General features: G+C 45.9%; 1 pseudogene; it reads left to right on the top strand.

The window, feature by feature from the left end:
• The first annotated feature begins 47,018 nt into the window (after window positions 1-47,018).
• Window positions 47,019-55,817, top strand: LOC115600094 (annotated as a pseudogene).
• Window positions 55,818-72,089: the final 16,272 nt, after the last annotated feature.

Genomic DNA, 72,089 nt, shown 5'->3' with positions numbered 1-72,089 from the left:
TATTGAGGATAATTTCCTGATGCAGCTGGTAAATGAGCCTACCAAGGATGGAGCCCCACTTGACCTACTCTTTACAAACAGAGAGGGGCTGGTGAGGGATGTGGTGGTCGGTGGGCGTCTGGGACTTAGTGATCACGAAATAATAGAGTTCTCAATAATCAGGGATACAAGGGGGGTTGTCAATAAAACCTCTACATTAGACTTCCGGAGGGCAGATTTTGGCCTCTTCAGAAGACTAGTCCAGAGCATACCCTGGGAAACAGCCCTTGAAAACAAAGGGGTCAAGGAGGGATGGACATTCTTCAAAGAGCAAGTTTTGAAAGCTCAGGAGCAGGCTGTCCCGGTGTGCTGAAAGGCGAGCCGGCGGGGAAGACGACCACTCTGGCTCAACAGAGAGACTTTGAAGGAAATTAGGATTAAGAAGAGGGCCTACCGGTTATGGAAAAAAGGGTTATCTACTCAAGAGGAATTCAGGAATACAGTTAGTTATGTAGGAAAAAAATTAGAGACACAAAGGCACAACTTGAACTAAATCTCGCCACCTCTGTGAAGGATAACAAGAAGTCCTTCTACAGATACATCAGTGGCAAAAGGAGGGGCAAGGAAAACATCCATTCTTTAATGGACATGGACGGGAATGTAATTGTCAAAGATGAAGAAAAGGCTGAGGTATTTAACACCTTCTTTGCCTCAGTTTTTAACAGTAAAACGGGCTATCCTGAGGACAGCTGGCTTCTGGAGCCTATAGGAGACAAGAACCTAAACACCCCCCCTGCAATCCAGAAGGAAACTGTCAGTGATCTACTGAGCTGCTTGGATCCCCACAAGTCTATGGGACCAGATGAACTCCATCCAAGGGTGATGAGAGAGTTGGCAGAAGAGCTCGCCAAGCCTCTCTCTATCATCTACCAGAAGTCCTGGCTCACTGGGGACATCCCTGATGACTGGAAGTTGGCCAATGTCACGCCAATCCACAAGAAGGGCCGGAAGGAAGACCCGGGAAACTACAGGCCTGTCAGCCTGACCTCAGTGCCTGGCAGGGTCATGGAACAGATTGAAGCCCCTAAAACAGTTACTTTCAAGAGATAATGGGTTAAAGCATAGGATATAGAGCATCTGGAGAAAGCTCAGCGTTTAGGAAACCACATAGAGCAATAAATTGGTTAAGGAATGGAACACAATGGCAGGGAAGAGAGATAGGAACAGGCAGTGATAGAGCTCAGCGCATTTCAGAGCCAACAAGGTCAGCTTGACCCAAAGGCCTCTGCCAAGCTATGGGGGCCAAGCCAAGTACATCGGAGATTGCCCAAATTAGGAAGGAGTTCAAAAGTTTAAAGGAGGAAGACTCACGGGACGCCCCCTGCCAATGATGAAGGCAACCGGAACGACCACCAAGATGCTCCTCAAAAGAAAGGCCCCGCCCTACGCCCCGCCTATACCACGCCTCTATATACATATGTATGATTATGTATGTACTATGATGTAATTCTGTAATCAAAATGTATAAAAAGGCTTGCATTTGTCACGGGAATTCAGAAATCCCTTTGCGATTTCTCCGACTCGCGTCGTTAATAAAATACCTCCTGCCTGTTTGACTCAAACCAAGTCTTTGAGGCAGTTTATTCTCGCCTTTTGGGGCAAAATTCGGCATCATTTCTGGCGACCCAGATGGGACCAGACAGGAGATCCAGACCCTAAGGGGGTCCTCCCAAGCCGGGTCCGGGGGACGGGACCCTCTGGGCGCCCCTGACGAATTTCTGTCGGAAGGAGGGACCCCCCCCGGAACAGCGCTCTTTGGTGGACGAAGGCTTCTCTGCATCTCCTGCTTCAAATTAAGAGGTATTTATTATTGTCTATAGGTTTTGGATAAAGCGCTTTGTTTAGGAACTGGGGTCAGACGTGACTGCCTGAAAAGAAGCCGTGGGGACGCCCAGGCAAAGGCAGGTTGAGAGTCCTGCAGGCAGGTTAGAATCCTGCTAAGAAGTGGTATCTGTTTTTGCCACAGTCTTGATGTTGCTACCTTGCTTAAGGGTACTTGTTTTTCTCTTATAACTGTGTTTAAAACTATGATCTAAGGGTTAAAAAGAGCGGTTGGTCTTTTGTTTCTTTTCTGAACCAAAACCCGGGAATAGTTCCAGGCTGACCGGTAGCATGTTCAACAAAGCCCGGGACTCTGTCCAATTTTCTCCACTCCCTTGGAGGAACTTTGAAAGGATACATACGTTTTATGCCTTTGTCTAACTCTGTCGTATGCTTTTATTTGACTTTGTCGTATTGATTGTAGGAATTTTGCAAAGAGACGAATTTAGTGTTTTTGTGTTGTCTATAATTTGTTGTGATATTATCTGCAAAACCGTACCTTGGTTTACAGCTGTTTCGCGGGTGTGTGACAGCCCGAAGCCGACCAGTATCGGTACCTTACGGTCTGCCAGCGGCATCTCGCGGTAAAGCAGTGTATTCTGATAGACCAGAAAGGTAGGACAGTTTAAATAAACTAGCACTGCGTATGGGTGAGTGTGCATGAGACGCAGCATTGATGCGAAGCGAAAGTGGAGTCCGGCTCTGCAGTTCCTGTTCCTCGCGAGAGGCCAGGTCAGAAAAGGACGAAGCGATTGGATATCGTATGAATGAAGTGCTAAAATAGACTGACATACAGTGCTTGCGGGAAGGAGATTGACTCAGTTGAATAGAAAACACGGACCCAGGAAATAGCAATGGGGAATCAACCAAGTAAAGATATAAATATGAAAACCCCCTTAGGATGTATCTTAAAACACTGGAAGGACTTGGGGGGGGTTCCAGGGGGAAGTATAAGTAAAAAGACACTCCTTAAATACTGTACGCAATGGTGGCCGTTGTATAAATTGGATGATGGTGAAAAATGGCCACCGGAGGGGACAATTATAATACAGTCTTGCAACTGATGCTTTTCCTCTGCTGGCTCAATAAATGGGATGAGGTGACGTATGCAGATATGTTTTTCACTCTGAGGAATAAACCAGAATGGCAAAAAGAGTGCGGAATCAATGTAGCCCCTCAGGACCCCCTAGTACTAGCCCTGGAGAAAGATAAAAAAGGTTCAAAGCCTAAGGAACGTTGCTGTGATGCATGTAGCATTGGGCAGCAGTGTCTTAAGTTAACAAGGAAGGATAGTGGAAGGGAGAGCGAGATAAGCCTATGGGAGTACCATCCGTTCGCCCCTGGACGGGAAGGGCCTCTTCCCAGGCCAGAAGAAGAGCAAGGGGAAGCTAGCCCATTAAAGGAACTGGAGCGATGGTGGAAATCTAAGTTTGGGTGTAGCCCTGATAAGTTAGACAAGAGTTGGGGGGGGGTTAGCCCGTTAAGGTCGAGGAACGACGGGGGAGAAGGTAGCCCACAGGGATTGGATAATCCGCAGGGGTCGGGGAGCGACAGGGATGCTGGAAGCCCACTTAGACTAGAAATTGAGAGAGAGGGAGGCAGTCCGCCGGGAGCAGAGAGCCGAGGGAAGACGCGTAGCCTGCCCGAACTAAGCCCATATGGGGATGGTAGCACACCCAGGAATGGAGGTGGCTGTAAAAGGGAAACCAGCACACCAAGGACTGGAGATAGAAGTAACCCACTGGGAGATGACGTCTCTAAGCTGGGGTATAGTGAGAAGGATAACAATGAGACATGCATGAGAGAGGCAGAGAACAGCTCACAAAGGCTGAATATAGTAATTCAGATAAAGGATGAGAGAGGTGGAAGGGAAGTAGTGGGGAAAGAGCTAATAGAAACAGATGGTGAAAGTGAAGAGCAGGAAAAGGGAAAAAGAAAAGAGAAGAGAAAGAATCGGGAAGACATTGAGGGCCAGGAAGATCCTGGGGAAGGGACCAGTCACTCGTACTACACCAGATCTGTGGCACGGAGAGAAGCAGAGGAAAAAGAGGAAGGGAACCATACAATAGCTCCTCTCCGACAAGTTATGCCGATAGTAGGGGAAAAGGGTAGAATCAAGGTGCCGTTTTCAACGAGTGATCTGAACAACTGGAGGGATGAAGCGAGGAGCTTCAGGAGGAATCCAGAGGGGGTAGCGAGGAGGTTTGAGCTGATGGCAAAGAATTTGGACATTGACTGGGAGGACATAGAAGTAATGTTGTCGGAATTGACAGATACAGAAAGGGAGCTCGTGTTGGAAACAGGGAGGCGACATGCAGAATTATTAACCTCACCAGGGAGAAGGATAGAAGATATATTCCCCAGCAGTAAACCAGAATGGGACCCAAGTAACAGAGATCACTATAACCTGCTGGAACAGTATAGAAGGCTGATAGCGGCGGGCTTGCGTAATGCAATCCCCAAGGCCATTAACTGGTCAATGCTATACGATATTAGACAGGGAAAGGATGAGACCCCATCAGAGTTCCTGGATAGACTTAGGGCAGCCATGAGACAATACACACCCCTAGACCCGGCAACAGTAGAAGGGAAACAACAGTTGTTAGGATTGATGATGGGACAGAGTAATCCAGACATCAGGAAGAAATTGCAAAAGCTTAAACATCCGGAAAATAAAAATCTAGAGACGTTGCTGAATGAGGCATGGAACGTATATAATAATAGAGAGATAGAGGAAAAGAAAAAAGAGGATAGGAGGATAGCTCGAGTGGTGGCAGTAGCAGGAGCGGCCCAAAATACAAACCACTCGGAACCAGAGATCAGGGGAAGAGGTAGAGGCATCCCAGCAAAAGGGGGAGGGAGGCTCCAACCCCACCCAGCCAGAGTAGGGCCAAACCAGTGTGCGTACTGCCTGAAAATGGGACACTGGAAGCGAGAATGCCCCCAGCTAAGGGAAAAACTAATGGGCACTGCTACTGCCACACGTCAGGATAGCGAATGAGGGGGACCGGTGGGCCGTTCCCTAGCAGACCCACTGGTTAGAATGGAGCTAGGGGAAGGTAAAAAGGAAATGGACTTTTTGATTGATACGGGAGCAACCTTTTCGGTGTTGAATCGGGAATTGGTACCTAGGAGTGATGAATTTGTACAAGTCGTGGGAGCAACAGGCCAACCAGAAAAGGCTTACTTTTTGAAACCCATTAGATATAAAATTGGGAAGCAGATGGGGATCCATCAGTTCCTATATTTACCAAATTCGCCAAAGCCCTTATTAGGAAGAGACCTGCTAGAAAACTTGGGAGCCATAATAAAGTTTAGCAAAGATAAATTGGAATTCCAAGTAAACGAGGAACAACTGATCGCGGCTCTAAGCCTGACGATCAGCTGTGTGGAACCAAAGCCTGAGAATCACAACATCGAGCGAATCCTGAGCGAAGCATACCCATTAGTATGGGCTACTGATGTACCTGGGAAATCAAAACAGGCAGCACCCATTATTGTCGAACTTAAAGCTGGGGCAAGGCCGGTGGTAAGAAAACAATACCCTCTGAGGATAGAAGACAGGGAGGGGATTGAACCCATAATCAAAAAGTTTTTGGAGTTGGGGTTACTAGTAGAATGCGAATCGGATTTCAACACACCCATCCTGCCAGTAAGGAAACCCAATGGGGCTTATAGGCTAGTTCAGGATCTGAGAGCAGTAAACGAAATAACCAAGACACTACACCCGGTAGTTGCTAACCCATACACCCTTTTAACCAAATTGAAAGATAATTTGGCATGGTTCACCGTATTAGATTTAAAAGATGCATTCTTCTGCCTTCCCTTAGCTCCCGAGAGTCAAAAGACTTTTGCCTTTGAATGGGAATTTGTAGATAGAGGAAGAAAGACCCAACTTACCTGGACAGTATTGCCCCAAGGATGGTGTAATTCCCCCACGATTTTTGGGAATCAGTTAGCCAAAGAGTTAGAGCAGTGGGAAAGGCCACTGGGAGATGGCACTCTTCTGCAGTACGTAGACGACCTCCTGATAGCAACAGTGACAAAGGAAGAATGCATTGAATGGACTATTTCCCTGTTAAACTTTCTGGGTTTAAGTGGATATCGAGTCTCTCAACAGAAAGCACAGCTGGTGCAGACGAAAGTGGTTTACCTGGGATATGAAATTTCCCGAGGACAACGATCCCTGGGAGCAGCCAGAAAAGAAGCTATTTGCCAGATGCCTAAACCAGAGACAGTAAGAGGTCTGCGCGCCTTTTTGGGGATGACAGGTTGGTGTCGGCTATGGATTTACCAATATGGGATACTCGCTAAACCACTGTATGATTTGTTGAAGGAGACCAAGAGTGTCCTAGTTTGGACTCCCGAAGCAGAGGGGGCCTTCAGAAAGCTGAAACAGGAGTTAATGAGGGCACCAGCCTTAGGTCTCCCAGATGTATCAAAACCATTCTGGCTGTTCTCCCATGAGCGACAGGGGATGGCCCTAGGAGTCCTAGCACAGCAGTTAGGGCCACATAAGAGAGCTGTGGCCTATTTCTCCAAACAGTTGGATGAAGTAAGCAAAGGATGGCCTGGCTGCCTGAGAGCGGTGGCCGCAGTGATTATCAATATAGAAGAGGCCAGGAAGCTCACGCTGGGCCAAAAGGTAACGGTGCTAGTGTCTCACACCGTCTCAGCTGTGTTAGAGCAGAAAGGTAACCACTGGCTGTCACCTTCCAGATTCCTAAAATACCAGGCCATCTTGGCTGAATCAGATGACGTAACTATTCAGGTGACTAACATTGTGAACCCAGCTTCATTCCTAGAAGGGAGAGCCCCAGCAGAACCAATCGAGCACGACTGCCTGAAAACAATTGAAGCCGTCTACTCCAGTCGCCCGGACCTCAAAGAAGAACCGTTCGAAGATGCGGACAACTGGTTCACGGATGGAAGTAGTTTCGTGAGGCAGGGAGTAAGAATGGCTGGTTATGCAATTACCACCGCAGAAAAGGTAATTGAGTCGAATCCTTTGCCTGCAGGGACTTCAGCCCAGAAGGCAGAGCTGATAGCTTTGATCCGAGCCCTGGAATTGGCGGAGAACATGCGGATTAACATATGGACAGACTCCAAGTACGCCTTTTCCGTCGTACATGCTCATGGAGCCATCTGGAAAGAAAGAGGACTGTTGACTGCTCAAGGGAAAGCAGTCAAACATGCAAAGGAGGTCCTGCGACTGCTAGAGGTAGTCCAACTCCCAGTACAGGTGGCCATAATGCATTGTAAGGGACACCTAAAGGGAAACACTACCCCGGAGATAGGGAACCGAAAAGCGGATGCGGAGGCTAAATTAGCCGCTGCAAGAACTGAGGAAATAAAAATAACAGCTCTAATACCAGGTGAGTTAGACACTAACCTCCGGCCAGAATATCAGGAGTCAGATCACAAGTGGATCCAGAAAAACAAAGGTAGAATGTTAGAAAATGGTTGGGGTCAATTGGAAACAGGACAGTTAATAATACCAGGGAATACGATGTGGCAGTTCGTGAAAGCAGAACACGAGAAAGCCCATTGGGGTTTAGACCCGCTATATCAGTATCTGCAGGCTCGGGTAGCGGGACCAAAATTGTTTACCACTGTAAAACATGTCACATCCCAGTGTGAAAGATGCCTGAAGAACAACCCGAACACAGGAACTAAGATACACCAAGGAGCCATAAATCGAGGTAAATTCCCAGGTGAGGTATGGCAAATTGACTTCTCTGAACTCCCAAGAAAAGGAGGGTTTCGATATTTGTTAGTGTTAACTGATACATTTTCTGGGTGGCCTGAAGCATTCCCTTGCAGAACGAACAAGGAAAGAGAAGTAACTAAAGTGCTGTTGAATGAAATTATTCCACGGTTTGGGGTACCGAAGAGTATTTCCTCGGATAGAGGTACACATTTCTGTGCAAAAGTGGTAAGAGCGATAAGCAAAGCGTTACAGATTAAATGGCAATTACATACGCCTTACCGTCCACAGGCTAGTGGGCAAGTGGAAAAGATGAATCATCTCATCAAACAGCAGATTGCCAAAATATGCCAGGAGACTAATTGGCAGTGGTATCAAGCTTTGCCTATTGCTCTGCTTAGGCTGAGAGTCAAACCAAGGTCAAAAGAAAGGTTAAGCCCATTTTAAATCCTATACGGCAGACCTTACGCTATGCAAACTGTAAATGGGGACGCTGTAGATCAAATAGGTAATCAGTATATTTATGACTATGTGATTATGGTGGGGAAGCAATTCGACAAAAATGCTACGGTGGTAATTGATCACCAACCTAAACAACCTGACTGTAAGTTGCATCCGTTTAATCCCGGTGATTGGGTGTATGTTAAGAATCTCTTAGGAAAACCCCTACAAGAGAAGTGGGAGGGACCTTTCCAAGTGCTGCTGACCACCTTCACCGCGGTTCGGATCAAGGAGCGACCTACGTGGATCCATTACTCACGGGTCAAGAAAGCACCGGAGAGTAAACAAGAAGAGTAGACACCATGACCCGGACTCCACTTCAGACCTCTACCATCCTGATCATTGAACTCTTGATAAGTATAGTTTTTCCCCAAAACCCTGCCCCAATGGACCCATGGTCTAACGCACACCAGTGTATCCATCCGGAGTTGGACAGGGACCCGAAAGGACCATATTTTGAGGTTTATGCCCTACGTAATAATCAGCCATACGCGAGAGAAGTATGGCATCAGCCCAGCATACTAGCATATAAGGGGGACCAAATCCAAATTGGGTGTCGAGAGCTTGACCCAGTAGGAGAAACCAGGCGGCTAGTATTAACAATCCAACCCCTGGCGGAAGAGTCTGAACATGACTTAATCACCTTTAGTCCAGTGAAAATGGGCAAACCTACGATCTGGCGTCAGCAAAAGGGCCCAATTTCATGTCAGTGGAGTGACTTCAGGGAAGATCCACCTGGATCACAACCTCGGAATTCAGTAATTTATAGGGAGGATGCGCTTGGGGAATTACATCCCCAGAATATAACCTTTAATCCTCACCCCCTTCTCGTACCTGCAGGAAAGATTGTAGCATCCAATGGTCCTAAGGAAGGGAAAGCCTGGTGTGAGCTAGCATTTAGGTTGGATCAGTCGGTGCAGTTCACATGTGAAAGGGAGTTGAAAACACTGGAGCGAGGTTTTAACTTCCCTAGGCGTGCTGTTGGGTATAAGATTGCACTACCGGGAGACATGGTTCCATTGTACCCGAATCTAGACTTGCCCCAGGAAACTACTCCACCAATTGAATGTAGAAAAGTACATAACTTAACCTTTATAGGGCCCCAGGTGATAAGGAGATCAAACGAACTAAAACTACTACTAGACCCCACGTATTCTCTGAAAAAGGTGCAGATGAATATCCAGACCAATATCACCCACCTACAAAAGGATTGCCAGCCATTTATACAACAGAGCCTTAAAGGTTGGAATGCATGGCTAGCAACTAGGTCCTATCATAGACGAACACAAAGGGATATCAGTGGGTGGGTTGGCACTGGATTTGGAATATTGAATACCATAGATCAGGAGGTGTTGGTAAACAAATTGAGTACCGTAACCTCTAACTTAGGAAAACTAAAAGTGCCCCTGAGCTCATCCATGCTTACATTAGCAGAAACACAATCACTGGTAGTTAGATTATTAACTCTGGTAGCGAACCATACTGCAGAAGATTTCGTTAAAATTGCCGGCTATACAGGAGACATTAGCAAGGAAACTGCGCTTGCCATCCAATGCGTACAGACACAACAGTGGGTGCAATCGGTGGCGGCAGGAATAATGAGAGAAGGAATGTCAGGGACGTTGCCCCAGGAAGTAAGGGAAACTATATTGAAGGATAGTCACACTACGCAATTTGAAAGGGACCATCAAGCCTGGTGGCAATTAGTAAACTTCACTTATGTGCCACAACATGAGCACATTGAGGCCTATGTTCTCACCATTGGGGCTGCAGAAGAGAAGGCGATTTTCCCTATCCTTACCCTAGGGACGGTACATCAGAATGTCCTTGTTAGGCCAGTGGATCATAATGTCTGGGCAAGTTATGACAACGCTAAAAACAAGTGGCAGTCTGTTAGTACAGAAGCATGTATTCCTAGGGGGCAATTAGGTTACATTTGCGAAAATGCTATAGTGGAAGCAGAGGATTTATGCTTAGATACTGAAAATAGTGTATGCACTTTCGAAATGCTTTCACACAATAGAGTACGGTCGCAAGTTTACTATATAGGGAATGGATGTGCCTGTGTCAGAACAGCTTGCAGTAACGTAACTGTAGATAGTTGCCAAGAGGAAACTAAAAATACTAACTTCTGTGTATGTAATTTTACCAGGATCATAGGTTGCGATTTTAACTACACCGCTCCCGTAACCACTCGGCAGCTAATTAACGCAGAGTACGACTTGTACCACAAGCTGCCAAAATTACAGATAGGTATGGATGTTGAGGTTCTCAAGGCGATGCTTGTGCATCCGGAAGTAAAGAGACTGGTGCAAAGGGTAAACCAAACAGCTAAGCGCACGGTCCTGCAGGTGGAACACAACTCGGAAAAAATAAAAAAAAGTTCTGACTGAAGTAGAACAAGTAGGGCAACATCACTGGTGGGACATTTTTACAGGATTCTCCCCGACAGCAACACAGGTTTTTCACTACCTGGTGCACGCGATACTAATTATAACTATAGCAATGCTTTTACTAACTCTTATGAACTTATGCTTGTGGTGGAAGCTAAAATCCATGATGAAAAGGATCCAAATGATTTGGGCGATGGTATGGGCGTATCAACGGCCCTTAGGATTAGAACTTGACGAAAGAATTCGTAAGTTATAAGAAAAGGAGGGAAATGAAGCCCCTAAAACAGTTACTTTCAAGAGATAATGGGTTAAAGCATAGGATATAGAGCATCTGGAGAAAGCTCAGCGTTTAGGAAACCACATAGAGCAATAAATTGGTTAAGGAATGGAACACAATGGCAGGGAAGAGAGATAGGAACAGGCAGTGATAGAGCTCAGCGCATTTCAGAGCCAACAAGGTCGGCTTGACCCAAAGGCCTCTGCCAAGCTATGGGGGCCAAGCCAAGTACATCGGAGATTGCCCAAATTAGGAAGGAGTTCAAAAGTTTAAAGGAGGAAGACTCACGGGACGCCCCCTGCCAATGATGAAGGCAACCGGAACGACCACCAAGATGCTCCTCAAAAGAAAGACCCCGCCCTACGCCCCGCCTATACCACGCCTCTATATACATATGTATGATTATGTATGTACTATGATGTAATTCTGTAATCAAAATGTATAAAAAGGCTTGCATTTGTCACGGGAATTCAGAAATCCCTTTGCGATTTCTCCGACTCGCGTCGTTAATAAAATACCTCCTGCCTGTTTGACTCAAACCAAGTCTTTGAGGCAGTTTCTTCTCGCCTTTTGGGGCAAAATTCGGCATCAAGATCATCCTCAGTGCAATCACAGCACCTGCAGGATGGACTGGGGATCAGACCCAGCCAGCACGGGTTTAGGAAGGGCAGGTCCTGTCTGACCAACCTGATCTCCTTTTATGATCAGGTGACCCGACTGGTGGATGAGGGGAAGGCTGTGGATGTGGTCTACCTGGACTTCAGCAAAGCGTTTGACACCGTCTCCCACAGCATCCTCCTGAGAAAGCTGGCTGCCCACAGCTTGGACAGGCGTACTCTGCACTGGGTTAAGAATTGGCTGGAGGGCCAGGCCCAGAGAGTGGTGCTGAACGGGGCTGCATCCAGTTGGCGGTCGGTCACCAGCGGTGTCCCCCAGGGATCAGTGCTGGGCCCAGTTCTGTTCAATATCTTCATTGATGGTTTAGATGAGGGGATTGAGTCCATCATCAGGAAGTCTGCTGATGACACCAAGCTGGGGAGAAGTGTTGATCAGCTGGAAGGGAGGAGGATTCTGCAGAAGGACCTGGACAGACTGGAGAGATGGGCTGACTCCAATGGGATGAGCTTCAACAAGGCCAAGTGCCGGGTCCTGCACTTTGGCCACAACAACCCCATGCAGCGCTACAGGCTGGGGACAGAGTGGCTGGAGAGCAGCCAGGCAGAAAGGGACCTGGGAGTCTGCATTGACAAGAAACTGAACATGAGCCAGCAGTGTGCCCAGGTGGCCAAGAAGGCCAATGGCATCCTGGCCTGGATCAGAAACAGCGTCACCAGCAGGTCCAAGGAGGTGATTCTTCCCCTGTACTCAGCCCTGGTAAGGCCACACCTCGAGTACTGTGTTCAGTTCTGGGCCCCTCAGTTCAAGAAGGATATTGAGGTCCTCGAACAGGTCCAAAGGAGGGCAACCAAGCTGGTGAAGGGACTTGAACACAGATCCTATGAGGAGAGGCTGAGGGAGCTGGGGCTGTTCAGCCTGAAGAAGAGGAGGCTCAGGGGAGACCTCATTGCTCTCTACAACTACCTGAAAGGAGGGTGTAGCCAGGCGGGGATTGGTCTCTTTTCCTAGGCAACTCTCAGTAAGACAAGAGGGCATGGTCTTAAATTGTGCCGGGGGAAGTTCAGATTGGATATTAGAAAGAATTTTTTCACGGAAAGGGTGATCAGACATTGGAACGGGCTGCCTGGGGAGGTGGTGGACTCTTCGTCCCTGGAGACATTTAAAAAGCGACTCGATATGGCACTCAGTGCCATAGTCTAGTGACTGTGGCGGTAGTTGATCAAGGGTTTGACTCGATGATCTCTGAGGTCCCTTCCAACCGAGCCTATTCTATGATTCTATGAATACAAAATGCCCAGTTAATATTTTAACCTTTTGCTCATTTCTGGACCAGGTGGGAAGTGAAATGAGTACCATTACCAGTCTGAATAATGGTACGTTTAGGTGAAATTCAAAAAATGTTTTTCAGGAAAGATACCGTATTTTCTCCATTTGCTTTTGCATAAGATTCTGCACAAGTTAACCCAGAGATAACTTCCACAATTACAATAACATACTGTTTATTTCCTGACCTTCAGAAGGGTCCTATATAATCTATTTGCCAAGTAGACCACAATGTTTTACCATCTCTGAGATGTAAATTGTCAGCAGTCAGAGGATGTTCTCCCAATCGAATTTTACACAAATCACATAAGGAAATTATGGTTTCACATTGTTCTCGTGATACAGACCAACCACGAGATTCTTTATACAAATCAAAAATACCTGAATGGCCTCCCTTGCAATGAAGCCATTCTAGTAATTTTCCCCATTCTTGGACTTCACCTTGATTGAGAGTATCTCTGATTTCAATGACATTAATTCTTGCCAATTCATCAACTTGGTTATTATATTTCCTGGCTTCATTTTGTAAATTAGATTGGTGAGAAGGTATCCAGCCTACATAAAAATTGGGATTTTGTTTAGCAATTTGTAGTATTTCCTTCCACTTGTCTGTATGCCATACAGGCACTCTATTAATTTCCCAGTTATTATTTTCCCAAAATGTCACCCATTCTACACAGCCTTTAAAGACAGCAAAAGAATCTGTACAGATATATACAGGTTCCTTAGTGGCTTCGGATCTGGGTTCGGATTAACTCTTCGTCTCCCGGTAGTTTAAGGGAAACTTTAGCTGTCTTTTGCAACACAGAGGTTCCCAAAGCACCACTAACAAATATTGGTTTGAGTGAAGAATTAATACCACATTTTTTGGCTACATCAGATTTTAACGTGGAGATCTGTGCCCCTGTGTCCACTACAAATGTGACAGGGTAGCATTTTGGCCCAACAGCGCATATAAGTTCCAAATCTCCATTTTTATTCAAGACCAATCTTAGCACATTTTGCCAGTCTTTTGGAGGACTTGATATTTTAGGATTTGATTGTTCATTACTTTTGGACCAATCATTTTGATTTGTAGGGATTGTTTCCCAGGGTTTATTCAGGGGGTCAGTAGAATTTACTGAACTGGGATCAGGGTCTGTCTCCTCTCTCTGCTGTCTTTTTACTTTCTTTTTAGTAGCAGAGAGAGGGCCTTTTAGTTTCCCGAATTATGGTAATTTCCAGATCTTTCCCCTGAATGTGACCTGGCAGGCCATCCCTCTACTAAGGCTTTTAGATGGCCATAGGTAAAATTGTGAGTCAACAGTGAAGGGGGAATGCCTTTTCACTTAGCTTCCTCTTTAAGCTTTGCAAAAGGTCCCAATTCACCTGGTGGTGAATTATTTCTGTCTCGAGTGGGCCTATTTGGACGTGGAGTATTAGTATTAATATTATAATTATTATTATTATTTCTGTAATTGTTATTTCTTTGTCTGCCTCCTCTATTTGCAACTGTCCAGTCACCCCGTGATTCCTCCTGCTGGTGGAGAGGAATTTGGGGAGGCCTGGCAGCTGCAGTGGCATACATCAATTTTTTATTATCATTATATTTTGCTGGGGTTTGAAGAATTCTTACAGATGTAGAATCAGCTTTGGGTGCCACATATTTGCATCCAAATTCTGTCAATTCAGTAAGCAGATCGGACCAAGTATAGTCTGTGCCTGATAGCGAATTTCTATTTGACTTTTCGATTCTAGCCTTGATCTGTAGGGCTAGATTTTGCAGTTGCGTAGGTAACCTTCTGATGAGAATATCCATCCTCTCAGGTTTTACCTTTAGCATAAGTGGGTCCTCCTGGTTTCTCACCAGAGCATGGTCATAAATCATTTGGATCACACTGGCTTTATGAACATTGTCCAGTAGCTGGGTGAGACCCCCTCACAATACATGGGGTTCTCCCCTAGCTATGGGGTCAGTGAAGCCCACATTATAAGCAGCTTGTTGATTCAGGGACCATGGAGCTCTGGAATTACCAGTGATCAACATAACTCCAGGACCCTAGTGGCCTGACACTTCTTTTTCTGATAATAGTATGTGGTCTCCACTGGAAGATGAAACCCTTACCACATAGTCTATATCAGTTTCCAAAGGTAATCTGCCAAGTTGTCTTTTTAATTGGGTCAGTTCCAGAGGAGAGTATGGAAATTCTTTATGAGTAACTTGCTCCCATCCGGTATCTAGCTCACGTGTATGTTCTGCTCTAATTACAGGACGCAGACGCTTATGTGTTACAGGCATGCTTTCATCTTCTGAACTATCAGAAGTCTCATGACAGGAGGAAGATTGAGTAGAGGACTTCTCGCTCATTACAGCGAGCTGCTGGACCTTTTTCTCCAATTTATCAAATTTTTTAGCCCCAGTTTTTATAAATGTGCTGACCCATTTGCATAATTCAGCCATTTCTCCCTCGGACAGGTTAACAGCCTGAGGGGAATGCCTGTTTGCGTGATGGCAGCTTCCGGCTGTGGCTTTGATTTTAAAATGAAGAGTCTTCTTTTCCCCTTTTTGGGTGCAAAATGCACCGTTTTTTTACGGAGTCTTTCAGGAGACACATACTCTCCATCATCCGATGTATATTCAGACGCAGATGTAGTGCCTTCCAGAATCGGACCAAGTGCAGCACTGATTTCAGAATTTGGCTCCCCGGAGTCCTCAGCTTCGTCAATGGTTTTTAGGAGGTCCCCAAATTCTACAAACATGCCACTTTCAAGATTTTCTAATCTTTGGCGCATTTCTTCTTTCTCCTGCCAAATTATAGCGGCTAGGATAAAAAAGGCACGAGCGTTGAAAAAGTCTACCCTGTGTTTTTTCACACGTTTTTTGGAATCTTTGTCCAGAGCAGAAGGATTGTCTAAAATTTTTACAGATTTAGCAAGGGCGGTAAAGTCACCATTCTTATAATTTGTGTAAATTAAATGGTAAAGAGTATCCTTCGGGATATAATTATGAGTTGTTAGGTGGTCCCAGAAAGGATGAACAAGAGCATATTCACGGAATTCTTCCTCCTTATAGAAGGAAACAGTCTGGTTTTTACCTCCACTGGAGCTGGCAGAACAAGCTATGGCCTCCATTTGTATTTACTTTGGCTTTAAATTATTTTAAATTTGTTTAAGAGTTAGTTTTGCAATTCAGGCATCAAACTAAAAGCAGGCTCTGATATTGTTCCTCGATTTTATCCTGTCTGTGACGCCAATAAAAATATTACGATCCGAGTTATTATTTATATTTTGATTGTGAGGAAAATTCAGCCACTACTTATAGACGACGCGTGAATTTACAAAAATAAAAAGGCTTTAGGATTTAAACAAGTTACAAGGATTTATTTAGGGCAGGAAACGATAACACCACCTTCAAAACAGGGAAAACCGGTTTGCCCGCAGAAAATCTTTGCAGAAATTAGTCACCTTGGAGAGAGAGTCATTAAGGTAAAAGAAAAGAACAAAGAGGTTTTTCACCGTCTGCGTTGGACCTGGTCTCAGGCTGGAGTTACTTCTGGGTTCTCCGCTGTTCGATCCTCCGCTGTGTCTGCCTCATGGCTGGAAAGCAAAGTGCCGAGAGAAGGGGGCGTCTAGAAGAAAGCTGCCACCTTTTCCTTTTTTCCTAGGGTTTTTTATACAGCAAAAAGAAAGACGGGTCCCTTTTTTGCATATATCCCTAAAACATACAGATTTCCAGACTTCCCGGAGATGAGTCATCCTTATCTTTTTGTCTTTTGGTGTCCTGCTACTTTCATTGTTTTTGTCTCTACCATGCACAAGGAGGCAACTTGACAAGCAATCTTATCTTTTAGGTGTCTGTCAGGCATACGGTGAGATAAACATATGTTAATTGACATAATGTTGCAGCCAGAGAAGAAAAAAAAAAGGTGATTCGAGAGACATATTTTAATTCAAGGTGTTTATATCAAGTGACCACTGAAAATTTTGGCTGGCCCTGACCCTCAAATCGAACCCTACCCACAGCACTACCCACAATCAGGCTACGGCTTTGCATTTTACAACAAACCTCGAATATACAAACTTTAGGCAGCCACTCTCCAATGTTGTTCAATAGGCCTCCCTAAACTCCGAACGAACAGGACTGACAAACAAATGCAAAGAGTGACCACTGAAAACTTTCGCAGGCCCTAACCCTCACTTGGAACCCTACCCTACCCACAGCACCACCAACAATCGAGCTACGACTTTGCGTTTTACCACAAACCTCGAATATACCAGCCCTCGGTGGCCATTCTCCACTATTGCTCAATAGGCCTTCCACAACTCGCAAAGAACGGGACTTGAAAACAAATGCAAAGAGCGACCACTGAAAACTTTGGCTGGCCCTAACCCTCACATGGAACCCTACCCACAGCACCACCAACAATCGGGCTACGGCTTTGCGTGTTACCACAAACCTCGGATATACCAGCCCTTGGCGGCCACTCTCCACTGTTGCTCAACAAGCCTCCCAAAACTCCCAACGAAGGGAAGTGGCAAACAAATGCAAAGAGTGACCACTGAAAACTTTGGTTGGCCCTAACCCTTACATGGAACCCTACCCAAAGCACCACCAACAATTGGGCTATGGCTTTGCGTTTTATCACAGACCTTGAATATACCAGCCCTAGACGGCCACTTTTGACTGTTTCTCAATAGACCTCCAAAAACTCCCAACAAACGGAACTGGCAAACAAATGCAAACAGTGAACACTGAAAACTTTGGCTGGCCCTAACCCTCACATGGAACCCTACCCACAGCACCACCAACAATCGGGCTACGGCTTTGCTTTTTGCAACAAACCTCGAATATACCAGCCCTTGGTGGCCACTCTCCACTGTTGCTCAATAGGCCTCCCAAAACTCCCAACAAACGGGACTGAAAAACAAATGCAAAGAGTGACAACTGAAACTTTGACTGGCCCGTTCCTGTAGTGAAATGAATAAACCACGTGCCACTAATTGCCAGGGAGTGGGCATGAGCTTGTGTTAAGCCCACCTGTGCCTGATTAGGGCGGGCCCCCACTGCGCATGACCAGGATTAGGGGGCCAATAAAAGGTGAGGGTCAAACTCATAGTCTCAGCTCACTCCTGAGCAAGTCAGCAGAGTGGCTGCTTTCGGAGTAATACTTTCTATCCAGGTTAGTCAACCCTGAGGGCAATAGACTCAGCGCACTATGCGTGAGTTTCTGCTGGAACATCTGCTTGGAACTTGGAGCGCCGTGCCCTAGAAGAGGTTTTATTGCAATATCTGGTGGAGAACGTGGGCATAGACCTCGATCTACCCCCTGCTCAGATGAATCAGAAAAAAGGGAGCCAGTTCGGCGCAAACTAACATTAGCAGAAAACCCAAGGTGTCGGGTAAGAAGATCCACTATCTTTCCTTCTCTACCACTGACTGACCAAGGAAAAGGAACAGATGGGATTGTCAGCAAGCACCCCTGTTAATTAGAAGCTGGTGACACTGGCGAAGGAGCAAGAACTCTCCTCCTCCCCGTCCTCTGTGGCAGCATAAGAACTTTGGCATGAGGTCAGTGACCTGTTGGGAAACCTCCATACTCAAGAAATGTATAAAAACATAATCGGATTAGGCGGTACATGGGGAATGGTGATGAATGCCCTAAAAGAAGTAAAAGCCGAGGCAGAAGCTGCTGTCACCGCCATTGCAGCGCTTCCGCCAAGCGCTAGCGTTGATACTACAGCACCACCATCAGAAGCAGGATTCGATGTTGTCCTCAAAGCGCCTCCGCTACTCACCCCTCTTTCTGAGGGTGGAAAAACCCGGAAGGCTATTTTAGGACTAAGGGACAACGGCCTTGCCATTAAGGGCATGACAGGAAAGTCGCACCATTCTATAGCCGAGTTTCTATCAGACATTGGGCCGGAGGAAGAAGAAGCACCTGGTCCGAGCACCGAAAGAAACGTACAAAAGAATGCAAAGATGCCGACAGCACATGCCCCCAAGATGGGCAGCCCCAGTTGCTGCTTGAAACGACCCCTACTGCCACCTTCCAGCTCAGAAAAAGAGCATGGGAAAGAAGCGGACACCCCACCAGCTGCACCCATCAGCCTGGAGGACAAAATAAAAGCCCTCCTTGAACAAACAAATCAGGCCGTGAAATGGACACACCCTGCCACGACCAGATCATTAATGGACAATGATGCATCATCCAGCAGCTCAAACTGAATAACCTTGCTGAATTTGCGCATTTGGACATCGTATACTTTTGAACTTCACATATTTTTTGTGTTCCTTTTCAAAAAAAAAAAAAAAAAGGGGGGGGGGGGGGAATGTAGTGAAATGAGGCAACCAGGTGCCACTAATTGCCAGGTAGTGGGCATGAGCTTGTGCTAAGCCCACCTGTGCCTGATTAAGGCAGGCCCTAACTGCACATGAGCAGGATTAGAGGGCAAATAAAAGGTGAGTTTCAAAACAGAGGCTCAGCTCACTCCTGAGCAAGGCAGCAGAGAGGTTAGCTGCTTTAGGAGCAATAGCACTGAGCCAGGCTAGTCAACCCTGAGGGCAATAGACTCGGAGCACTATTTGTAAGTTTCTGGTGGAATACCTGTTTGGACCTTGGAGCACCATGCCCTTAAAGAGGTTCATCTGGCAACATCAATGCTTTATTAATAAGCAAAAAATGAAAAACCCTTGGCTTCAGAGGCACCTTTACAGAGCATTTGCCTCCCTGCAAATATGGCCTCTAGTGATCTGCATTAACAAGGCCATGGAGAGGCTCTGGAAGCAATGGCCCTCAGTGGGGCCAATCAATGCTTCAAGGTACTTTCAGGTTCCATTCTGACTTCTGGAGCACTTTGTTCATTCATCTCTCAGCACCTGAGGATCATGGACTCAGCACCAAACACACCCTGGGGCTCATTGAAATACAAAATTAGATAAAGAGCCATGGCTCTCCATGGGATATTCTTCACATCTTCAAGACTTTTACAGCTAATTGGAGAGGTTTTCACATTGTAGTAAAGGAGGAAAATTTGATACTGTGCTTAATGAAAACTGTTTGTGGTACTTTTTGGTTTATGTTACTTTTTTAATATATATTTTAACAGATCATCTCATAATTTTCATTTAAGACAAGCGGTGACAGAGGTTCCCTGAGGTCTGACACTGTGTGGACACCTTTATTGCTGATCTCCACAGCCCTATCATTTCTGTCATGTCCCACCTGGGACTTCCATCTCTGGTCCTTGCATCAGACTTCTCCTCTCCTCTCCTCTCTGCAGTTGGAGGTTACAGCTCCACTGCACCACCTGCTCTCCTTAGAGAACTGACTGCACACGGGCACAGCAGCAGTTTTCCTTTGTGCAAGCCAAGAAAAGTCAAACAGAGAAAGTGAAGAAGAATCTGAGGAGAAACGGCTTAGAGAGACAGATAGGAAAAGAGAGCAGTGATCATCATGACAGAGGTGGCTAAAGAGAGAATCAGGCTGCTGAAAGACAGGTGAGCTTTGAACAACCTGCTGCTCCAAGCAGCACCCAGGGGAGAGGCATCTGAATAAACAAAGAGTAGGAGAAGGGGACAAGTGGAGAGGAATGGGAATGGCCTTTGTCTGCGCAGTCTGTGTCTGGAAAGGTGACTTTAGAAATGGTCCCTGTATCACCACCACCAGGCAGAAGTTTATGTTTAGGCTCTGCACTTAGTTTGCTCTTTGCCCCTTCTTGGGATATCACGGAGGTGTTGTTCATTTTTTCCCCACAGTTTTTATTGCTCATCTTCACACCCCACTATCCCCAGGAAAAGTCCTGACCCACTAGTGGGGGAGGGGCTCTGCCTTTCCATTGCCTGGGGTTTAGAGTTTGGCCTGACAGATCCATAAAATAAATAAATGCATAAATACATAAACACACAAACAAATAAATATCTGTTTCTTCAGAGCCACCTTTACAGAATCTTTGCCTCCCTGAAATCATGGCCTCCAGTGACCTTCTCTAACAAGTCTCTGGGGAGGCTTTGTCAGTAATAGGACCCAATGGGGCCTATCAGTACTTAAAGATAAACTGGTTAGGGTTTTTTTGGCTTTAACTTCTTAAGAGGGTTTTTATTTTTCAGTCTCCTGTCAGTACCTGAGGATCATGGGCTCAGTCCCTCTGGCACCATTGGACCCATTACAGCACTGAGCATCCATGTCCCTCTGTGGTGTTTTTAGTGTTCAAGACTTGCACAGCTAATCAGAGAGGTTCCAGTGTGGAGGAAGATTACAAAGAGCATCAAATAAATTTTTTTAAAAGTTCAGTTTTACTGGTTTTCAGTTTAGAAATTTATATTCAACTGGTATTGGGGCAGAGTGTCTCTGCAAGAGGCCTGGACAGTGAGGAAAAGCCTTTGAGGTCCATCACTCCTCACCACCTCAAACACAACATTGGTCTCATTAGCTCCCTGGGATTGGTCTTGGAAAATTTGCCTCCACCATTTTGTCACCATCACCCCGTCACCACCACCTTGTCAGTGCCACCACTTCTACCCTCCATGCAGCAGCTGTTGCTCTTTCAGCTCACTCCTATCCCTACGCTGCCGCTTCATACCCACTCGCCCACCCCGCATGGCACCAGCATCATCGGGGTTCTGCGGGGAGCCCCAAGCGCTGGCAGCAATTGTCCTGTCACACAATGAGGGGATGGGGGCAGTGGCAGCGAGCCCATTCCTTCCCTGCCTGCAGGACGCCTTCACTTAGAGGCAGGAGGAGCAATGCATGACAAGTATCCCTTTCCAAAAGCCTGCAGCAGCCTCTCTTTCCTACGGCAGCTGCTTTCTGCGCTGCCATCAATAACGCCCTGCAGGCTGCACTTTGCATTTCCCTGTAAGAAAGGAAATGGTCGTTCTTGGCATCACCCAGCACAGATAGAATGTCGTCACTTTGGAAGAAAACTCAACACAAAAAGGGGGGAAAAAACACTCCTACTCTGCCAACCCCTTTCCTTATTACGTTCCTTTTGTTTCCAAAAGCACATTGATCCTTTCTTATTTTCCTTCCAGGCCCTTTAGGTCGCACCCAATCCATTCTTTAAACCACCATTATTTGTCATGTTCCTTTTTTATAGCTTTCTTCTCTCTTGCTAAAAAATCTCCAAGCTAGTAACACTTCCAGATTTCTACTATCTGCTTTTCATAGTTTTTCCAATTTTTCCCTTATGTCTCCTGTATGTTGTTCCAAAAACAAGGAGACTAATTGTTGGGTACCTATTTTCCTATGCTGAATTTGGATGGTGACTCAGAGGGACCCTGTTTTATTGCATAAAGTGTTCACCAATTAATCATTTTAAGAGTTTCCTTTTCTATCCCTGTTCTGGTTTTGACCAGGATAAAGGTAATTTTCTGTCTTTGCTTTCAGCTAAGTTTTATACAGGTTGCTGTACTTGCTGAAAAGAACAGCCAGTTTCTCAGACAGTGTCTGCTCCTAGGACTGATAACACTTGAAGTTTATAGCTACTGATAGAGACTGGTGTGCAGAGCCAAGGACACTGCTGAGTTCTGAGGAACATTTTGCCCTCCGGAAGGAGAAAAGGAGTAAAGAGGTCACACCTGCAACCCTCCTTTAGGGAGGAATGGACAAGATAAATGACAAAAATTGACCAGAGTATTCCAATCCATACATGTCATACTCAGTATAAATTGGAGGTATCATGAGGGACAAACCCCTTCCTGCTTCCCCTTCTTCACCTGTCCCTGTTTTCTTCAGCATGCTGGGAGGATTCCATCCATTCCTCTGCCTGGGGTCCTGATCCATACCAGCCTGAACCTGTGTGCTCCTGCATCCAGCTCCTGACTGCTGCTGACTCCAGGAGTCCATCCTGGACTTTCCCAGGGCTGCCCTGCAGCCTTAGTGGTAACATGAGAGTTATTGGGGGAGAGGGGGGAGGAACGTGGTATCAATTTTCCTGTATATTTGTATATATTTAGTAATTTTTCCTTTTTATCATTACTGTTTCAATAAAGGTGTATAGTTTAGTTTCCAACCCATGTCTCTCTCCCTTATTCACTCTCCTTCCTTTATCAGGGAGGGGAGGGGGATTAATAGAGGGTATCTGTAATTCAGTTAATTGCCGGGCCAGTGTTAAACTGTGACACATTTATTGGCACCCAACGTGGGAACTGAAATAATTAGCTTGAGCCCAGTTCATATTTCGACTATTTTGCCTGAATATTTTGAATTCTAGCTCCAGTGGGAGCATACCAATATGGCTTTGCTGAGTGAGAATCAGACCTCTTTCTCTGGAAATATAACAGGGTTGGAGATTAAACCAATTGTGACATACCTTTGGTATTCAGGGTATGTGATATGTGCTTTTGCAGCTGGAATGAGTGTTAATATGTGGTTCATTTTTGGTAAACACTGCATGAGTAAAGTAGCTGTGGTATGGTCTGCAATACTAGTATACAGTGCAGTACACGGTGCAGTGGTGTTTCATACAAGGATTAAGAACTTTGTTGGTAATTGCATTTTCAGCCTTCTTTTCTGGAACTATGCCTCTCTTGGGCTGAGTTCACCAGATTCTAGTCAAAATGGCATTATGCTTATTATAGTTTTGAACCTCCTGATTGTTGTAGTCAATCTTTTTCAGGTGTCTGTGAGTATTGACATGTGTTATCATATGTTGGTGAGGAGTACAACAACTAAAACTAGGGGAATGAGCACACCTGGTACAGAGAGCACCCCCACTTCCGCCTCCGTAGCCACTGCTCGCCCCCCACACTCAAGGGCACAACTCTGATACGGGCGGTGAGAGCATTGCCAGTGATTTCTGCTACAGCTGCAGCTGCTGCCTCCCCCCCACAGACACTGCTGCTGTTCAGAAAGCCAGCGCTGCTGCTGCTATTGCTGCAGACACCACAGCCTCTCCCCCTCAGCCCACACAGTTACTTGTTGACCCTGTAACTAGGAGAAAAGGAAAACAATGGAAATCAGAAATGAGCCTTAACCCTTCAAGGTCTGAAATAGATGACCAGGTGATAGAGGAAATAGAGGATGTTGCCTCATCTCATAGAGCAGCTAGAGCAGACTCTAAAGCAGAGTCAGCTGAGGAGGACTCAGACTCAGAATCTGCTCAGTCCTGTTCCATGAGGGACTTGTGTACTCTGAGAAAAGACTACAGCCGTTTTTCAGGTGAACCACTTCTCACTTGGCTACTCCGATTCTGGAATGGTGGGGCTGCTACCGTACATTAACTCAGAGGGAAGCCAGGCAGTTGGGATCCGTGGCCAAAGATGTAGGTGTTTATCGGGTATTTGGGGAAAAGGCTAGAACCACCAGCCTATGGAAATGACTCTTGTCAGCTCTAAGGGAGAGATATCCCTAAAAAGAGGAAATAGACTGCCCACAGATCAAAGGACCCACACTTGAAAAAGCTACCAAGTATCTGGAAGAATTGGCTGTATGAGATCTGATCTATAGTGATGAAAACATTGAAGATCCTTATCACATGCCATGCCCTAGACCTATGTTTCAAAGGTTTGTGCATGCTGCACCACAGCCTTTAAACCATACACTATCAGTAATGCTATGGGTTCCTGGAGATATGGATGTAATTGTGGGTGATATAATTAAAACAGCACGAGAATGTGAAGATGCTGTCATGGCCCCTCATCGGGCCTAGGTCTCAGCTGTAAGAAAAGATGAGAAATTGCATTCACCCTTTTTTCCTCCGATAGGAGGAGGACGCTGCATTGAAGCCATTAAGAGGAGACGCCCTCCTGTGAGACAGAATTGAGAGAAACAGAATTCAGTAAGAGGAATCCTATGGGCACTCCTGACTGAGTATGGAGAGGAGATGAAAAAGTGGGATAAGAAACCTACTGCTGTCCTAGAGGGCCAGGTATTTAAGTTGCTGAGTAAGACGAAGGCAAAAGGAGGTCCTTCTAAAAAGATGGCTGCTCAAATCTCCAGTGTAGAGTTACCCAATTCAAATATGCTGGTGACTCAAGATCCCTGTACATCAGGTGTGAGTAATGAGGATGCAAACTTCAGTAATGCACGTACTGACAATGTTGTATGTGCTCAAGCTCAGAGGTGCCCTGCCTCCAGCCAGGTGGAGGAGAGGGACAACCGAATCTATTGGATTGTGTGGATTTGATGGCCTGGCACATTAGAGCCACAAAAGTATAAAGCCTTGGTGGACACTGGTGCACAGTGCGCCCTAATGCCATCGAATCAGAACGGGACAGAATCTGTCACTATTTGTGGAGTGACGGGAGGATCTAAAGAACTGACTATTGTGAAGGCTGATGTGAGCCTCACTGGAATAAAGTGGCATAAACACCCGATAATGACTGGTCCAGATGCTCCGTGCATCCTTGGCATAGACTACCTCAAGGGAGGTGATTTCGAGGACCCAAAAGGGTACCAGTGGTCCTTTGGTACTGCAGCTATAAAGACTGAGAATGTAGGATGGCTGCATGCTTTGACTGGCCTTTCAGATAAATCCTTTGTAGTGGGGTTTCTGAGAATTGGCCCTTGGACCAATTCGAACAGGACCAGATATTAAAAATGTGCTCTACACCAGAGACGAAGGTGATGGTCCTATACGGAGCCTCTGGCAGAAAGCTCCAGGAGAGACTCAAGGCCGACCTCTAGGATTTGGGGGTCGAAACTACAAAGGCTCCAAAGCCAACTACACAGCCACTGAAAAAGGGATCCTGGCTGCAAACGAAGGAGTTAGAGCTGCTTCAGAAGTGATTGGCACTGAGGCACAGCTCCTCCTAGTGCCACGATTACCTGCACTGGGTTTTATGTACACAGGTAGAGCATCTTCCCTTCATCGTGCTACCGATTCTACCTGGAGTAAATGGATTGCTTTACTCTCACAGAGAGCTAGGATAGGAAGACTCGATCATCCAGGAATTGTAGAAGCAATAACAGACTGGCCAGAAGGAAAACACTTTGGAATGCCACCAGAAAAAGTGGTAAAACGGGCTGAAGAAGCCCCACCATACGATCAACTTCCAGAAAATGAGAAAAAATATGCTCTTTTCACTGATGGATCCTGTCGTCTGGTAGGAGGCCATCGAAGGTGGAAAGCTGCCGTATGGAATCCTACACAACTAGTTGCAAAAACAGCTGAAGGAGAGGGTGAATCAAGTCAATTTGCAGAGGTAAAAGCCATCCAATTGGCTTTGGACATTGCTGAACAAGAAAAGTGTCCGAGACTTTATCTCTATACTGACGCATGGATGGTAGCAAATGCCTTATGGCGCTGGTTAAAGCAGTGGAAGCAAAACAACTGGCAACGTAGAGATAAACCTATCTGGGCTGATGAACTGTGGAAAGACATTGCTGCTTGGTTAGAGAAACTTGATGTAAAAGTATGTCACGTAGATGCCCACGTACCTTCCTATCGAGCTACTGAGGAACATCAAAACAACCAACAAGCAGATGAGGCTGCTCAAGTCTTCCAAATAGATCTGGAGTGGGACCATAAAGGTGAACTGTTTTTAGCTAGATGGGCCCACAATGCTTCAGGTCATCAAGGCAGGGATGGAACATAACTATGGGCTCGTGACCGAGGGGTGGATTTATCTTTGGGCGCTATTGTGCAGGTTATCCACGATTGTGACATATGGGCTTCAATTAAGCAAGCTAAAAGGTTGAAACCTCTGTGATATGAAGGGAGATGGTTAAAATATAGGTATGGGGAGGCCTGGCAAGTCGACTACATCACACTGCCTCAAATTCGCCAGGGTGAAAGCTATGTGCTGAAAATGCTGGAAGCAAGTACAGGATGGCTGGAAACATATCCTTTGCCTCATGCCAGAGCCCAGAACACCATCCTGGGCCTAGAGAAACAAGTCTTGTGGTGATATGGTGCACCAGAATTGAACCAGATAATGGAAGTAATTTCAAAAACAGTCTCATAAATAACTGGGGCAAAGAACATGGTATTGAGTGGGGACACCAAATCCCCTATCATGCACCAGCCTCAGGTAAAATTGAAAGGTACAATGGACTGTTAAAAACTACCTTAAAGGCAATGGGTGGAGGAACCTTTAAAACCTGGGACAAGCACTTGGCAAAAGCCACCTGTTTAGTTAACACCAGGGGTTCCATCAATCTAGCTGGTCCTGCTCAGTCAGATCTTCTGCACACAGCAGATGGGGACAAAGTGCCTGTGGTGCATGAAAAGAATCTGCTAGGGAAAACAGTTTGGATTTATCCTGCCTTAGGCAAAGGCAAACCCATTCGTGGGGTTGCTTTCGCTCAAGGGCCTGGACACACTTGGTGGGTGATGATGAAAGATGGAGAAGTACAATGTGTACCACAAGGGAATCTAACACTAGGTGAGAATTCCTAATTTCTGCTTGTCTAGCTTAATCAGTAATGCATGAAATCTTTGGGAATCATGAACTTGTATCCCACATTAACTACTGTTATGTGAATTGTTGCATAAACTAACAGTGTTCTGTGAGTGCTTTTCAGGATGATTTTATGATGATGAATCCAGAACTAGGTTCATCGGCTGGCATCCAGTGACTTCCTTGAAGTTACCATCTGCAACCTGCAACTTCTGGACCATGGACATGAACTGTGAAAATTGCTCCTTGTTTTGAGAATCTGCTACAAAAGATTAACACCTGCAATCATAGACTGAATTACTTAGTGAATTTTTGCACAGAGAGATAGTAATAATTTGTGTAAAAAAGTATTTGGGGATAAGAGATAATAATGATTGGAGCATGACGCAAATGGTATGGAATAAGGGGTGAAATGTCCTGGTTTGGACCAGGACAAAGGTGATTTTCTGTCTTGTACTTTTGCTTTTAGCTAGGTCTCTTGTAAGTAGTTGCACTTCTTGAAATTAACACCAGGGGTTCCATCAATCGAGCTGGTCCTGCTCAGTCAGATCTTCTACACACAGTAGATGGGGACAAAGTGCCTGTGGTGCATGAAAAGAATCTGCTAGGGAAAACTGTTTCTGTTTTTCCTGCCTCTGGGAAAGGCACACCCATTCGTGGGGTTGCTTTTGCTCAAGGACCTGGACACACTTGGTGGGTGATGATGGACGATGGAGAAGTACAATGTGTAATACAGGGGAATCTAACACTGGGTGAGAATACCTAATTTTTGCTTGGCTAGCTAAATCAGTAAAGCATGGAACTTTGGAGAGTATGAATTCATGCCCAACATTAATTGCTGTTATGTGAATTATTGCACAAATTAACAGTGTTCTGTGAGTGTTTTTCAGGATAATGTTGTGGTGATGAAACCAGAACTGGGTTCATTCACTGGCATCCAGTAACTTCCTCGAAGTTAACATCTGCAACCTGCAACTTGTAGACCATGGACATGAACTGTGACAATCATTTCTTGCTTTTAGAGTCTGCTACAATAGATGAATATCGGCAATCATAAATTAAATTAACTTAGTGGGCTTTAGTATATATAGAGAGTAATAATTTGTGTAGAGGTTTATTTAGGGATAAGTGATGGTAATGACTGGAGCATGAAAAAAAGGTATGGAATAAGGGGTGCAATGTCCTGATTTGGGCCAAGATAAAGCTAATTTTCTGTCTTGTAATTTTGCTTTGAGTTCAGTCTCTTGCAAGTATCTGCACTTGCTGGAATGAATAGCAAGTTTCTCAGTGTCTGTTTCTAGGACTGATAACACTCAATGTTTACAGTTACTGATAGAGAATGGGCTGTCGAGCCAAGGGTTTCAGCTGAACAGATGGAGTCATGGCCATTCGGACAGCTCAGTCTCTCTCTTCTCCACTGTTGGGAAACTGTCTGGAAGAAAACAGACGTGAGCAATCCTGACTATTTAGCTTTAGCGAGAGTAAGATAAGGGCCTTGAGACCTAGTTCCAAGGTTACTGAAAGATGAGCTATGGGAAAAAGATAAAGGAGCTGGCAGCAGGAAAAGAAGAATAGCAGAGTAATGATTAGCCAGCAGAAGTTCTGTGAGAATAGAATCTGTGGCCAAGATATAGCCACCTGCAAGATATCCTTAAATAAACAAGGGTTCTATATAAAGCGAGCATGAATTGTTAATAGACAACTTCACTTTAACCATATTGGTGACTACGTGTTGTCCTTAAGCCTCCGCGGATTTTTTTTTCTACACTCCATCAGCTCTATCTCCTACCTCTCCAGTCACTGTGCTGGAAACTGGTTTATGCACACCTCAGGGTGGGACAAAGAGAGGGGGTTTTGAGGACAGGGTCCCAACCACAAAGCACACAAAGCATTCTCCAACCCTTTGCACCCCAACAGCCATAAGAGATTGCTCCATTGCACATTTGTAAAATTTCATTGAGTATCTTATTAATAAAAAAAAAAAACCCAAATGGTATCAAACTTCAGGCTAGTGTACGTCCACCCAGTTTTGCAGCCACAATCATCTGGTAACTGAAGTGTAAAGTCTAATTTCTGCATCTAAATTTCCTTAAAAGGGCATGTTAGTAGAAAAGGTTTCTTTTTACCTCAAAATGACACAATCCCAAATTTTCAGTCCTGTTTTCTTTCAGAGTCCTACTGCAAGTTCACTCTAAAATGCTTCATATGGGTGTTCCTGAACTAAAAAAAGAAACAGACCTTGTCCCATTCAGACACCTCCTCTAACGAGTGTGTCATTGAGATAATCACTTCTTTCTTTTACCTTGTTTGTTTTCAAAGAATCTAAAGATGTGGAAGCTTGGAAACTCTAAAGCCTGGAAAATGGGGTGACCTTGGCCAGGCCCCTTCATTTTTGGTGATGGCTGAGGTGGGTTTGGTGACAAGAGATTAGATTGTAGCTCTGGTAAAAACTCTTCTCACACTGGGACCAGCGTTAGGGTCGATCACCCCTATGAAGGCGCTGATGTCTCAGCAAATGGGAGCTTCGCCTGAAGCTCTTGGAGCAGTGGGGACATGAGTAGGATTTCTCTCCTGTATGGATGAGACGATGCCTGATGAGATCAGAGCTCCTGGCAAAGCTCTTCCCACAGTCGGGACACTTGTAGGGACATCCACCCTTATGGATCCGTAGGTGTTGGGAGAGACTCAAGCTGGTTGTGAAGCCCTTCCCACACTGGGGACACATGTAGGGTTTTTCCCCAGTGTTGACATGTTGGTGATGAATCCAAGAGGTGCTGTTGTTGAAGGCTTTCCCTCAGTGTGTGCAGGGATACAACTTAGAATCATAGAATCATAGAATAGGCTGGGTTGGAAGGGACCTCAGAGATCATCGAGTCCAACCCTTGATCAACTACCGCCACAGTCACTAGACTCTGGCACTGAGTGCCATATTGAGTCGCTTTTTAAATGTCTCCAGGGACGAAGAGTCCACCACCTCCCCAGGCAGCCCGTTCCAAAGTCTGATCACCCTTTCCGTGAAAAAATTCTTTCTAATATCCAATCTGAACTTCCCCCGGCACAATTTAAGACCATGCCCTCTTGTCTTGCTGAGAGTTGCGTGGGAAAAGAGACCAACCCCCGCCTGGCTCCATCTTCCTTTCAGGTAGTTGTAGAGAGCAATGAGGTCTCCCCTGAGCCTCCTCTTCTTCAGGCTGAACAGCCCCAGCTCCCTCAGCCTCTCCTCATAGGATCTGTGTTCGAGTCCCTTCACCAGCCTGGTTGCCCTCCTTTGGACCTGCTCCAGGACCTCGATATCCTTCCTGAACTGAGGGGCCCAGAACTGAACACAGTACTCAAAGTGTGGCCTTACCAGGGCTGAGTAAAGGGGCAGAATCACCTCCTTGGACCTGCTGGTGACGCTGTTTCTGATACATGCCAGGATGCCATTGGCCTTCTTGGCCACCTGGGCACACTGCTGGCTCATGTTCAGCTTCCTGTCAATCCAACTTCTCTCCTGTATGGATGAGGTTATGGCGTGATAATGCAGAACTCTGGGTAAACTCGTTCCCACACTCCAGACACTCATAGGGTCTCTCTCCCGTGTGGATATGGTGATGCTGTGATAAACTGGAACTCCGGCTAAAGTCATTCCCACACTCGGAACATTTAAAGTGTTTCTCACCCATATGGATCTGTTGATGCTGGATAAAAGCTCATCTCCTGCTAAAACCTTTCCTGCAGTCAGGGTAGGTGTAGGACATGGTGCCTGTGTGATGGTGTCACCGTTGGACCAGATCCAAGCTGCCGCTAAACCATCTCCCGCAGTCAGGACATCTCTGGGGTCTCTCACCCCGATGGATTTTCTGATGGTGAAGATGGGCCTAAACCTTTTCCTACATTCCTTGCCAATATCAAGTATTTCTTCTGGATGGATTCAATGATTTTCACCAGTGTCACACTGTGGTATACATGTGGAACCGAAAATATAAAATATGTCTCTTGAATCAGTTTTTCCTTTCATCCGGCTTGTAATTACCATATGTTTACCTCAGTGTATGCCTGACAGACACCTAGAAGATAAAGGCTATTTATCAGGTCGCCCAAACCTAGCAGGATTCCAGGAAACAAAGATAAGAAATGACTCATCCCAGGAAGCCTGGAGATTTGTATGTATCAGGGCCATTTTGAATGAAGGGAACCCCTCTTTCTTTTTAGGGTATAAAAAATGCTAGGAAAAGAAGGAAAAGTGGGCTTCTTCGTCCAGACGCTCCCCCAGCTCGGCACCTCGACTTCCAGCTACGACAAGACAGAGCAACGGCTCGAACAGCAGAGAACCAGGAGCAGCCCCCAGCCAGGAGAGCCAGGAGATGCCCCCAGCCCGAGGCCGGCACCTCGCATGGTGACAATTTCTCTCTTTTGTTCTCCCTTTGCTACTCTTAACGACTCTTTAGTTTAGGTAATTACTTTATACAAAAGGCCTTGTTTCTAGTAAACCGGCTTTCCCTGTTTTTTAGAAATAAACCCTTGTAACTAATTTTAAATCCAACAATCTGGTTATTAAGTGATTCAAGCATTGTCTCTGGGTAGTGGCTGATTTATCCTCATAATTAATACATATAAAATAAAAAGCGGATCGCGACATTTTTATTGGCGTCACGGACAGGATCAAATCGAGGAATAATATCAGAGCCTGCTCTTAGACTGACGCCTGAATTGCAAAACTAACTCTTAAAGAAATTTAAAATAACTAAGTCAAAGTAAAAGCAAATGGAGGCCATCGCTTGTTCTGCTAAGCCTAGTGGAGGTAAAAGCCAGACTGTTTCTCTCTATCAGGAGGAAGAATTCCGTGAATATGCTCTTGTTCATTCTTTCTGGGACCACCTAACAACTCATAATTATATTCCGAAGGATACTCTTTATTATTTAATTTACAGAAATTATAAGAAAGGTGACTTTACCGCCCTTGCCAAATCAGTAAAAATCTTAGACACTCCTTCTGCTCTGGACAAAGATTCCAAAAAACGAGTGAAAAAACACAGGGTAGACTTTTTCAACGCTTGTGCCTTCTTTATCCCTGCTGCTATAATTTGGCAGGAGAAGGAAGAAATGCGCCAAAGATTGGAAAATCTGGAAGGTGGCATGTTTGTAGAATTCGGGGACCTCCTAAGAAATATTGAGGAAGCTGAGCCAAATTCTGAAATCAGTACTGACCCAGGCCCAATGCTGGAAGGCACTACATCTGCATCTGAATATACATCTGACGATGGGGAACATGTATCTCCTGAAAAACCCCGCAGAAAAACTGTGCATTTTGCACCTAAAAAGAGGGGCAGACCCTCCATTTAAAAATCAAAGCTGCAGTGAAAAGCTGCTACCACACAAGCAGGCACTCCCCCTCAGGCTGTTAACCCGCCCGAGGGAGAAATGGCTGAATTATGCAAATGGGTCAGCACTTTTATAAGAACTGGAGCTAAAAAATTTGATAAATTGGAGGAAAAAGTTCAGCAGCTTGCTGTAATGAGCGAGAAATCCTCTACTCAATCTTCCTCCTGTCATGAGACTTCTGATTCTTCAGAAGAGGAAAATTTGCCTGTAACACATAAACGTCTTCATCCTGTAAGTAGAACAGAGCATACAGGCGAATTAGATTCAGGGCGAGAACTGGTGACTCATAAGGAGTTTCCATATTCTCCTCTGGAACTGAGCCAATTAAAAAGACAATTTGGCAGATTGCCTATGGAAACTGATATAGACTATGTGGTAAGGGTTTCATCTTCCAGTGGAGACCACATATTATTATCAGAAAAAGAAGCATCCGGTCACTAGGGTCCTGGAGTTATGTTAATTACTGGTAACTCCAGAGCGCCCTGGACCCAACAAGCTGACTATAATATGGGCTTCAATGATCCCATAACAAGAGGAGAACCCCATGTATTAAGAGGAGGCCTCACCCAGCTGCTGGATAATGTTCATAAAGCCAGTGTGATTCAAATGATTTATGACCATGCTCTGGTGATTAACCAGGAGAACCCACTTATGCTAAAAGTAAAACCTGAGAGGATGAATATGCTCATCAGAAGGTTACCTACGCAACTGCAAAATCTAGCCCTACAGATCAAGGCTAGAATCGAAAAGTCAAATAGAAATTCGCTATCAGGCACAGACTATACTTGGTCCGATCTGCTTACTGAATTGACAGAATTTGGACGCAAATATGTGGCACCCAAAGCTGATTCTACATCTGTAAGAATTCTTCAAACCCCAGCAAAATATAATGATAATAAAAAATTGATGTATGCCGCTGCAGCTGCCAGGCCTCCCCAAATTCCTCTCCACCAGCAGGAGGAATCACAGGGTGACTGGACAGTTGCAAATAGAGGAGGCAGACAAAGAAATAACAATTACAGAAATAATAATAATAATTATAATATTAATACTAATACTCCACATCCAAATAGGCCCACTCGAGACAGAAATAATTCACCACCAGGTGAATTGGGACCTTTTGCAAAGCTTAAAGAGGAAGCTAAGTGAAAAGGCATTCCCCCTTCACTGTTGACTCACAATTTTACCTATGGCCATCTAAAAGCCTTGGTAGAAGAATGGCCTGCCAGGTCACATTCAGGGGAAAGATCTGGAAATTACCATAATTCAGGAAACTAAAAAGCCCTCGCTCTGCTACTAAAAAGAAAGCAAAATGGCATCAGAGAGAGGAGACAGGTCCTGACCCCAGTTCACTAAATTCTACTGACCCCCTGAATAAACCTTAGGAAACTCTCCCTACAAATCAAAATGACTGGTCCAAAAATAATGAACAATCAAATCCTAAAATATCAAGTCCTCCAAAAGACTGGCAAAATGTGCTAAGATTGGTCTTGAATAAAAATGGAGATTTGGAACTTACATGCGCTGTTGGGCCAAAATGCTACCCTGTCACATTTGTAGTGGACACAGGGGCACAGATCTCCACGTTAAAATCTGATGTAGCCAAAAAATGTGGTATTAATTCTTCACTCAAACCAATATTTGTTAGTGGTGCTTTGGGAACCTCTGTGTTGCAAAAGACAGCTTAAGTTTCCCTTAAACTACCCGGAGACGAAGAGTTAATCCGAACCCAGATTATTGTAGATAATATCCCTTACAATTTGTTAGGAATGGATGTATTGATTGGCAGATCGTGGAGAGATGAAAACGGTCGTCTTTGGAATTTTGGCACCCCCAGTCTTAAAGTTAGACTGCTAACAGCCGCCCCTCGCCTCCCCCAAAGCAAAATCACGAATATTAAGCAGTATCCTATTCCCTTAGCAGCTAGAGAAGGTATCAGGGATGTAATTTCTGACTTGAAACGGAAAGGTATAATTGTGCCTTGTCATTCACCTTATAATTCCTCGATTTGGCCCATAAGAAAACCAAATGGAAAATGGAAAATGACTGTAGATTATAGGAAATTGAATGCCAATACTGAAAAATTAACTGCAGCCATCCCAAACATTGCAAATCTGGTGCTAGAAATCCAGGAAGCAGCGCACCCAGTGCTTGCATCTCTGGATGTGAAAGATATGTTTTTCCAAATTCCAATTGACCCTGAAGATCAAAAATATTTTGCTTTTACTTGGAATGGAGTACAGTATACTTTCACCATGTTACCTCAGGGCTATAAACATTCTCCCGCGCTGGCTCACCATGCTCTTGCACAGGAGCTGGAAAATATCACAGAAATAAAAAATAACCCAGATGTGAAGATTTACCAATACATTGATGATGTACTGATAGGTGGTAAAACTGAGCAAGCTGTGAGAACAGTTTATGATGCCATAATTGGGCACTTAACAAGATTACAAATTGAAATACCTGAGGAAAAAAGATGACCTCTGTCCCAAGAAACTAAATTTCTAGGGATCAACTGGAAAGTTGGAACAGGGACCATTCCTACTGATACACTTTCTCACTTAGGAGAAATAAAAGCACCCACAAATAAAAAGGAATTGCAGGAAATTATGGGAACTTTGCAATATTGGCGAAAGCACATACCAGAGCCTTTATATGCCTTTACATGCCAGGCCTTTATATGACCTGCTGAAAAAGCATCGCCTATGGGAGTGGAATCACAACCATGAGGAAGCTTTAAAACTTCTAGTCCTAGAGGCACAAACCTTTCAGACCCTGGGACCTCTCCACCCTGCAGACCCAATAATAATTGAATAGGGTTTTTCCCCTCGCACCTTCTCTTATCACTTTTGGCAAAGAGGCCCAGCAGGACCCCCCAGACCTATATCGTTTTATTCACAGTCATTAAAAGCCTCTGAAAAGCGCTATTCAATTCTAGAAAAGAAAGGCTTTGCTTACAGTCAGCAGGGCACTGAAAGAGATAAGCAAGATAATTAGAAAACAACAGGTAATCCTGCAGGGACCCTTTAAAGTGCTTATCTGGGAAACCGCCCCCTGATGGGATTTCTCAGAAAGGGACTATCAGGAAATGGTTTTCCCAAATTGAATATTTTGCTGAGCTGTTTAAAATTACAGAAGGCCCAGACAAGCAATTGAAAATTCAGGAACCCCTTGACTCCACGAATGAAAAAGATTTAATTATGAAAACTCCTAGCCCCATTAAGGAAGCCCCAGAATTTGAAAGCAGTATGCATAATGCCTGGTTCACTGATGCTTCTTACAGAAGACAGGGGAAAACATGGTTTTTTAAATCAGCTGCAATTAAACCTTCCACAGGGGAACAAATAATAAATCAAGATGAAGGAAGTGCACAAGTAGGCGAACTGGATGCTGTTTTGAATGTATTTGTAAAAGAAAAAGCCACTACAGAACCTGCATATATCTATACAGACTCTTTTACTGTATTTAAAGGCTGTGTTGAATGGGTAACTTTCTGGGAGATTAATAATTGGGAAATTAATCATGTACCAGTATGGCATACAGAAAAATGGAAGGAAATCCTAGAAATTGCTAAACGAAATCCCAATTTTCATGTAGGATGGGTACCTTCTCACCGATCCGATTTGAAAAATGAAGCAAGCAAATATAATAACCTAGTTGATGAATTGGCAAGAAGTAATGTCATTGAAATCAGAGATGCTCTTAATCAAGGTGAAGTCCAAGAATGGGGAAAATTGCTGGAATGGCTTCATTACAAAAGGGGTCATTCTGGTATCTTTGATTTATATAAAGAAGCACAATCACATGGCTGGTCTGTGTCACATGAGCAATGTAAAACAATTATTTCTGCTTGTGATTTATGTAAAATTCGATTGGGAGAACATCCTCTGACAGCTGATCACTTACATCTCAGAGATGGTAAAACATTGTGGTCTGTTGCAGTCCAAGACAGGGACCAAGTTTGATGCAAACAAATGTTCGACTTTATTGAATCAGAAGGCGATATTTATACACTAATCTAAGAGCTAATGCCACGTATACATATTGCTGATTGGTGATTTCTACATCTCGTTACACACGTTTTAACTTGATTGGTTACAAAGCATTTAGCAACAATTAACTAACAAAGCTTGTCTTTCACACATTTGAGCTTCTTTGTAGACATAACAATCGTGCCGAGTCCCTTAATCTAATCGTCTTGCTTACTCCTTAACCTTCGAGTGTTCTAACGTACTGGTCCCTGCAGTTACAAAAGTTGCTTTACCCAGAGCTGTCCTTGCGCTTAGCCCAGGGCCCATGGTCGAACCGTTCCATCAACAATTGCTCGGCACCAACAGTTCGAGATTGTACTGCCTCAGTGGTCTACTTGGCAAATAGATTATATAGGACCCTTCCGGAAGTCAGGAAACAAACAGTATATTATTGTAATGGTGGAAGTGATATCTGGGTTAACATGTGCTGAAGCTTATGCAAAAGCAAATAGGGAAAATACTGTTTCTTTCCTGAAAAAGCTCTTTGGAATTTTGCCTAAGCCTACCAGTATTCAGTCTGATAATGGTACTCATTTCACTTCCCACCTGGTCCAGCAATGGGCAAAAAGTGAAAATATTAACTGGACTTTTCATATTCCTTACTATCCGCAGGCTAATGGAATTGTAGAAAGGACTAATGGATTAATAAAAAAGCTCATTTGGCCTCAAGAAAGTAATTGGCATGACAAACTTAATTATGCAGTTGCCACAATCAATAATCGGTGGGGTGTGAACGGCTGTCCCTGCCTGACTGCATTCTTTCCCTTGTCGCCTAATCAAGATAACAATGCTGAGAAGCAGCCTCCCAGGAATTTCAGGCAGCGCCTACAACCTGGGCAAACTGCTTATGTGAATTTACCTAACATAGGTAAAATTAGATTAATTTTGCAGCATCCACTGAATTCAAACACATGGGTGGCAACTGATATGAATGACAAGCAACACAAGATTAGTACAAATTGGATAGTCTGTGTGCAGTAAATGGTTACTTTGTATCCTGGATACCAATGTGTCTCTTTGGTCCTTTTGTGTGATTAGGTTTTGTGTATTGCGAGAGGAAGACTGCTTACTAGCTTCAGCGTTTCTTGGAACAGGAAACCCCCGCCCCGGCTCAGTCTCAGAATTGGCTACTCTGATACTGAGTGCCGAAGAAGTTACTACATGACAGCCAGAAGATTAGCCACCTTTTTGGCTTACACGCAGTGCTTTATAAGAACATGATTTTATTTCTAATTGTTCCGGAAATGCTGTTGCTTGTAACATGTTTGGTTGGTTTCGCAGAACCTGATTTGATTGATATGCCAAGGAACACATTGATTCACGAACCCTGGGATAAAAATTCTTTCCTCAATTTGGGACAAAAGATAAGTACGGTCCTGGATTTACAAAATTGTTGGGTCTGTGGCTCACATCAGGGATTCACACAATGGCCGTGGATGGCACACCGTGTCCACCCTAAATGGATGTTGCATCCCTATTCTAAAGCACGTATGAGTAAAACTCCTGTTGTTTGGGACAATGATTCGCCTGCCTGGGATCTTCACCATGTCCCAGAGGGGGAATTTTGCCTCAGCTGTAAGCTGACAGATCAGGATATTAAAACAGGTACTGAAAAAACTCTAGGTTTCTCCAGATGCAAATACACCCTGATTCTGGGATGGCATTGTGAGGATAGAAATTGCACCACCATAGACTGCTCGAAACGCCCTTTGGCTAAGGATAAGACTGAGGTTTTTGGCAACAGTAACAGTCCACGCCATAAACAAATGTATTATGGTTTGGCTTGGCAGGACCGCTCGGGATGTCCAGCTATTTTTAAGCAATATTGGTCCTCAGTGGATAATTCTGACAGACCTCAGAATACATGACTGAAATGTAAAACCGAGGAGGGAGTTTGGCTGTGTTCAAGATCTGATTTAAATCTTTTCCATGCAGTAGCCCCCCCCCCCTCGCCAACGTGAAACTTATTATTATGATAGCCCCTCGTATGGGAGGCCAGGAGGTGTCAGAGAATTTTCCTACATTTATCCTCGGTCACCCTTACACCCCACTGCCCCAGGAAGAGCCCTGAGCCCTCTGTGAGAGACAGGACCTGTCTTCCCAGGGCCTGGGGTCAGGGCTTGGCCTTTCTGCTGCATCCAACAAACCAAAGGGTTTTCTCAGCATTACAGCAACCAGCACAGGGCCTATGCCTCCTGCAATCATGGCCTCCAGGGATCTGCTCTAACGAGGCCATGAGGAGGCTCTGGCAGGCTCAGTGGGGCCCATCAGTGTGTGAAGGTATTTTGGGTTTTCCTTCTGACTTCAACTTTATCACAGGATTTTCTCATTCTTTTCTCACTATCTGAAGAGATAAAGAATTTAGCTAGTAATTACACTTTCAGTTTTATTTGGCAAATGATACTGTAGCAAGACAAACCTCTCTTAGGGAACGGCGCTTCAAGGTCCAACCAGGTGTTCCAGCAGAGACTCACGAGCAATGCTCTAAGCCTACGGCTCTCAGAGTTGACTAGCCCGGATAGGTGCTGTTACTCCAAGAGCAACTGACCTCTCTGCTAGCTAGCTCAGGACTGAGCTGAGCTTGTGCCTCAGGCCTCACCTTTTATTGGCCCCCTGGTCCTGCTCATGCACAGTGGGGGCCCACCCTAATTAGGCACAGGTGGGCTTAACACAAGATCACACCCACTCCCTGGCAATTAGGGGCACCTGGATGCCTTGTTACACTACATGATACCACTGTTTCATTCCAGGCTGAGTCCACTAGAGTGTGGCCAAAATGGCTTTATGTTTGTGAACCTCCTAGTGGTTGCTATTAATATTGCTCAGATGGTGTTGAGGAGTAAGACAGAAACCACAACTGCTGAGAAGGAGCACTCCTCTTGGGAGATGGAGAGCAGCCCCTAGTACAACTCTACAACTACCTGAAAGGAGGTTGTAGCCAGGTGGGGGTTGGTCTCTTTTGCCAGATGACTTCCAACAAGACAAGAGACAAGTCTTAAGTTGTGCCAGAGGAAGTTTAGGTTAGATATTAGAAAGAATTTCTTTACGGAAAGAGTGATCAAGCATTGGAATGGGCTACCCACTGAAGTAATGGATTCTCCGTCCCTGGAGATATTTAGAAAGAGACTGGATGTGGCACTTAGTGCCATAGTCTAGCAACTGCAACGGGGGTTCAAGGGTTGGACTCGATGATCTCGGAAGTCCCTTCCAACCTCACCAATTCTATGATTCTATGGTACAGAGAGCAGCCTGCTCCAAGCCCTCCACAAGACACCAAGGCCGGTGAATGAAGGAAGGGCCAGAACAGAAGTTCCCCTGCAGGCTGTGGGGAGAGGGCAGCTGTTCCCTGCAGCCTATGGAGGAGCATGGATCGGGAGATGTGGATCTGCAGCCCATGGAGGAGAACAGAGATGCAGATGTGGATCTGCAGCCCATGGAGGAGCATGGGGGGGCTGATGTGGATCTACAGCCCTAGAGCACCCATGCCAGGGTGATGTAAGTTTTGAACTTACACAAATTTTTTTTAAAAGTCTCTGTAGCAAGAAAAACCTCTTTTAGGGTATGGCGTTTCAAGGTCCAACCAGCTGTTCCAGCAGAGACTTGCAAACAACGCTCCAAGCCTATAGCCCACAGGGCTGACTAGCCTAGATCCATGCTGTTGCTCTGAGAACAACTGATCTCTCTGCTGACTAGCTCAGGACTGAGCTGAGCCTGTGTCTCAGGCCTCACCTTTTATTGGCCCACTGGTCCTGCTCATGCGCAGTGGGGGCCTGCCCTAATTAGGCACAGGTGGGCTTAACACAAGCTCATGCCCACTCCCTGGCAATTAGGGGCACCTCCTTACAATACAAGTCTCATTTTAGCAATGTGAGCATGGCTGGGGAAAGGGGTAGGAAGGTGAGATGGCTTTTGTTTCTCTCTGTCTATATTTCATTCTTTTCCTTTCCAGCAGTGCTGTTCCATGCCAGCTGTGCAGTTGAGTTTCCAGCCCCTCAGTCTCTCTCCCTTCTCCCCTCTCCTTTCCCCAGAGGGGAAGGTGTCTCTGCTCCAGCACTGCTCTCCCCTGGGGACTGCTCTCAGCTGCCCCTCTCCTCTGCCCTGCAGCTCTTAGAGTGGTTCCTTTCCCCTGCTTGAAGATGTTGATGGCAGAGGCATTGTGGCTGCTGTGAGAGCTGTCTTTGGATTGTGTGTGCTTGAAATGCTCAAGTAGCACAGCTGGCAAAAGCTCTGGGTGTTTGAGGAGCTGATTCTGAGTCTTTTCTCCCCAAACCCCCCTGGTTCTGTCCAGGCAGAGTTTCTAGTGGCCACTCAGTCCTGCTTCCAGGGAGCCTGGGGAGTGTGGGGCACATCCATGCCAGAAGCCTGAGGTCCCCAACCCCCTCAGGACACAAGCCTGATGTGCCCAGCCCCCCCAGGTCATCCCCCCCCTGCCAACTTCCAACTTCACCCCCTGGGTTGGGTCTCTCCCCCCCAAGGCCCCACCTTTTCTTCCTCCCCCCACTGCTTCCCGCAATCACGCTGCAGCTCCCGGGAAGTTTCGCTCCGCCACCCTGGGGCTGCACCCAAACCCCCTGCCCCGCAGCCAGGACCCCCTTACTGGTGACCGCCAGAGCATCGCCCCCACCTCCCCACCGGCCTGGGCTGTGCCCCCCCTGCGAGTACCGGGAAGTGATGGGAGGTGATGGGAGGGGGGTGGTTATCCCAGTACTGCCTTAACTGGGGGTGAGCAGCACAAGATGGGGGAGGAGGGGGAGGATTGGTGAGAGGGGGGAACTAAACTTATCCCTGGGGTGAGGGCGGTAAGTTTAGAGACCCCCCAACCTCTTCAAGTGGGTTGAGGAGCTGTGATTTGGTCTCCCCCCACTTCATTGGGGGATTTCAAACTAATCCTGGGTTGGGCATCTTTGATAGGGGATCCCCAAGTCATCCCCAAAGTTTTTTTTGGAGTGGCTGCCACTGGGGACCCTCAAATTACCCTGGATCCAGGGATAATGTTGGCAACCCCAGAATCCTTCCAGGGGACTTTATAACACCAGGGTTCAGGAACCATAATCAGGGATTGCCAAAACATCTCAGGAGACCCCAACTCAAGAGCAATGGGGTGATCCCAATTCACGTCAGGAGTGGCTCAAAATGCTAGAAACCTGTCTCCCACCCAATTCCCCTTTGAGATTTAGGTGCCAGTTTAGCTCCTAAAGATGAAGTCAAGGATGATCAGTGGTTGTCCAACTCTATGGGTAACCTCCTCATTCCACCTCACACTCCATTTTCACCCACAGTAAGTTTGGTGTAGGTTTTGGCTTCCATCACCACACAAAAACCCCACCACTACTTTTTCACTGCACTATGGCTTCTTTCATAGGCATGCGGTTACTCTATCTGGACAAAAACGTCTCTGGGTGACCCAAAGATAAGACAGCTTTTGGTCAAAGCACGACATTGGTGAAATATCACTGAATCCATCCTGGAGAAAAATTAGACATTGGCAAGGATCGGTTTAGGATCCGCTTGGCCCATCTCCAGCACCAGAAAATTCATCAGGGTGAGAGACCTCAGAGAGGTCCTGACTGCGGGAGACATTTTAGTGACAGCTCGGACCTGGTCCAATTGTGACACCATCACACAGGCACCATGTCCTACACCTGCCCTGACTGTGGTAAAGGTTTTAGAAGGAGATGGAATTTTATCAAGAATCAAGGGATCCATATGGGTGAACAACCCTTTAAATGTTCCGACTGTGGGAAGGAGTTTACCCAGAATTCCCCTTTATCACAGCATCGCCGCATCCACAAGGGAGAGAGACCCTATAAGTGTCTGGAGTGTGGGAAGGAGTTTACCTGGAGTTCCAGTTTATCAGAGTATCACCTCATCCATACAGGAGAGAAGTTGTATCCCTGCACTCACTGCAGGAAGGCCTTCAACAATAGCACTGTTGGGGAAACAGTTCAGAAATATACAGGTTGTGAGCAATCCTGACTTACTTCAATTTAGGCCACATTGGGTTAATGGTTATTGAGGCCTAGTAAGAGGTTTTCTTAAAATGAGCTAATGGGAAAGAGATAACATAATTGGCAACAGAAGAGGGAAATAATTATGTGAGAAGAGTGTTTCCGTGAGAATGGAATGTGTAATTGGAATACAAAGCCACCTGCATGATATGATGGTGTAAACAAGACATCTATATAAAGTGACTGCAAGCTGTTAATAAACGATTTCATACAATCATATTGATGTGCACATGGAATCCTTAAGCCTCCGCAGACTGTTTTCCCACATAGCACCACTTGGATTCATCACCAATATGTCCACGCTGGGGAAAAACCCTACACGTGTCCCCAGTGTGAAAAGAGCTTCACAGCCAGCTTGGGTCTCTCCTATTACCTACGGATCCATGCAGGTGAGCGTCCATACAAGTGTCCCAAGTGCGGGAAGAGCTTCAGGCAAAGCTCCCATTTGAAGAACCATCAATGCCTCCATACCAGTGAAAAACATTAAAGCTACACTCAATGACAGATGAGATTTTAATGGAAATTAGATTTCATCTGTCATTACTTAACCCATCACAGCAAAGTATGAAGGGTCATTTTGACCTCATTTTCCAAGCTCCATCACACCAATGATGCTTATTTCAACTTCTTGTGGAGAACAAAATGTAGTCAGATCGGGAACCGCTTCATATCCCACTCAAAATTTCAGATTTAATATTTGTTTCAGCGTCATGAAGGCTTTTTACCAAATAAGGAAAAACCAGAAAAGTATTTACAATTAAGACACCCTCCTAAAGGGATGTGGCAGGATGGGATCCTGGACACTTTTCCTGCACAGCAGGCTGGGCGTGCAGCTGAGGGAGCAGTACAAGAGGGAGGCAGCAGACTGCAGGACAATGCTGACAGCAACAGAGCAGGATCATCTCTACTACACGGTTTTTAAATCCTTCCAGGGATGGTTGTTCCACCACCTTCCTAAGCAGACCGTTCCAACACCTAACTACTCTCTCAGTAAAGAAATTCTTCCTCAGATCTAGCCTAAACCTCCCCTGGTGCAACTTCAGGCCATGTCCTCTTTTCCTCTCATTGTTCCCTTGGGAGAAGAGGCCTCTGTGACACCATGGGTGATGTAATGGGTCATCTTGATCAGCCTGCAGTAAGGCTTCTGTCAGTTGTCTCCTGAAATAAGAGAATTAAAACTCCAATAGTTTTTCATGAGGATTGAATGAGAGAGCTCAGTAGAAAAGAATCTGGCTGAAAAGCCCCAGAACATCTTCCTTGCTTGCTTGATCGATTGACTGATTTCTTGTGAAGCAGTAGTTTTAGAGAAATAAAAGTAGTAGTTTAAAGGAACATATTTTCAATGGTTTTACAGAAGTAAGTATAGAAGTAGCAATAGTTTAAGGGAGTCTCATGGAAATTTACTAGCCAAGTAACATAGGTAGATACATGTATGGCAAGGGTATATGTGATAATGTAGTTCCTAAGGAAAACTTATCCATGAGAGCAGATTATGGGATATATGAAGGTTACCAAAGTCTGCTGAAGGACCAAAACTGAGTCAAAATTAATTATGAGTTCTTTTTGTATTTGTAATTGTGCTGCATTTGTGTAAATTTTCCATTCTTATTTGGTTTTGTAATGCTCTACTGTTGTGAAGTTTGTGATCATTGTACATAGTGTTACTATGTACATAGTGTTACAATGTTACTGCATGTGATGACACCAAAAGTTGAAGAACAAGGACTCTGCACATCATACAGATCACCACTGCCTGAATTGAAGAAGCTGGAGTCAAGATGCTAAGCTTGTAGCCATCATATCACTGCCTTATGATATCATCATGCCTTGTGATATTTGGACTCATGGGGTGAGGGGACTGGATTGTTGAGATGTCATTTGACTATGTGGTTTTTGTGATCCAAGCAATCAGCCTTTGTGATTGCACAGCCTGAACAATGAAGTATCTATTTTGTGCTTTTATAATATATATATCCATACATATCTTTGAGTGATTTGTGTTCCCTAAAAATTCCTCATAATAATTTTACTTGCTAGAGCAACAGAACTGATATTATGACTGTAGAGTAAAAGACCTGGAGTATCATTTCATCTTAATCCGATCAAGGGGTACTTGGATGGTCTCAGGAGGCTGTCATTCTTTGTTTACCCTGCAAAGGGAAACTCTGGCCTGGGAGATGGAATCTCCTTTGGCTGTTGTCTGGGTCAGGCCATGGGATGTGACAGTGCTGTGCTGTTGTGCCAGCAGCAGGTGGTTGTGCTGGAGTGCCCTGACATTTCCTGTAGCACCACAGGGCTGTGCTTGGCCACTCAATTGAGCAGCTGCCCTGACTGAGGTTGGAGCACCCATGGAACCTCCAGTGTCACCCGTGGCTTGCAGGGGAAGAGGAGGGAAAGGAGATTCCCCCTGGCAGTGCCTGGGTGTCCAGTGGGAGAGTGGGAGAAGCAGAGGTTGTGTCTCTAGTGGGGAACTGGCTGTGCTGGAAAGGAGGGAGGGAGGGGACATGAGCGATGACTTCAGTGTGTGTCACACTGGGTTCCTGGGGATCCCCAGGGAGAGCTGGAGGGAGCCCCAGGAGAGTTGAGCAAGTGGCAAAGTCTGGCGCTGGTCCTGTGCTGCTGGGCCAGGCTCCTGAGACTGAGAGAGTTGCTGGTAAGCAGAGAGTGCTGCAGAGAGAGAGCTCTGGGCAGGAGCAGCTCCTCTGCAGAGTGCAGCAGGGCTGAGGGCACTGCCTGCAGGCAGCAGGGCAGGGGAGAGAGAGGAGGGAGAGAGAGGAGAAAGGCAGCCTGGGCTGGGAGGAGAGCTGAGAGCTGCCTGGGGGAGAAATTTCACAGCCTCTGCCATGGTGAGTCTCTGGCTGCAGGGCAGTGAAGCTGGGCTTCCTGCAGGGGGTCTTCTCCAGCTGGCAGCCTGTGCCACAGCTGATGGGATCCTTCCGGAGGATTTTGGTGGGCAGGAGGAAAAGGTTTGGCAGAGCAGGGCTGTCCTGGAGCAGCATCAGAGGGAGAGGGCATGGGGCTGCCTTCTGCTGGGGTGGCTGCAGGGGCTGAGGGGGTGTGTGCAGACAGAGGTGCCCAGGGCTGTCCTTCAGAGCAGGGTCCTGCAGCCCAGGGGCTGTGTGCTGGGGCAGGGACTCTGCTGCCTGCCTGCCAGGGGCAACTCTCAGCCTTCCCAGGGAGCTCCGTGCTGCTGGCAGAAGCTGTGGCTGCCAGGAGACAGGGAGGACAGGGCAGGGTCCTTCTTGTTTTGAGAGGGTTCTGTGAGACAGCACTGCTCTCGGATCCAAAATCATACCCAGATTATTTCTGAGGGATTTTTCATATGCACAGTCAGGGCACAGGTTCCTGCTGGGAAACTTGGCTTTCCTCAGGCTGCACTTCCACTTTTCTCTTTCTTGTTAAGGTGGGAGGAAACCTCACCTGGGGAGGTGAGATCAGGGGCTGAGAGTCCCTACACCATCACCCTCCTGTGTGCTAGGAACCTCAGCCAGTGCTTTCAGCCTCCTTTACCCTACAGATACACCCAGCATCACCTTCCTAGGTTCATCAGGGTCTGTGTGACAGCATAGCCCTCAGCCAGCCCGTGGGGTCTGGGGTTTTGGGCACCTCCTCCTCCATCTGCTCACACAAGAGGTGAAGTGCATCTATGCTGCCATGTGCCCACCTCCCCCTGCCCAGGGGCTGGAGGTGCCTGCCAGGCATTATCAACATCTGGGAGGGGTTGTGCACTGCTGGGGGAGGGAAAGGCTTTCCTGAGTGCCCCTCTGCCTCTCTTCATGCCCCCTTCAGCTGCTCTTGCTGTTGATGTCAGGCTGAGAGCGGAAGTTTCAGCTGCAGGCACAGCTCTCGTGGCTCCTCCCATGAAGATGGTTTCAGGAAAGGAGGTGTCCAGCTGTGCTCTGCCCTGGGAAGCTCTGGGCAGTGCAGTCTGAGTGAGGCTGGGCAGGGAGCTGACCTCTCTTCATCAGATGCCCTCATTTCAACCTTGGGGTGTCTGTCCAAGCTGTGAGCTGCCTTCCAGGGGGCACAATGAGCCTCATGTGTCCTGGGCTGGAAATGGTTTGCTGAGACCTTGAGAAAGGGTCAGACACTGAGTACTCTGAGCTGGGTCCCCCTGCTCTCAGCAGGGAGAGACAGAGACACAGCCCAGCTCCCCCTTCTCTGCATGCAGCTGCAGGCAATGCTCTTTGCTCACTCTGTTCTGCCTGAGTGCTGCAGCAATGCTGAGGGTTTCTGATACCCAAGAACACTCCCCAGAGGAGATGGGGTAAGCTATAACAAAAAAACCCCAAACTTCTAAAATTGCATTCTCTTGTCAGGGATCTTTTATGCAGGGAGGAGAGAATCTGCAATGCCTTTGGAATCACTAACAATCTCATATGAAAAATGTCCGTTCTAGGATTGCTCCCTGTCCCCACGATTCTCATGAAGCCCCTGTTGCTTCTTGGAAGCCTGTTAACAGTCTCTGCTCCTCTTGAAAGAGACAGCAACAACCACGGCTGAAGAAAAGTGCATCTTTGTAGGATTGAGATGGGGAATTTTTCATAGAATTGTCTCCTAAATTTTTTGTGTATCCTCTTCAAACAGCTCTCCATGACTTTTAAAGGCAGCAGATGTCCAACAGCAGCTCCATCAGCCAGTTCCTCCTCCTGGCATTTGAAGACAGGAGGGAGCTGCAGCTCTTGCACTTCTGGCTCTTCCTGGGCATCTCCCTGGCTGCCCTCCTGGGCAATGGCCTCATCATCACCACCATCGCCTGTGACCACCACCTCCACACTCCCATGTACTTCTTCCTCCTCAACCTCTCCCCCTCTCCCTCCTCGACCTGGGATCCATCTCCACCACTCTGCCCAAAGCCATGGCCAATTCCCTCTGGGACAACAGGGACATCTCATAGAATCATAGAATCATAGAATCATAGAATTGGCTGGGTTGGAAGGGACCTCAGAGATCATCAAGTCCAACCCTTGAACCACCGTTGCGGTTGCTAGACTATGGCACTGAGTGCCACATCCAGTCTCTTTTTAAATATCTCCAGGGACGGAGAATCCACTACTTCCCTGGGCAGCCCATTCCAATGCTTGATCACTCTCTCCGTAAAGAAATTCTTTCTAATATCTAACCTAAACTTCCCCTGGCACAACTTAAGACCATGCCCTCTTGTCTTGTTGAAAGTCGTCTGGCAAAAGAGACCAACCCCCACCTGGCTACAACCTCCTTTCAGGTAGTTGTAGAGAGTGATGAGGTCTCCCCTGAGCCGCCTCTTCTTTAGGCTGAACAGCACCAGCTCCCTAAGCCTCTCCTCATAGGGTCTGTGCTCAAGTCCCTTCACCAGCCTGGTTGCCCTCCTTTGGACCTGCTCCAGGACCTCAATATCCTTTCTTGAACCAAGGGGCCCAGAACTGGACACAGGACTCGAGGTGTGGTCTCACCAGGGCTGAGTACAGGGGCAGAATCACTTCCTTGGACCTGCTGGCGACGCTGTTCCTGATACAGGCCAGGATGCCATTGGCCTTCTTGGCCACCTGGGCACACTGCTGGCTCATGTTCATCTCCTACAAGGGATGTGCTGCACAACTCTTCTTCTTTGTCTTCTTCATAACAGCAGAGCTTTTTCTCCTGACCATCATGTCCTACAACCGCTATGTGGCCATCTGCAAACCCCTGCACTACGGGACCCTCCTGGGCAGCAATGCTTGTGTCCACATGGAAGCAGCTGCCTGGGGCACTGTGTTTCTCACTGCTCTTCTGCACACAGCCAATACATTTTCCCTGCCCCTCTGCCAGGGCAATGCCCTGGACCAGTTCTTCTGTGAAATCCCCCAGATCCTCAAGCTCTCCTGCTCACACTCCTACCTCAGGGAACTTGGGCTCCTTGTCATCAGTGCTTGTTTAGCTTTTGTGTGTTTTGTTCTCATAGTGGTGTCATATGTGGAGATCTTTAGGGCTGTTCTGAGGATCCCCTCTGAGCAGGGAAGGATCAAAGTCTTTTCCACGTGCCTCCCTCACTTGGCCGTGGTCTCCCTGTTCATCATCACTGGCATCTTTGCCTACCTGAAGCCCCCCTCAATCTCCTCCCCATCCCTGGACCTGGTGGTGTCATTTCTGTACTCGGTGGTTCCTCCAGCAGTGAACCCCCTCATCTACAGCATGAGGAACCAGGAGCTCAAGGGTGCATTTTCAAAACTGATCTCTAGATCTTTTTTTAAAAAATTTAACTGAGTTACTTTTTCTGCAACTTGTTCATAATGTAACTCAGTACACACCCAGCCAGCTATCAGCCATTTCTTTTCCAATTTATGCCCATATAGGAATGTTACTTTTTTTGTCCATTCTCATTATTTTTCTATCCAGATTTTCTTTGACCCAGAGACTTTCATTAAGAGCTGTGCTCTTTCGGTGTATTTAAATAGAATAAAGAACTTTCCAGTGTCTTGTTTTTTTTGAAGACCTTTCTTTGAGACCCTCTCCGGAGCTGCAGGGCAGTGCCTGTGTGCAGAGGTGGAGGGGAAAGAGTACTGGCACAAGGGCACAGCCTGGGAGCACCAGCGCTTGATCTTTTCCAAGCTGTCCACTTTCCACCTCCACAGTCTCCTTCTGCACCCTTGGGTAAGGCCTGAGTGCTCTGGCAGCTTGGTCACAGCCCTGCGGTGTGACAGTCCTGTTTTCGCAGGCAGGGACAGGGCACGGGTACTGCTGTGACATACCTGGCCTCCAGAACAGCCCTTCTATCATCACAGGGGATCTCCTCAGCTCAGCTCTTCTTCCACACTTGCTCTCAAGAAGCTGCCCAAGGAGTCAACTCTGCAGAGATTGTTGCTGTGCTGCTTTCTCTGGGGGCTCCCTGTGATGCCATCATGGTCCCAGGGGGGGGGTGGTGGGGTTGGGGACTTAAGGCTGGTTCCTTTGTCACTTCTTTGTTGTCCAGAGCCCTCAGGGATGGTGAATGTTCCGCCATAAAGACATCCCATGGCACTGGAATCAGGCAGGGCCCCTCTGAGCACCCTGCATGGGCACCCAAGAGCTTGTGTGGGAGGTGGCCAGTGGCAGTGAGCACCATCAGCTGGGTCTGCCTCCCAGCTTGACCAGCACAGCCCATGAACAGTCAGGTGTATAAGGAAAAGTATGTCCCGCAAATCTAGGGAGGTTTTCCTACCCCTCTACTCTGACCTGGTGAGACCACACCTGGAATACTGGATCCAGTTGTTCAAGAGAGGAAGGGACCTACTGGAGAGAGTCCCAAGGAGAGCTAGGATTATTAAGAGACTTGGACATCTCTCATATGAAGAATAACTGAGAGAGTTGGAGGTGTTTAGCTTTGTGAAAACAAGGCTGAGGAGGGAATCCTATGTATGTCTATATCAGAGGGGTGGGTGTCAAAAGCAAGGGGCCAATCTCTTTTCAGTGGAAATATGGGTTTAAGCTAGAACATAGGAAGTTTCACCTCAACATGAGGAGAAACTTCTTTACTGTGAGGCTGTGGGAGCACTGAAATAGGCTTCCCAGAGAGGCTGTGGAGTCTCCTTTTCTGGAAACTTTCAACACATACCTGGGTGTGTTCCTGTGTGGCCTGCCCTGGGTGATCATGCTTTGGCAGAGGGGTTGGACAATATGATCTCTAGAGGTCCATTTCAACCCCTAATATTCTGTGATTCTATGATTCTATGACCTCAGTCCCTGGGACAGTGATGGGTTCCAGCCTGCTCCAGGCAGGTGAAGGTCAAAGAGATTGCTGAAGCAGAGTGGGCAGGGGACAGAAAAGCGTGGGGTGCACCTGGCCTTTAGCAAGCCCTTTGACATGCTCTACCATTGTCCTGTTGTAGCCAGACTGGTGATGTCTGGATTGAAGAGGTGGGTGATGTGGTGGGTGGGAAGTTCACGAGATGATGAGGGTCACAGTGCCATCAGTGATCCAAAGTCCTCCTGGCAAGCAGTGACGGTGCCTCAGTGTCCAGAACCTGTGCCAACACTGTTTTCTGTCTTTATAATCCCCCTGTGGGGTGGGACAAAAGGCACTTTTATCCCCTGTGTCGAGGAAGCCATGCTGGGGAAGCCCTTGAGAAACCTAACCTGGTTCAGCCTGCCTTGAGCAGAGCACTCAGACAAGGAGATGCTCAGCGGTCTCTTCCAGCTTGAGGTATTCTGTGATTCAGAATGATCTGGAGGGTCATGGGAATGATCTGTAGGATCATGCAGCAGGAGGAGCACAGGGAGCTCATCCTTGAGCAGCTCCAAGAGACACTACTGCTGACTGAGGCTGATGCTGTGGATGGGATGAAGAAGTGAGTTCCATGGGGACAGGGACAGGGTTGGCTTCAGTTGAGTGGGAGGTGTCCCTACCCACTCATGAAGGGGGTTTGGAACAAGATGATCTTTAACCCTTCCCACCTAACCCATTCCATAGTTCTGTGAAACAGTCCCAGCCAGTTCCAGGCCTGGGCGTCTCCACAGCCACCACCAGGGCTTTGTGATGCAGGGTCTGGTGCCTGGACACCATTGTCATGGGGGTCTCCAAGGTGACCCTGGGGGTATATAAGGGCTTTGGAGACTTGGGGTGCCCATATCGCGGAGAGCACCTCCCTCAGGAGTCAGCAGCTGCCCTGGGTGACCATGGAATGTCTGTAGCAGAAAATGCCCAAGATGTCCACGGAGAAGGAGGTGGAAGCCTGCTCCTAGCCCTCCCCAAGACACCAAGGTCAGTGAATGAAGGAAGGGCCAGCACAGAAGTTCCCCTGCAGGCTGTGAGGAGAGGGCAGCTGTCCCCTGCAGCCCATGGAGGAGCATGGAGGGGCAGTTGTGGATCTGCTGCTCTGAAGCACGCTGCACCAAGGTGAAACATGTAAAATTTTAGGGAAAGTCACATTTGAGCAACGTGAGCATGGCTGGGGAAAGGGGCAGGAAAATGAGATGGCTTTTGTCTCTCTGTGTCTAGATATCTAGTGAGTTCCATGGGGGCAGGGACAGGGTTGGCTTCAGTTGGGTGGGAGGTGTCCCTACCCATGCGTGCAGGGGGTTGGAACAAGATGATCTTTAACCCTTCCAACCCAACCCATTCCAGGATTCTATGATTCTGTGACATGGTCCCAGACAGTTCCAGGCCTAGGCTCTCAACAGCACCACCAGGGCTTTGTGATGGGGTAGGTGAAGTTTCTCAGCTGTTCCCTTTACAGCTGAGACCCAGGCCTGATGAGGACCCATGACAGAATCTTCATATTCTCGTGCTGGTTTAATCACATCATCCACAGTTGGTTCCATTTCTTCAGGAACCCATAACATTACTGATAGTGTATGGTTAAATGGGGAGGGTGCAGCATTCACAAAGCTTTGCCTCATAGTCTTAGGGCATGACATGTGATAAGGATCTACAGTCTCATCATTGGTATAGATCACATCTTGTACAGCCAATTCTTTCAGATCTAAGTGTGGGTGCTTTGACCTGTGGACAGTCTATTTCCTCTTTATAGGGATATTTATTATGTGTCTGAAATGTGTACCCTATGTGTATTTCCTAGGTGTGTGAAAAAACACTTTACCATTTACTACACTTTTGAAGACCATATCCTAACTACGGTTCATAAGCAGCTCTTATAAAGAATGAACAACAGAGAAACACTAATCCCAGATAAAAACTCATACATCACACCCTGGATTCCCACATATCTGTGTATCCTCCTACTGAAGCCAAAATTCAAACTATTCATGTAAATGAGTTGAAATTAAAACTGGGCTCTAGATAATTTTCTTAAGCCCCACGTTGGGCGCCAATAAATCTGTCACGGTTTAAAACTGGCCCAGCAATTAAACTGAATGACAGATGATCTATATTTATCCCCTTCCCCTCCCAGTTAAAAAAGGAGAGAAAATAAGGGAGAGAGACTTAAGGGTTGGAAACTAAACTACACAGCTTTATTGAAACACTGATGATAAAAAGGAAAAAATACTAAATATATAAAAATACATAGAAAAATAGTACCATGTTCTTCCCCCCTAAACCCCAATATCTCTCACGTCAAAACCAAGTTTTCAGGGAAGCCCTGGGAAAGTCCAGGCTGGACTCCTGGGGTCAGCAGGCCTGATTTAATCCCAGATCAGTTGTAGTGGTGATGGTGGGGTGATCACTGCCATCAAAGCAAACCCATCACCCAATTATTACTGGTGCTGTGGATAAAGTTCCATGTGAGAGTAAGGGCCAGAGAAAGTTTTTAGTGGTCAGTCTTTGCATTGGTTTGCCAGTCCCGTTCCTTCGTTCTGGTAGCCCTATTGATCAACACTGGAGAGTCACCGCCGAGGGATAGTATCTTTGAGGTTTTTTGGAAAAGGAAAACCAATAGCTTGACTGTTGGTGATGCTGTGGGTAAGGTTCCATGTGAGTGTTAGGACCAGCAAAAGTTTTCAGTGGTCACTCTTTGCATTTGTTTGCCAGTCCTGTTCGTTGGGAGTTTTGGGAGGCCTATTGAGCAACAGTGGAGAGTGGCCGCTGCGGGGCGGTATATTCTAGGTTTTTGGTAAAATGCAAACCCGTAGCCCAATTGTTGTTGGTGATGTGGGTAGGGTTCCATGTGAAGGTTAGGGCCAGCCAAAGTTTTCAGTGGTCACTCTTTGCATTGGTTTGTCAGTCCCATTTGTTCGGAGTTCTGGGAGCCCTACTGAGCAAAAGTGCAGACTGGCTGCCGAGGAGTTGTATATTCGAGGTTTTTGGTAAAGCGCAAAACCATAGCCCAATTGTTGGTGGTGCTGTGGGTAGAGTTCCATGTGAGGTTTAGGGCCAGCAAAAGTTTCCAGTGGTCACTCTTTCCATTGGTTTGCCAGTCCCTTTTGTTTGGGGTTTTGGGAGCCTTATTGAGAAACAGTGGAGTGTGGCCACTGAGGGCTGGTATGTTATACGTTTTTGGTAAAATGCAAACACAAAGCCCGATTGTTGGTGCTAGTGTTGGTAGGGTTCCATGTGAGGGTTAGGGCTAGCAAAAAGTTTTCAGTGGTCACTTTTTGCATTTGTTTACTGTCCCGTTTGTTCGGAGTTTTGGAAGCCTCGTTGAGCAACATTGGAGAGTGGTCTCCAAAGGGTTGGTATATTCAAGGTTTTTGGTAAAACGGAAACGTGTACTCCGATTGTTGGTGGTGCTGAGGGTAGGGTTCCATGTGAGAGTTAGGGCCAGCAAACATTTTTAGTGGTCACTCTTTGCATTGGTTTGCCAGTCCCGTTTGTTTGGAGTTTTGGGAGCGCTATTGAGCAACAGTGGAGAGTGGCCTCCGAGGGCTGGTATATTCGATGTTTTTGGAAAAACGCAAATGTGTAGTCTGGTTGTTTGTGGTGCTTAGGGTAGGGTTCCATGTGAGGGTTAGAGCAAGCAAAAGTTTCCAGTGATTGCTCTTTGCATTGGTTTGCAAGTCCCATTCATTTGTTCTGGGAGCCCGATTGAGACATAGCGGATAGTGGCCGCCGAGGGCTAGTATATTTGAGGTTTTTGGTACAACGCAAACCCGTAGCTCGATTATTGTGGTGCTGTGGGTAGATTTCCATGTGAGGGTTAGGGCCAGCAAAGTTTTTCAGTGGTCACTCTTTGCACTGGTTTGCCAGTCCCGTTCATTTGTTCTCGAAGCCTTTATATGCAACAGTGGAGAGTGGCCACCGAGGGCTACTATATTCGAGATTTGTTGTAAAATGCAAACCCATAGACCGATTGGTTGTGATGCTGTGTGTAGGGTACCATGTGAGGATTAGGGCCAGCAAAAGCTTTTGTGGCCACTCTTTGCATTGGTTTGCCAGTCCCTTTTCTTCAGAGTTTTGGGAGCACTTTTGAGGTACAGTGGAGAGTCGCCACAGAGGGCTAGGATATTCGAAGTTTTTGGAAAAACGCAAACTTGTAGTCCAACTGCTGGTGGTGCTGTGGGTAGGGTTCTATGTGAGGGTTAGGATCAGCAAAAGTTTTCAGTGCTCACTCTTTGCATTGGTTTGCCAGTCTCGTTCATTTGGCTGCCTGCAAATGCAGTCAAGGAAGTTATTAGCAGTTATTTATTAAAGCATCTGCCCAGGGAAGTAAATATGGGCCTTTTTCTATGAGGGAAATTAACATTTCAACATGGGAAGGAATGACCCCATTATGCAGAGACAGGAAAATAAAATGTGCTGCATCTTAACTCCTCAACCTCTTCTTGTTCCAACTTCAGTGCAGAGAAGGCAGAATTCCAGGCTCACAACAACATTAACCACCAAGACAGGGACCAATGTTCTCCATCTCAGCAAAACACAGTCCCTCCTTTGCCTGGAGACAACATGTAGATACAAAAGTGGTATGCACAGACAGTGCAAAGCAACCGATGGAGACAAGCTGTTTGTCATACAAACCGTGGGATAAACATAGTCCCGAGCTATGCTAGATAAGTATGGAATTTCCTGTATATGCAGCCCCCTGATTGTGAGATTGTCTGGAAGGGATTAGTGATATAGATAAGGTGGGATTTCTTTCCTTGGGTAAATCACCATTGTGAAATAGTGGGATAAGAAAAGGTATATAACTGCATGTAAGGATACAAATAAACGGATTTAGTTTGCATCAAACTGTGGTCCCCGTCCTTGCTGCGGCAAATTGGTGACCCCGGACGTGATTCGGGAAGAACTCTGCTGAAGAGGCAGCCAGCCAGCAGGTCTCCGAGAACGTTGAATTTGAGGCTGAAAGAAGCCTGGACGAAGGGCGGCCGCCCGTCTGCACCTCCTCGCGTTTGGCAGGTGAGCTCGGAGAAACGAAGTCATGGGTAATCAAAGTTCCCATGAAGAACAGGACGTTTATAGACTTATGAGAGAACTGTTGCTAAAGCAACAGAAAGAAATCTCGGATCATGCACTTAAGCTCATTTTAAAATGGGTCCGCGATAAATTCCCAGGTACTTCTGCTGTTACTATTTTTGAATCTGAACTGTGGGATAAAGCGGGAGTTCGTTTATGGGACCTGAGTACGCGAGGGGATCATGAAGCACTTAAACTCCTATTTCCCTGGCGGACTGTATTTGAAGGTATTAAAGCGCGAGAATCGGAACGAGCAGACACTTCTGCCGCTTCTGCCGTTCCCAGCGCCCCCCCGCTACCAGAGGGAAGAGCGCGGGAAGACGCTCCCACTGCCAGAACTGTAGCCAAGGTAACCAGACCGGATTCGCCGAGCGACGATCCGTTCGAGCCTGATCCTTTCGATACAGGACAAGAACCAGATCTAACTCCCGATTATTACGATCCATACGCAGTATGGGCTGCTATTAAAGAGCAGGCTTTAGATGCGGGAGAAATTGACATGGCTATAGCTATCAGTGCCCCCACGCCCTGCACAGCGACGGCACGGGGGGGACCCCATCGGCTCGGCAGTCGTTTCGGACATACTCGATGCAGCAGTGTCCAGTTCTCGGTGCGCCACGGCGAGTGATCTCGCCACAGCACGGAGCGCCGGACTGGATTTATCGACCCGGTTCACAGTGATTCTTGCCGACACCTCGGTGCATATGATAGAAACTTTGTTTCAAGGGCCTCTTCCGTCCGGGACTATGGGTCTTATTGTGGGTCGGTCATCAAGTACTTTTAGTGGTCTTTTTGTTTTACCAGGAGTCATCGACAACGATGCATTAGAAATAAAAATAATGGCTTGGACGCCTACCCCACCCTGCACAATACCCGCTAAAAGCAAAATAGCACAATTGGTGTTGTTACCTTTAAACATTGATTTTTTCCCCTCAGATGTCACGCGGCAGGGCGCCTTCGGATCTACAGGCTGCCCGCAAATATACTGGACACATGCGATCTCAAAGGACAGACCATTGAAACAATGTAAACTTAAAAATGGGTATCAACAAGTTGTGTTAACAGGTCTTATTGACACAGGCGCCGATGTTACCGTAATCTCCCAAGCTAAGTGGCCACGCCAGTGGAATCTAACTCGCACTGCACAGCCATTAGCAGGAATAGGGGGAATTGGTAACAGTTACCAGAGTGAAGATGTTATTCAAATCATTGGTCCTGAGAACAGGGTAGCTAGTACTCGACCCTTTGTATTGCCAGTACCATTGAATCTGTGGGGAAGGGATGTTCTATCACAATGGGGATTGCATTTAGAAACGGTTTTTTAACGAGGGTCACTGATGAAGGGCGTGAAATTCCACAATTAACCTGGAAAACACAGGAGCCAGTGTGGGTGAATCAGTGGCCCTTATCAGAGGAAAAACTCACCGCCCTAGAACAATTGGTACAAATTCAATTAAAAAAGGGACATGTAGTTCCAACTTTCAGTCCGTGGAATACTCCTGTTTTTGTAATTAAGAAAAAATCAGGTGGTTGGAGATTATTGCAAGATTTACGAAAAATTAATGCTGTTATGGAGCCAATGGGAGCTTTACAACCAGGTCTCCCTTCACCAACAATGATCCCGCGGGAATGGAATCTGATTGTTATTGATTTAAAAGATTGCTTTTTTGATATTCCTTTACATCCTGATGATGCACCTAAGTTTGCCTTTTCTGTGCCTAGCCTTAATATGGGAGCACCTCTTAAACGCTACCATTGGACGGTTTTACCTCAGGGCATGAAAAATAGCCCCACAATCTGCCAGTGGTATGTTGCCAAAATATTGGCCCCAGTACGTCTTGAATTTCCAACTGTAATATTGTATCATTATATGGATGACCTGTTAATTGCTGCTGCTACTGAGGGTGATTTACAAAAAGCAATACAGTCTGTGTTAACTGCCATCGATCAGGCAGGCTTGAAAGTCTCACCAGAAAAAATTCAAAAACAAACCCCCTGGAATTATCTAGGGTGGAAAATTACCAATCATTCCATAATTCCGCAAAAGCTATCTATTAATACTCAGATAGCCACACTGCATGATGCTCAAAAACTTTTGGGATCTATTAATTGGTTGAGACCCCTTCTGGGTATTTCAAATTCTGAATTGGCTCCTCTATTCGATCTTCTTAAAGGAGACGCGGACTTAATGGCTCCCAAACACCTCACACCCTCTGCGGAATTAGCATTACAAAGAGTTTGCAGGGCCATCGAACAGAGGCAAGCCTCTCGGTGGGACCCTGATTTATTCTTTCAATTAATAATTTTAGAAGACGGTGTAAAATATTGTGGCATGATTTTTCAGTGGGACACCACGCTTACAGATCCATTGTTAATTTTAGAGTGGATTTTCCTGCCGAATCAATCCTCTAAAACTATTTTACAGCGACCAGAGATGTTTTCTCAAATCATCATGAAAGCCAGAGAGCGACTATTAACTCTTTCTGGCAGATCTTTCTCTACAATTTATATGCCTGTTACTGAATTGTATCTTTCTTTTCTTCTACAGAATTCACTTCCTTTTCAGATTGCCGTACAGGACTTCACGGGACAATTTTCAAATCATTTTCCTCCACATAAACTCTTTCGATTGTCCTTTTCCCTTGCAGAAGTTCCAAAGAGAAGTGAAGTTCCTTTACAGGCAATTACTGTGTTTACAGACGGTTCAGGTATCTCTCATAAAGCTGCAATTGTATGGAGAGACCCTGAAACCAAGGACTGGCAATCTGATATCACCTTTCACCCAGGTTCTCCTCAGCTTGTTGAATTAGCAGCCGTGACTAGAGCCTTTTTTCTTTTCAGTAACCAACCTTTAAATATTATTACAGACTCAGCTTATGTAGCAGGTATCGTGCTTCGAGCAGAATCTTCAGTCCTAAGAGACATTTCCAACTTACAACTGTATACTCTGCTCAGAGCATTGATTGATCTTATCAACAAACGGCAACACGCCTTCTTTATTATGCATATCAGGTCTCACACCTGCCTCCCAGGCTTTGTAGCCGAAGGAAACAGGGCGGCTGACCTGTTAACAATGTCAGTGTCACCTCTTCCGAATAACTTCGAACAGGCTCGCCTGAGTCACAGATTTTTTCATACAAATGCTAAAGGGCTCCGCAGACAATTTGGTCTGACTTCACAACAGGCATCTGATATCTTATCTGCTTGCCCTGATTGTCAAAAATTTACTTTTCAGCCTTTAGCAGGAGGAATTAACCCTAGAGGACTTCAAAGCCTTGAACTCTGGCAAACTGATATTACTCATTTTTCCGAATTTGGTCGTCTTAAGTACATACACTCTTCCATTGATACCTTCTCCGGAGCTATTTATGCATCATGCCATACAGGAGAAAAGGCCAGAGACGCCAAAAAACACTTTTTAAAAGCATTTGCCTCTCTAGGAGTTCCTCAAACAGTTAAAACAGATAATGGTCCTGCCTATTCTTCTCAGCTTTTGAAGACCTTTTTTGCAGAATGGGGAATTAAACATGTGACAGGTATCCCCCATTCTCCGACAGGTCAATCAATTATTGAACGCTCCCATCAGTCCCTTAAGGCACTGTTACTAAAACAAAAAGGGGGAACTGGTGGACTGATAAATACACCAGAAGAAAGACTGCAAAAAGCTATATATACTTTTAATTTCTTGAATTGCTTTTCAGACAATGCCCCACCAATTACAAAGCATTTTGCAAGTAACCATCTTTTTAAATTTCAGGAAAGACCCCCTGTGTTAGTACGGGATTTGGAGTCCGGGAAAGTTGAAGGCCCATTTCCTTTAATCACCTGGGGCAGGGGCTACGCTTGTATTTCCACAGAAGCAGGACCTAAGTGGTATCCGGCAAGGAACGTCCGCCCATATCGAGAAGGACAACCGAAGGAACAGACGTAGCACAGATCCCTCAGCACACGCAAAATGCTATACAAATGGCTTTGTATGTTGCAATTGTTTGTATGTTGTTATGCTGTATTAGAAATCTCTCCAAGGCGAAACATGTGGGTAACATGGGCAAATGCAACTGGCACCACTGATTTTTGCATTGCAATGGCTTCCGCTACAGACCCTTTCCGTACCTGCCTTATAGGTATCCCAGGTTTTAATGTTTCTCTGTTTGCTGACTTTTCAATTGGATCCTGCAAAGCAAGCCCTTCACTTGGAAATTGTTCAGCAGAACTGATTTTGGGGCTGAAAAAATCCCTCCCCTGGGATCCACAGGAATTAAATCTATTGGGATCCCAGGCAGTTGGCAACGTATCAGGAAACTGGACACCTACTTGCATAGTTTTTGGTCCTAAGTATGCTGCTAGGGCATACCCTGATACCTGGCCGGACATCAGTCCTACATCTGGAGATTATAGACTGGGATCAGGATATTGTGGGTACAATGGGTCGGAGCGAATGCCGGTAATAGGGACAACACATAACCCCAAAGCTAACATTAAACTTATTTGGGTAAATGACACTGCTAAGGCTTTACCCCCCGGAGTATTTCTGATCTGTGGTGATAGGGCCTGGCAAGGCATCCCCCGTAATGTTGTAGGCGGACCTTGCTATTTAGGCTCGTTAACCCTTTTTGCTCCTCGCTTTGCTGAATTAAGGCAGCTTGTAAATACTATGTATCGTGCTCGTAACGCAAGAAGTATTGGCCTCACACCGCAGTGTGATGATAATGTTAGGCTTTTAAGTGTAGCTGCTAGAACTGCTTTAGCTCTTTTTATTCCTGGTGCTGCCGCAGGAAATGCGCTTACTAACCTAGCTAGATTAGCATGTTGGGCTGAAAAGCAAGCAAATATTACTACTGAGATTTTAGATAACCTTTTAATGGATCAAAATAGTTTGCGACACGCTTTATTACAAAATCGCGCTGCTATAGATTTTTTATTGCTAGCCCAGGGTCATGGCTGTCAGGAATTTGAAGGCATGTGCTGTATGAATCTTTCTGATCATAGTGAGAGCATCCACGCCAGCATCACGCAGTTGAAGCAACACACACAGAAGATTCAGCAACAAATAAACCCTCTCGGCGATGCTTTCACAACCTGGCTTCATGATATGGGACTTAAAGGATGGCTTTTATCTTTAGTTAAAACTCTTTGTTATGCTGGGATTGTTATTGTGGTTTTGCTTTTGTTATTGCCTTGTCTTTTTCAATGTATCCAGGGAATGCTTAATAGAACTGTTTCTAAGGTTTTTTTAGTGCAACAGAAGGGGGGAGATGTAGATACAAAAGTGGTATGCACAGACAGTGCAAAGCAACCGATGGAGACAAGCTGTTTGTCATACAAACCGTGGGATAAACATAGTCCCGAGCTATGCTAGATAAGTATGGAATTTCCTGTATATGCAGCCCCCTGATTGTGAGATTGTCTGGAAGGGATTAGTGATATAGATAAGGTGGGATTTCTTTCCTTGGGTAAATCACCATTGTGAAATAGTGGGATAAGAAAAGGTATATAACTGCATGTAAGGATACAAATAAACGGATTTAGTTTGCATCAAACTGTGGTCCCCGTCCTTGCTGCGGCAACAACAGATTCCTGACTCTTAGATCAGAGAATCAATGTCAGGAATTAACTCTTATCCAAAATGTTGCTTTGCTGATGGAGGCCACCACAGAGCACACCACTGACAGCTGCCCAACTGGAAGCTCTGGAGACCAAAGGCTTTTATCCACAGAACTGGGAACAGCCCTGGAAATAATACCAACAGACTCAGCAGTGCCCAGCCAGTGCCTCACCAATGGCATGAAAACATTCTCTCAAGAGTTACAACAACTCATCCACCCTCCTTAACCCTGCAGTACAAGATGATGGTTGTAAAAACAAAGCACCTTCCATAACCACATTCTGGAAACCTGACGGAAAAAACTTGTTTTCTGTTGACTTCAGATGGATTTCATCACATGGCTTAAGAGCAGTTCACTCCTTCCCCCAGTGCTGTTTTAGTTAAATCAAACACTGCTCTCACTGGAGGTGGGAGTTGCTCATTCCTTTAATTTCATTTGGCTCCTTCCCCTCCAGCCAGGTCTGCTGTCTGCCCTACATTTACCTCCAAGTGAAGAAGACATCCCTCCTTGGCAGCCAGCTCCCATCCCACACCACTTTTACATTCCTGAACCTCCAAAATATCAGGATCAAATGCACCAAGTGATGAAACCAGGATCAAACTAACCCTCAGAGACATTTAGCATGTGTCACTCATTCTGCTCTGCTGGGACTCAAACAGGGCAGGTCCCCTACAAAGCAAGATTCTGGGAAAATATTCCTTTCCTGGAAAAATCCTGTCTTCTCACTTCACCACCACCAGCAACCTCACCCTTTCCTCCTCCAAGATCCTCTTGTATTGAAAGTGGGAAAGGAAAAGTCCTGGGCCTGGTGACAGCACTAAAGGTGAGGCTGGAGACACTGTACCTGCATCCTGCCTGGCCTTCAGGGGCACAAAGTACTGTGCCAGGTTCTGGAAACCCAAACACCAGAAGGAGATGGAGCTGTTGGAGTGAGTCCAGAGGAGGCCATGGAGATGCTGGGAAGGCTGGAGCAGCTCTGGAGCCAGGCTGAGAGAGTTGGGGGTGTTCAGCCTGGAGAAGAGAAGGCTGCAGGGAGACCTTAGAGCACCTTCCAGTTCCTGAAGGGGCTCCAGGAAAGCTGGGGAGGGACTTTGGACAAGGGCAGGGAGTGAGAAAACAAGAGGTGATGGTCTTCAACTGGAGGAGGGGAGATTAAGGTTGGACATGGGGAAGAAATTCTTTAATGTGAGGGTGCTGAGCCCCTGTGCCAGGTTTCCCAGAGAAGCTGTGGCTGCCCCATCCCTGGCAGTGTCTCAGGTCAGGTTGGATGGGGCTTGGAGCAACCTGGGCTGGTGGGAGGTGTCCTTGCCCATGGAAAGGGGTTGGAAATGGATGAGCTTTAAGGTCCTTTCCAACTCAAACCAGTCTGGGATTCAATGATTTTATGAAAGAGTGAGCAAGGTGTAGGACTCAAAACATCCATCCCATCTTTCCAAACCACTTTGTCCTTGGTCTCTCCTCTGCTGCCATCACCACAAACCTAAAGGTGGCTTTAAACCTCCAGGCTAGGGAATTTCCTCCCAGGTAGTCACTCCAAACCAAAGGTGGAGCTGACCACTGGCAGCACGGAGCCTCCTGCATGTGTATTTTTAAACCAGATGCTTGCAGCTAGGCACAGCCACTCATAAGGAGTTTTTTTCCTGAGTCCTTTGATGGAGCTCAGCACCCAGGTTGGGACATTCTACCACAGCTGAGTGCCCACAACCTCAGAGGGCACTTAGACTTAATGTGTAAAAGTTGAGGTGCAAAGTCAACCATTGGTCATCACCAGGGGACATCAAGCTCTGCTCTCCTGCCTAACTTCAGCCTTTGCAAGTTGCTCTGGACTTCTAGACAAGCTACAGAATAATTTAAATTTCTTGCAGGATGTTTCACACAAAATAACCCCCCAGGTTTTTATTTCTGCAAGGCAACAGACACATTCATCTCTTCTCTATACCTTATGCCTGGCTTCCTACCCATTTTCAGCTCTGAAGACAGAGCAACTGTGAGACAAACCTTGTTGTGAGTTAAGGGCTACCACAAATTAAAAAAAAAAAACAAACACCCAAACAATAGTGCAGCCAATTCACAGAAGTCCCATGAAGCCAGAAGAGAAAGATCAGAGGGTTCATGTTGAGTTCAAGGAGATTCTTGCCCAAATCTGCGTCAATACAGACCAGCATTTTCAGAGTAGGTTTTCTTGTGACATTCAGGATTGTCTGGGTTCTGGTCAGAGACAAAACACAGCCAGCAAGTGTTCTACTACAATTTTTGTACTTCTGCTTCCAAACAGAAAAAGGAAACGTAATGAGGTAAAAATAAAAGACTTTGGGTAAAGATTTGGCTTAAGGAAGTTTGCCCCTCTTACAAACTGAGCTCCAGCCATGACTTTTCTCATGGCTTTTAATTCAAAGTGAAAACTTTGAAGCCTGAAAAGCAGAGTCACTCAGCAGGGGAAGGCATTTCAGGTAACAGTCTGTTCCCTGTTGTGTTTTTGGAGATGAGTCCCAGGGCTAAACTTTGAACAGGGAGGAGAAAAATATTTCAGCACATAAATCTCTGAGCTCTCTCTCTTAAGCTTTCTCAGAACTTAAGGCAAGTCCAAAATCCAGTGGAGGGATTTTCCTCCAACACTGCAAAACCTTCAGCCCATTCCTGAAAGTACAGAAATTTCTCTTCAAGAAAAGTATGATGAGCAATGCCCTTTAAACTGCTGAAGGCAGAGCTTAAAACAAATGTGTAAAGTGCTCCTGAATAAACTGTTGGATCTCAAAAGAAACCCCAAAACCCCAAAAAAACCACTAACCAAAAAACCCAACAAAACCTCACAAATACAAAGGCCAGTTTAAGCAATTATTTTGGGGAAGATCAAACAATTCCTTGTTGATTAGTCAAACACACCTCTAATCGAATACAGGGCTGCCAGAATTATTCAGAAATTAAATATTATAAATTATTTTTAGGGTTCCTGCCTGGAAGATGACTTTCAGAAGACCTCAGCCCAAAATAGGATTAGGAGATGCACAGTTTGGCTCCATGCCACTGGCACCAACCCCAGCACAGCCAGCCAAGGAGTGACACAAGGTTGACATGGGACAACCAGGTCACCAGCAATGGTGAGCAGACCCTCCTAATCTTGTCCCTTCCTCCCCAACAACACTGATGATTTCCCCAAGCCAAGCTGAAGAGGTGAGGCAAGTGAAAATTCTGGAAGAAAAACCTTTTTCCCAGCCCAACAACGCAGCTGTGACCTCCTCTGCTGTCTCACCCCCCCACAGCTTGTGGTGTTCCAAGGACCCAATTCCAGAACTACTCACTTTTTCATCTGTAGTGAAATGAGGCAACCAGGTACCACTAATTGCCAGGGAGTGGGCATGAGCTTGTGTTAAGCCCACCTGTGCCTGATTAAGGCAGGCCCTAACTGTGCATGAGCAGGATTAGGGGGCCAAAAAAAGGTGGGGCCTGAGACATAGGCTCAGCTCAGTCCTGAGCTAGCCAGCAGAGAGGTTAGTCACTCTTGGAGCAATAGCACTGATCCAGGCTAGTAAACCCTGAGGGCTATAGGCTCGGAGCACTATTTGTGAGTTTCTGCTGGAACAGCTGGTTGGGCCTTGAAGTGCTGTGCCCTAAGGGAGGTTTGTCTTGCTACATTCACGTGCCATGCCTCTGATATAAAGCAGAGATCTGAAATTCAGGGCAAGCAATAAAGCCCTTGTTGAGGTTAAGCTACCTCCTCACCGGGCAGTCCATTCCATAGCCTAATCACCCTCTCCGTGAAGAAATTCTTTATAATATCTAACCTAAACCTCCCCTGGCACAACTTAAGACTGTGTCCTCTTGTCTTGTTGAAGGTCGTCTGTGAAAAGAGTCCAGTTCCCACCTCGCTACAGCCTCCTTTCAGGTAGTTGTAGACAGCAATGAGGTCTCCCCTGAGCCTCCTCTTCTTCAGGCTGAACAGCCCCAGCTCTCTCAGCCTCTCCTCATAGGGCCTGTGCTCGAGTCCCTTCACCAGCCTGGTTGCCCTCCTTTGGACCTGTTCCAGGACCTCTACATCCTTCTTAAACTGAGGGGCCCAGAACTGGACACAGTACTCGAGGTGTGGCCTCACCAGCGCTGAGTACAGGGGAAGAATCACCTCCCTGGACCTGCTGGTGACGCTGTTTCTGATACAGGCCAGGATGCCATTGGCCTTCTTGGCCACCTGGGCACACTGCTGGCTCATGTTCAGTTTCTTGTCGATGCAGACTCCCAGGTCCCTTTCTGCCTGGCTGCTCTCCAGCCACTCTGTGCCCAGCCTGTAGCGCTGCATGGGGTTGTTGTGGCCAAAGTGCAGGACCCGGCACTTGGCCTTGTTGAACCTCATCCCGTTGGAATCGGCCCAGCTCTCTAGTCTGTCCAGGTCCCTCTGCAGAGCCCTCCTGCCTTCGAGTTGGTCCACACTTCCTCCCAGCTTGGTGTCATCTGCGAATTTGCTGATGATGGACTCAATCCCTTCGTCTAAGTCATCGATAAAGATATTAAACAGAACTGGGCCCAATACTGATCCCTGGGGGACACCACTAATGACCGGCCGCCAACTGGATGCAGCCCCATTCACCACCACTCTCTGGGCCCGGCCCTCCAGCCAGTTCCTAACCCAGCACAGGGTGCTCCTGTCCAAGCTGTGGGCTGACAGCTTTTTCAGGAGAATGCTATGGGAGACGGTGTCAAAGGCTTTGCTGAAATCCAGGTAGACCACATCCACCGCCTTCCCCTCATCCACCAGTCGGGTCACCTGATCATAAAAGGAGATCAGGTTGGTCAGGCAGGACCTGCCCTTCCTAAACCCATGCTGGCTGGTTTTTGTACGTTCTTCCCACATAATTATTTTCCTCTTCTGTTGCCAATTAAGTTATCTCTTTCCCAGTAGCTCATTCTCAGAAAGCCTCTAACTAGGCCTCAATAACCATTAACCCAATGTGGCCTAAATTGAAGTAAGTCAGGATTGCTCACAACCTGGATATTTCTGAACTGTTTCCCCAACACTTGCTCATGCACTGTGGCACTCAGAAAGGTTTTCTTTCTCATGTTTTTACATTTGAATCTTTCTTTCCTCCTGGAGCTGAAGAGAATGGAAATGGTTTCATCAGCCCAGGAAGCTCAGGTAGGTCTCTGCTCTCACCTCTGGGTCACGTTGGGAAAATGATTAAGAGATTAATTTCCTGGTCTGCCACAGGCTCCTGGTGTGGTTCTGCAATGGAGATTTTTCTTTATTGCTGTGACTCTTCTTTGAAAAATGAACATAATAGCACATTCACCATTCCAGGATTAATTAAAGTCTGTTATTAAAGGCTGTGACACTCTCGTAGGGTACACCCAATAGGAGAGACAAAAAAAAAAAATCCTACTGCGTCAGTGAGCTCAGTGAATATGAGCCATCCAGAGCTGTAATAAATCTTTTCTTTTTTAATAAAATAATAACTCAGAAGAGGTGGTCAGAGCTATCAAGCATTTATAAATTGTCTGGGCTCCTGCTCCTGGAAGCAAAATTTCCTCTGCAATGCACGTGAAGTCTGCACAAAAGAAATAAAAGATGAGCTGGGAGGAGGTTTGCTGTCAGCAGAAATGAATTCCCATGGGTGGCCAAACTCTTCTGAGAGGAAACTTTCAGTTGATGAACACATTGCTGGGGTTGACCCTTTGGCTGCTGGGTCCTTTGGAGACTTCAGGTGGGGCTAGAAAAATGGCTAAAGCCCCCACCAGGCTGCTGAGTGGGTCACCAGATTCTAAAAGCACCTTCTCCATGCCTCTAAAAATAATTTTCTGTGCCTAAATTGGGCACTTTCCTCAATCGTGGTATTTTCCCTGCAGGTTTGAGAGGTCCTGGAGCCAATCCAGGGACACCAGTGCTGTGACACAGCCTGGTGTGTGGCTGGGTGACCTGTCCCTGCACCAGGAGGGTAAGTGACCCCAAGATGAAACCTCTGGCATTTAAAAGCCAGGCAGTCACAGCCTCTTCATTTATACAGAGAAAAAAAATACAAAAAATACATTTTTCATGCTGATGAAGGAAGAGCAGAGGTGTGGAGCATCTTGGTGACAGAGCCAGGGATGACTTGTCCCCCCCCATCCCACCTTCCCAGACCCACAAGGCCAAGGCCTGAACCCTTAAAGTGCCTTCTTGGCACTTGCCAAAAATTTTAAAACTGTTTTTGCACCCACTCACCTGCTCATGAGGGCTTTTGTACTGACCTCAGGACTTTCCACCAGGGTGTTTTTGGACACGTGTGGGGAGTTGAGCTGGAGAGTGGTACCTGGTACCCCATGGTTTGGTGCTGGCTTGGTCCAAACTCCTTGGGGATGTAAGAGAACCTTCAGGGCTGGGTTTGGTGACACCACATCCCAAGCATCATGCCCAGATGTAACACTTGGTGACTTCTGCACAGCCCAGGAGGTGAGAAGTCCAGCTTTGGAGTCTCTGGGGAGACAAAAAATCAGGAGCTGGGGAGGTTGGAGTTACTGTGCCCACTCATTTCAGAGCTGATGCTCTGTATTTTTGCATCCCCCCAAAACTGATACCACCCCAAAGTGGCATTTGGTTCATTTTTACCTCTAAGTGTTGATGTTGATGCAAGAGGCGGGACCATGAAATGCTGCTTAAGAGCTTGTTAAATATTCGGAGCAACACAAGTTTTGATTCCTAGTTGGGAAGATCCTCCTGCTTTCCAAAGGAGATCATTTCCAACAGCTCAGCACTCAGGATGCACTTCAGGGATTTCAGATGTCTTTGGAGGTGGGCGGGTTAGCTTCTGTCTTTAATTAAAGTTTTAATTTAATGGAAAATCACAGAGGGCAGCAGCTGGTATTTCATGGGGAAGGCTGTGTTATTCCTCTGGGCTATCACTGCAAACTTTGCTCCCCATTGTGCAGCTCCTTCACATTTTGTTCCTGCAGCTGATTGAATAAAAGGAAAGGAGGAAGTTTTGTTTGCCTGTCAAATCTATCTTGGAGTCTTCCAAATAAGTTTCCCAGGGGAATTTCTACACAGGGTCCAGCTTCTTCTCCCCTTCTTCCCAAACTTCCCCCGGAGACACCTGGAATTTATTTGGATTCACCAAGGACATCAGAGCTGGAAAAAGAGAGATATGTGTGATGCTGGCTGTCCTCCCACCACATCCTTGCATGGCAGATTCTGAGGGAAAAGATGCCACAGCAGGGAGTATTTCCCCCCTCAGGGATGTTAAAAATGACCAAGACTCAATATTCAGTTAATGGTTTAATTTAATTAATAAATTGAAATTGCAGTAAGCAAAACAGCGCTGGGTGCATGGGGAGTCTCTGCTTCACTCACACAGACACCTCTAAAACTCTAGAATTACCTTATATTGATTACAATTCTATGAATATTAAAAAGGGGTAGGTTTACATATATATTCATAGGGATTACATCATGTTATTACAATATTCATGATAGGCGGAGTCTGGGTGGAGTCTGGGTGGAGTCCTCTCTTGGGGAGATATCGGGGGGTCGTCAGGGGGTCTTTGGATGAAGTAAGAAGTCTTCCTCAAACTTGAACCCTTTACCTTTCTTGTTTTCGCCGACTTCATGATCTTGTTACAGAGCAAAATTAGACCCTAGCCATAATTTTTCCCTTATCTGCTGATTGTGGCATTTTTATGTTGTCTCTGTGCAGGTGTTCACATTCTTTTGGTGCCTCGTTAGCCTTGGCAGTGCCTTGTTTGAAGAACAAGGCCCACGCTTCAATTATCGCCGAGACAGAAGTTAGTCTCGTTATGGCCTTGTTTTACTTACACTGTTTTTGTGGAAAATTATAGGTCTCAATTGCTTTGTCTAGCCCCATATTCACTTTCTTCTTAGTTTAATTCTGAATTTACTGGTTAGGAATACAAATTCATTAATATCATATATCACAATCCCCCGTTTTCTTTTTTATAACCATTATGAATTTTTTATTCCTTTTAATAACTCTCTTCCTCAGAACTTGAGGATACACAAGTATGACACAAGTTGCACCCATACTTACAAGATTCACATTTAAACGGATTATTTTTACCATGTAATCACCATTTACAGGAACACAAATTGATATCATCTTCTTCTTCTTCCTCTTCTTGATATTCCTCACCTGTATTTACCACTAACAATTTAAGGGTTTCATTTTTTACTTTTTGGACTTCTGATCGGGCAAAGTGTGTCATACAAGGTATTAAACATGGTATAATTAACAATCCCAAAAATTCCCAACACCACAATCTCAATTTTTACCAGCCAATCACCTCCCAGGAAATTGTTCCAAATTCCTTCTGAAGCCAAAAAAAGGCCAACAAAACTGTTTAGAGACAAAGTTTTGAGCCTTTAAACAGCAAAGGTATTTATTTTCGGATCCGGGGAACCCCCAGCTCACGCTGGACAAAGAGTTCCAAGGGTTAAGGGAAAGGGTTAGGATATTTATACATTAAAAGGGGAGGTTACATCATCCTTACATACATATTCATAACAGGCGGAGTCTGGGCGGAGTTGTCTTTTTGGGGATATGTCTCGGGGTCCTTGGGGGTCTTCAGATGAAGTAACGAATTCTTCCTCAGGGTTGAACTTTTTACCTTTCTTGCTTTCGATGACTTCATCCTCTTGTTATGGAGGATAATTGGACCCTTGCCATTATCTTCCCCTTATCTGCTGGTTATGGCAGCCTCAGCCTCATCTTGTCTTCCGTGCAGGTGTTTGCACTCCCCCAGTGTCTCCTACTTATCTCCAAGACAGAAGTTAATCGTTGTCTCAGCTGCTTTGTTCACTTCTTTACACAAACAGCTTGGCCTGATCCACTCTCCTTACAGGAGTTAATCCTCTCAGGATCTTTTCTCTTTTTCATTCCTCCCTTTCCTTAGAACATACGAATTCTTTCCTCAAGAATCATCACTACCATGACTAATAGAGGGTACATCAGGTAATGGAGTGGTTGCGTAGTCGCAGGGGAATATCCCATAAAGATATCCCACCAATGGTGCTTCCCTACTTGTTCTAGCTTTGTTAGCACCTGCTGTATACCTTTTGAATTGTGTCACTTGCCAAAGCATGCGTTGTGTAGTTCTATTAACTTCACGAACTAACTGTTCTGTATCAGGGTGTATAAGCATTGCCTTAAGAAGATTAATATTCATACCTATCTGCAAATGCGGTACATTACGATACAGAGTATATTCAGCTTCAATCAATTGCATAGTGGTTATAGGAACAGAATAATCAAAATCACAGCCTACGATTCTAGAAAAATTACACACACATAAATTTGTACCATTCGCTATCTCAGGACAATAATCAATGAAGATATGAAGGCATAATGTTCTAATACATGCACAGCCATTTCCTACATAGTAAACCTGTGATCGGTTGTCATTATGGGGAAACATTTCAAAAGTACACTCACTATCTTCAGTATCTAAGCACAAATCTTCATTTTCTATGACTGTATTTTCACAAATATATCCTAGTTGTTCTTTAGGAATACAGGCTTCTGTACTAATTGATTGCCACTTACTCCTGGAGTGATAAAAACTTGCCCAAACATTATGGCCTATGGGTTGAATTACAACATTCTGATGCACAGTTCCTAAGGTTAGGAGAGGAAATATGACTTTCTCCTTGGCAGCCCTGATAGTGAGCACGTAGGCCTCCATTTGCTCACCTTGTGAGTAAGTAAAATTTACAAGTTGCCACCATGCCTGATGATCCTTCTCAAATTGGCTTGTAGAGCTATTTCTCGCTATCATTTCTTTTATTTCTTGGGGTAGTATTCCGGATGTTCCTTCCCTCAGAATTCCTGCAGCTACTGTTTGTACCCACTGCTGTGTTTGAGTGCACTGAATAGCGAGTGCAATCTCTCTGTTTGCATCACCAGTGTACTCAGCAAGCTTTAAAAGGTCTTCAGTGGTGTGATTAGCCGCTAGGGTCAGTAATTTAGTTGCTAGTGACTGTGTTTCTGCTAGGCTAAGTATGGATGAGCTCAAAGGCACTTTGAGTTCTCCCAAATGGGAAGTGATGGCACTTAATTTGTTTACCAATACTTCTTGGTCTATCGTGTTCAGTACCTCTAGTCCAGTGCCAAACCATCCAGTTACATCTCGTTGAACGCGCCTAGGGCGCGATCTGGCTGCTAACCACGCCTCCTAGCCCTTAAGGCTTTGCTGGATATAGGGCCAGCAATCCTGTCGTAATTGAGTAATGTTTGTTTGTATATTTACTTGAATTTTCTTCAATTAATATGTAGGATCTAACAATAATTTTAACTCATTTGATTGCCTAACCACTTGGGGCCCTACCTGGGTCAAATTATATGTTCTGTTGCAGCTTGGAAGAGGAGTCTTTGCAGTCTTCTTACTAGGTACCTTAGCATTAGAACGCTCAGTGAGTTTTATAAGAAACAGGTCGGAAGCAGCTCCGTATTTGCTAGACCATAGGCATGTAACTGCGAGTGGGTGTTCCAGTGTTATCTTTACTTCACACTGAGCTTCGTATCTTTCCTTTTCTTTGTCCCCTTCCCAGGTGCAAGAGGCTGGTCCCTTCCTTCTGGCCCACATCCCGGGTTCCAGGTTATATGTAAATGACACAGGTCACAAAGCTTTCACAGTTAATTTGATTAGTTCACCTTCCTGTCTTTTCACAGTATTACTCTTACACCCTATCTGGATTTCATCCCCTTCTTCTCCTGTTAAGGAGTCTAATTTGCCTTTATTTTGACTCCAGTCTTTCTGCTCATACAGCTGGTTGTTACGTAGCACATGAATGTTTAAGCCAGACTCGGGGTGTAATGCCACATGTGGTGTTCCAACCCATGGTAGTGCCTTGACTATTCGTGCACCCGACCATGGCCATCCCTGGGCAATGTTTTGTGATAAGGTCATACTTATCCAGAGTCCAAGCATCAACACTAAAGGTCGCCAGTCCATAATGTCAAGCTCCTTCAGGAACGTTCTTGGCAATGTTCAGGGGCCCTCTTGACTCAGGAGTAGTGGATCCAGGTGGGTCACTCCTTAATTCGGACTGCAGTGAAGGTGGTGAGCAACACTCGAAAGGGTCCTTCCCATTTCTCTTGCAGAGGTTTCCCTAAAGATTCTGAACATATACCCAATCACCAGGATTAAAAGGATGCAGTTTAAAATCAGGTTGCTTAGGTTGGTGATCCATCACCACCGTGGCATTGTTATCAAAGTGCTTCCCCACAGCTATAACATAATCATACACATTGATTACCTATTTGATCTACAGCCTCACTATTTACAGTCTGCATTGCATAAGGTCTCCCATATAAAATTTC

The sequence above is a fragment of the Calypte anna genome, chromosome W (assembly GCF_003957555.1).
Source record: "Calypte anna isolate BGI_N300 chromosome W, bCalAnn1_v1.p, whole genome shotgun sequence".
Taxonomy (NCBI): Eukaryota; Metazoa; Chordata; class Aves; order Apodiformes; family Trochilidae; genus Calypte; species Calypte anna.
This window is presented reverse-complemented; position numbering and strand designations above follow the sequence as displayed.